The sequence below is a fragment of the Equus przewalskii genome, chromosome 8 (assembly GCF_037783145.1).
Source record: "Equus przewalskii isolate Varuska chromosome 8, EquPr2, whole genome shotgun sequence".
Classification (NCBI taxonomy): domain Eukaryota; kingdom Metazoa; phylum Chordata; class Mammalia; order Perissodactyla; family Equidae; genus Equus; species Equus przewalskii.
The window spans coordinates 56,303,677-56,375,765 of NC_091838.1; the positions used below are offsets into that span (position 1 = coordinate 56,303,677).

The 72,089-nt window shown below is 35.8% G+C and overlaps 1 protein-coding gene across 1 annotated transcript; it reads right to left on the minus strand.

Annotated features, from left to right (window-relative positions):
• Positions 1 to 34,705: 34,705 nt before the first annotated feature.
• Positions 34,706 to 49,627, minus strand: LOC103544493 (uncharacterized). Its single transcript, XM_070630941.1, has 2 exons — positions 49,517 to 49,627; positions 34,706 to 34,954 (listed from the first exon to the last, which is right to left on the minus strand). The coding sequence occupies exons 1-2, from the start codon at positions 49,625 to 49,627 to the stop codon at positions 34,706 to 34,708; spliced, it is 360 nt and encodes a 119-aa protein (XP_070487042.1).
• Between the last annotated feature and the right edge of the window lie 22,462 nt (positions 49,628 to 72,089).

Genomic DNA, 72,089 nt, shown 5'->3' on the forward strand with positions numbered 1-72,089 from the left:
ATCAGTGTGGTTCACAGGGAGTTATGTTAGAAGCCTGAACACGTTTTTCCAAAGTCCTCTGGTTCTTTCACTGGCAACAAATTTTCAACATATATGGCATCAGGTCAAACCCTTTCCATTATTTCATTGTTTACTGGTGACTTTTTTCTTTTGGGGTGTGGAGATCATTTCGTTAAGTACTGTGATCAAGAATATTTTTAAGAGATTCAAAACAGTTTAAATGAGAGATAATTGCATTACTACTTAAGATTCAATCAGTATTTATTGAATGTGTACTGTTTACTAGACATGACGGCAATAAAAACGAATGCTATAAAGCATTACCCTAGATAGAAGCATAATCTAGGCTTGAATTTTTCCAGAATCAAAAAAAGTTCATATAATTGATTATTTGAGGTACGTATTCTTTCTAATACATATTTAGAAGGCCATTGCTTTTTAATTTTGTTCTGAGGTTACTGAAAAAATGTATCCCTTTATCGTGTTATACTTTTTATTCTCTAGATTTTTCATAGCTATAAATCTTCTGGAGAAAATGTTTATCTTATTTTGAAGTGGTTTAGGATTACATTTAGGGAATATTAAGTTGAGAAATTGCTATCAGCCACAGCTAGTTTGACAACAAAAGCTCTTCAGTAACTGAAGGGATAATTAAGTAATTTCCTCTTCCTGGGAAAAAGAAATATGAAGAATAGAATGTGGTAACTGAAATTGAACATCCTATATCCCTGTATTGTATCCAGCTCATTCTGACCGGAGAAAGTAAGTCAATTCATCTGGCAAGGCAAATAGATAAGCCGAATCCTTAATCTTTAAAGACACTTAACTGGATTTTTAAAAGAATCTTTTTTCTCTTTTTGAAGCACATTTAGATTTTATCCATTGACTTGTTCTTGATTGGAGAATATGATGCTAATTATGAGCTATTTGAGTTATCTCAGAAATTAATGACTTTCTTTCAATTGGTATTCTAGCTTAGAAAGAAAATTATTTAGTTGAGGACTTGATTATGAATGCAATCACAGAACTTTCAAGAACTGTGAAGAGTCTAAGATTTTACCTACATGCAAGCTAAGTAATCCTGCCACACATTCATGGAGTTGACAGAAGACATGGGACTCCTGAGTCAGAGACAAAGGACTTTATTACCCAAGTCCCAGCAAGCAACATGAGCTTCATATTTGTGTTGCTTTCTCCTACGCTCCGAGACCCTGGGGTGGACATAGAGTGGCCCAGTTAGGTGTTGCACACACAGTGAGATGGTGTCACAGATAAGAAATCCCTAAGGAAACCCAGTTTTTTATAATGGGTGCAAGCAAAATGCCTCAGAGCATGGCATTATTTTCATTATACTGCAGAGGAAACAAATCTGTCTTCTGCTTTTAGAAGGAGACACTATCTTTACCTTCCAAAGTGTTTCACTATACAAATGAATTTGAAAAGATAGTCCAAAACAAAAGTTGTCAGTGCCTCTGCTGGTAAGAGCTGCAGAAATATCAGAGATCTATGTGGAATTGTCTCTCAACAAAAATGTGGTATCTGACCAGAAAAGATGATAGGTCAATACTTGCGATAAGCAAAATCAACAATATTAAATTTGAACTACAGTACAAATATGGAAGTACATATTAACAAATTGAGATTAATAATTTATATATTTAATTAATTTTTATTTGATCCTAGATATTCATGATTAATTAACTCAAGGTCCCAAAGTAATAGCTAATAAATTACATGAATTTTTTACCTACTATTTAAAGATAGTTTTAACTCTAGCTTCTCCCACAGGAATACCAGTCAAGAGCTTTAAATGTTCTGAGAGTGTACCTCATTTACAAGTTAAAGCTTTAGACTGACCCATTTCCACAGATGCTGGTAGACAGCCTGAGACTCCTAGGCCAGAGGTAAAAGGCAGTTTATTACTCACAGCAATAGCAGTAGACAGAGTATCAATGTGTTTGAGCTAATTCCCCAAGCTCCAGTCCCTACAAGGTGATGTGAAAAGACCAAATGACACCTACACACATGGTGTACATTCTAAGAGTGGAACCCCGAGCTTGGGGAACTCAAGTATTTTATAATGGTGTCTAAGTATCCTGTCCTTTTGCCTCAGAAGGATATATGATTTCTATCTTCACAGTCCAATGAATAAACATTCTTGACAAGCACTCAAAAGAAAGGGCAGTTAGTTCCTCACTTGACAGACATGCAGAAAAGTGCAAGAGCTGTGGAAAATTGTCTCCCAACAATGAGTCGCTGTGAGTCATGGAAAAGAGGAAGAATCTCTTGAGAAGAGAGACCCAGAGCATAAGCTATATTTCCAAGGAACTAAATATGGGTGGTAGCTAGGAGACTCATACAGTTTTTATCACTTCATCAGGAGGCAGAAAATAGTAGATGTATTGAAAAGCATTTTTTGGGTTTTGTTTTGTTTTGTTTTGTTTTTCTGTGCTTAAAATTTAGAAAGTTTGAAGGGATGTCTTCAAACCCTCTGTTGCACATCTATGAAACAAGAATTTATTTATCTGCTACAAGCTGATAACTTGGTGGAGAATGACATCCATTTTTCTGGCAGGAGAATATTCTTACCTTTTTTCTTCTCTTTTACTCTGAGTTTTATAATTATATAGAAATATCTGATAAAATTTGAGGTTTACTGAGGCTTTCTGCCCTTATATATAGTATACAAACATAATGTTTTATAATCTTCTATCACTAAAACTAGCAAGGCAGAAAGGCAGAAAATTGTCTGCATACTAGAGTAAATAATTTCTTTCAGTACTAGAAAGGAACATATCTAGTAAAGAGCACAGTCTTCAAATTCGTAACCTGAAACCCTAATGAGATGGGATAAATCTGAAACTAGGGTGATATCTAAGTTAAACAAATAACTCCCCCTCAGATAAATAAGCCATATTACCTAAATCACAAAGCCCTCTATAAATAGTAGGGAGTAACATTTACTGGTAGGGATAAAGCTCTCTATACCTAAAAATGTTCACTCAATCTTGTGAGTGAGAAACAGTCCTTAGTCATTTTATTATGCTTCTTGAGGAATGTAGTCTCTCGTTGCCATTTATGGTCCATCTCTCTTGCCTTCATTTTGGGCAAACCCAACATAATTCCAGCTCTTTTCCTATAAAGCTCACCATTTTATTATAGCTTTCAAATGATTGCTACTCTTACACACTTTTTTGACTTTGGGATAGTACTATACGTATTGTCTATTGCATATGATGACCTGACTCTCCCGGAATTAAAAAGAAATCCATCTCCTTCTTGTTCTTTCCACTCTGTCTCAAATTCATGCAAATTACCACACTGAAAATAGCTCAATAGTCTCGGTTAGTTCTTTCTGCCATAAACTGTTCCAGTCCTCTCTTTTTCTTCATCTTATCACTTAACACAAGTATTTGAGTAATTATTGTTTAAAACCATTGAAGCCTATGGGATAAGTGATTTTTTTTTTTGTTTTCTGCTTTTTTCATACCACTTACAGCACAATCAGGCAATTGAGAAAAATAATTTTGATTAGATGAATGAATCTTTGATACTCTACCTAAAATCCTCCACTTATTGGTTTACCCTTCAAAGATTCATTTTGGCACTCTATGGATGCGACTGTGTGCTTTACTGGCTTCTTTCACTACAATCTTTCAGTCCCCCTATTGCCCACAGGCAATTTTTGTTGATGTTCGGATGTTCCCTGAGTTAGCCCAGAAGACAAACTTCTTGAGGTTTTCTCTAAGGCTGCTTCACTCTGCCACCTCTTTATATTGTCTCTTTTCTTCCCTTAGCCCTAAAGCAGAGCTAGCCACATTTATTCACCTCCAGGGTTTTCTAGGGCCAAAGAAAAGACATTCATAAGCTGGCATCAACTTTAGGTCAATATCACTATATTGGTTTCATGGAAGTAAGCTACTTAAATTCGAGAGCTTCCAAAGCAGTGAACATAAATGTAACATGCTACATGATTGCAGGAGTGTTCATCCTTCTTCTTTATTATACTTAAGACTCTGATCAGTGCTTGAAAGTACAATTAAAACATAAAACAAGGAACATTAATGTTGCGAAGGTCTTAAAAGAGTAACATTTGAATCCGAAGGATGAATGGGCATTCACCATTGACAGATAATAAAAGGACACCAGGCAGGGGTAATAGATGTCCAAATGTAATTAGTGGTGAAGAAGATTAGGAGTCGAATAAAGACAATAAATCCAATATGAATGGAGCAGAATGGGAAAGCAGAGTGGAAGCAGATAAGGATGAAAAAAGATAAATACAAATTTAAGTTCAGTTTCCTTGTGCTATGTCTTTTGTAATTAATTATTTCCTTTCCATTTTCTTGGGAATTTTTTTTTCTAGTCCTCCAAGAATAATCTATGAGAATCTCTCAATCTATTCTCTGTGCCTATTTACATAAATTTTGTTTGTTTCTTTGTTGATTTATTTGTTTCAATGTATGTATATGTGTTTCCATGTGTATTAGAAACTAGGGCTGAGGAACAATTTATCCCGTTTGGATATCATGCGTGAGGTTCATATTCTGTCAGGTTTTCAGACAGGGCTTAGCATACCCTTAGCACGTGCTTATTTTCAAAGTAAAAGTTTTAATGAAATGTATATAAAGATAGAGAAATGTGCACAATTTTTTTTAAAAAACATGCATTTGGAACAATTTTATGGATGTGAATATACACTTGTGTATATTCACATCCAGATCAAAAAATAGAATCATCAAAATTAGCTTTGTATGGATCAGAGATTTGCTTGTTAAAAATTAAACTATTAATGAAGTGAAAGACAGTGTAGAAATCCTTTGTAATTTTGAGATGAAGCAGGTCTTTCCAACTACGTCTCAAAACCTGGAAGCCACAACAAATTTGAAAAGTTTTACTACACAGAATATTAAACATAAATATCCAGGATTAAAATATGACATAATCAAACTCAAATGAAAGAATGGGAAAATATATGTGGAGCCAAAATCATAGATTAAAAACTAATATCCTAAAGTATAAAAAGATCTATAAATCAATATATGAAATGCCAATAAACCAATGAAAAAATAGGCAAATGACATAAGCAGACAATTCAGAGAAAAAATACGTACAAATGATTCTTGAACATATGAAAATATACTCCATCTGTCCCGTTTAAGAAAATTTAGTATTAAGACTACAATGAACAACAATTCTCATTCATAATGTGGTAAAAATCAAAACGTTTGATCACACACTGCTGTGCGTGTATGGAAAGCTGTATGGAAGTGGCATTTTCATGGTCATTTGTGGCAGTCTACATCAGTATATCCCCATTGGATGCAGTATAATTACACACACACATACTTTTACCAGGAAATGCCATAATTCTACTTCTGGGAATTATCTTATTGGTGTACTTACACACATATAACATGACATACAGGGTTACTTATTGCAAATATTTACCTAAAGACAGGAAACAAACTAATAGCTATTAAACCAGAAAGGATCTGGAAAGATATAAAAGAGACTATCTGGTTGGTGGGACTTTATTCAGGGGTTGGTGAGAGAGTAAGAGTGGAGGCAAAGAGATTGGACAACTTTTATCTTTTTACTGTTTATTGAAAATAATATGCATGCAGAAAAATAGCATATCGTAAATAAACTTCTTTATGATTTTTTTTTCAAAAGGTTAACACATCAACATACCAAGATGAAACAGAAAATTACCATTGATCCTGAAATGCTCCTCTGCTCCCTTGGTAATCAGAAATCCCAACCGAAGTTTTACCACCAATTTGATTTCTGACAATACATTTTAGTTTTCCCTGTTTTTGTTCTTTCTTTTTCAACTTTATAAATTGTAAACTTACAGTGTGTAATCTTTGTATGTGGCTTCTTTCACCCAATGTTTCATTTCTGAGATTCTTCTATATGTTGTGTTTTGTTGTAGTTGATCATTCCTTTGCGTATATTTATGATTCTATTGAGTGAATACACTCTAATGTATTTATGTTATAATTTTGATGGATATCTGGGTAAGTTTGATGGAAATTTCTTGATGGTTTCCAGTTTGAGCTATTGAAAATAAATATTGCTAAAACATGCATAAATCTGTTATGATCATTCCAGTAAATGTCTTTTCATGAAAATATGTACACATATCTACTGCATATCCACTTATGAGCACAACTTTTGGGTGTCTCATATATATACATCAGAGCCAAAATAATGTATTACTTTTTCAAAAATTAAACTTCCAAGTACCCAAATGGAAATAAATAATAGCATGTAAAATTAATAGTAAGACCATATCAGTTCACTATTTCTAAGAGTTCTACTTGCTCAAGACTTCAGTTTTCAGAAGTCATAGAAAAATTGCTCACTTTGGGGGAAAGCAGCTCTACAATTTTCCTTCTTCATGTGCATCATAGCTCTGCTAGTGATTCAACATGTTAATTTTCTCGGTACAGATCACAGGAGAAATGGGTCTATGTTACTCACATCCCTAGCTAATATTTTATCTAGTATGTGATGACATAAGAATAAATACAAATTATTTTGATAGGTGAACTTAGGCTCAGGCAAATAACTTGGATCTTTAGTGCTGAGCTCATTCTTTTACTTGAGGATTTTCTCTATGTGTTTATGTATTTATATGTTTCACTAGATCATGAATTTTTTTTTCCTTGTTCTTCAGTTTTTTTTATCTTCCAACTGGCTGTGGGAGTCACTTCTTCGGAAACATTTTATATATGATTGACTGTTCTGGCAGAGGTAACAGTCTATAAAGTATTATGAACACAGTTTTAGTAAGTGTCAACTTTATTGCTTTTCTAAGCCAGATGATGGCTTCCAAATCATCCAAGACTCTTCTTTTAAAACTGCCCCTGGAACGTAGACTTCTCAGATTCAATTGCTGGGAAATAGATGGTCATTTGTTATCTCTCAGTTTCACATTGACTTTCAAGTTGTTTGTCATAGAAACTTCTTAATATTGAAAAAGAAACAAACAGGTCTAATTCTTGAAATAGCATGGACTTGATAGGTGTAATAGTGCCAGATGATTACTCCAGCTATACATTTGAATCTATCCACATTTGCTGAAAAATTTTAACAAGAAATTGACCCCAACTCTAAACTCTAAAAAAATTTAGAAATATGTTGTGGCTCTATTGATTGTTTTTATTGGAACATTGAATGAAATTTAAACCATTAACTTGTATCCATCCAGTTATCCCTTTGTGTTTGAAAGAGCCCCATGGTAAGAAAAAGTATATATAATTACTAAGTTCCAGAAAATAGTGCTTCAAAAAGTTTCTACTCTATATAAAAACAAGCCGCTGTAGAATTGTTCAAAATATGTTTATTGTATTTTAATATAGCTATTCTATTGATTTTTGTTGCTGCTTGATCAGGCCGGTGCTAGGTCTGCCTCTCTCTCTTCTTTAACGACATCCATGTTTAGACACACCACACCAAAGCCAGTGATCACAAGTAATTCAAAGGTGTAGTACTCACTCAGGCATAAGCAAGGTAAGGGAATTCCTGGGCAAGTGTTCCCACTAGGTAGTGTGGACTCCTGGGCTCTGATGTCTTGGAGGAAGGAGGAGAGGGAGAGAGATGGAGAGGGAGAGGTGTTAAGAGAGAGGGAGGAGGAAGAAGAATGGGGAAGGGGAGGAAGGGAGAGGCAGAAAGGAGACTTATTCAAAGGGATGTTTTCATTTATACATATGACAGGAGACAGCAGGTGGGATTTTTGAATACTGCTAAACAGATTAATTGTGGGTAGGCAGTCAAGTTGTGGGGAAGAGAGGAGGATGGGAAAGAACAGAGGGGCAAGACTAGATACCTTGCATACAACTTGCCCCTTGGCCAGCCTAGCAGAGGTTGAAGAGGGCTGTTCCCAGGCTGTTGTGATGTTGTCTGCCCAGGCAGGTATTAATGGTTTCACCAGATTTCATTTTGCTGTATATGGATGACTTCCAACTTCCAATTTTATTTCTCCACAAATATTAGTGTGTGCATACATATGTAAACACATACACATAAACACACACAATATTGTATTTCCTACTTTTCCCTTCATTTTTATTAGCTAATGTTGAACCACCAAATTGAAGTATAGTAGATTTGTGTGCTCATTTGTTTTCTTTCATCACAGAAGCTATTTTGAACTGTTAATATTTTTCCAGAGGATATGGGTCATCAACAAAGTCTTAAGGTGTTTAGATGCATTGTCTCTGTTAGGCCTTATAAATATTATTAACGAATTTCAAATTATAGTTTATCTGTTATCAGTTGTGACTTATTTTGATAATTTAGTAAATGGCTAGAATTCACAAATATTGTACAGAATCCCAGAATATAGCATTGCCTTGAGCATCAAAACACTTGTAGATTCATACTTTCACCTTTAAGACAGAGGTATTTTCACTCGGAAAACTGTGTGAGGATGAGATAATGCAGGGGTATTGCTCATAAATTATGAATGCTGGTGCCTGCTGATTCCATTACAATGAAAAATATCATAAATATTTTTTGTCCTCCTTAATTAGAATACGTGTTTGGCAACTAAATGTAGAAATTATTCAATTTCAAGTTTTCAGTGTTTGTCTTATGTGACGATTCTCATGCTGTTTGTGATTATTGACCACTATCTCTTTATTCAAACTCTCCTCTCCATTGCTTTCTCTCCCTCCTGGCTCTGAGAACACTTTCAATATAGATTATCCTTCTCTGTCCCTTAAATATTGATATTCACTAATGTGCAATATTTGACTCTTTTCTTCCACTTTCCATGCTTGCTGGGTTTATTCATCTTCTCCCATGATTTAATATATCACATACACACTCAAAACTTACAAAGTTATTTCTCCATCCCTATTTTCAACTAACCACTAGATATAGTGTGTATATATATATATATATATATATATATATGTATATGTATATTCTCTAAGAACCAAATTTGAAATACTTAAGATGACATTCACAGTTTTCTCTTGAAATATCTTCTTTTGTATTATCTACTGCTTCTCCTATCAGTGTGTTTAAAAACAGTCTTTCCTGACTTTTCCCACTCCAATCGCTCTTGGCCAAAAAAAGTTAGCAAATTCTCCGGCTGCTGTGTCCTAAGTAACTTTCAGATCTGGACACTTCTCTCAATCCCACAACACTTACTAAGAGTTCAACTTCCTTAATTTTCCAGATCTTTGGTCTCTCTCCTTCGCCAGTTAATAGTTCCCTTTATAGTTAGTTTTTTTTTTCTAGTAAAGTTATTTTATGGCTCTTTTACTAAGATAGAAACACAAACAAGTCGTTTTCCTGCTCTAAAAATTTAATATTTTCTCGTCACCTAGCTGCAGGAGTCTGAACCCCTTAGCGTGGTATTCAGGGCCTTCAGACTCAAGCCCCAGAGACCTCTTCTGGCCCATCTTCCTCATACAACTCTGGCCCTCTAGCCGCATGGGACAAATTTCCAGTTTCTATTTTACACACACAGACTTCCACAATTCAAGGCTTGTTTGATCTACCTGGAATGTCTTCCTTTTTTCCCCCACCTTTCATCGCCTAGTCAGTTCTTATCCATTCTTAAAGATCTGACATTTTACATGACAGAAATTCTCCTGAGTGATTTATGTAGACTATCACATGAATACTCAGAATAACACCTTGTGTTAGGAACTACTATTATCCCTATTTTACAGGTGATGGGTTTTTAAAGAGTTAAATAATTGTGACACTTCCATTTGGCAGTCTTATCCTGGACTATGTGATCTTAATCAGTACATAGCATTAGCTATCCTATGAACTCCTCAAGAGAAGCAGCTGTGAAAATTATATCGCATCTCTATTTGAATTCCTAGCACCAAGCATAAAGTTTCACTCATAGAAGTTGTTCAGTGAGTTTGTTACTGCACAAAGGGTTCAATCTACTTGCCACAAGATGAAGCCAATTAGACAAGAGGCAAGACAGAGGTAGAAAAAGGACTTTATTAAATGACGAGCTAACCGATTGGAAGACGGCAGACTAATGTCCTAAGAAAACTATCTTAAGAGGGTACAGAATCATGAAGCAGTTATATAGGGCCAGTGGGCTATAGGGGAGGGCTTTGGGAATGTTGACCATCTGGCATTGAGGACTGGGAGTCACCACACCAGGCCTTTCAGCTATTATCAATGATGGATGCCAGTATAGAATTTTGTCCAAAGGTTGTCGTATTCCCAAGGAACTCAAAAGGACAAAGTTATCTCCTTTTTGCAGCTGGGAGGTATATATGTAGGCAGGAGTCATAAAATCTACAGAGTGTATATATTTTCCAGAGGGTGGTTATTGATCATTTATACTACATGCAGTCTCAAGCATGCCCTACTGGGAAGAGAAACAAAGGTTATGGAGAGTTGTACGATGGCTTCGCTTAGGTCAAGTCTGGTTTGGCCTATAACAAATTGTGATTGAATTAGCCAGGTTAAACTATATGCAGGCTCTACAGTGAAGGAGGTCTTTTTCCAATGGAATGAAGTCTCTCATGTAATGTCTCTAAGCATAATTTACTCATATGTAAATTAACAATAACAATAATAGTAATAATATATTCCTTTACTGAAATGTGTAATATATTGTGTTAGTGAAAGAATTAAATACTACAATTTATATCAAGCTCCTAGCATACAGTGGGAGCTCAAAATAATAATAATTCTTACTTCCCATTTTAATACCATTATACTTCTTGTGTCTAAGGATATCAGTATACATTCCAATGTTTTCTGATTGTATGTGACCTTTGTTAGTCTGGCATATTTAGTACTCTGTATAATAAATTCCAAGATACATAAAAACAAAGACCACTTCTTATATCAATCTGTGTTTTAAAAATTTGCTTATAAAGTGCTTATACGTTAGAGCCTGTATAACAGTTCTCCATATTGATAGTTTTGAGAACAAATTTCCAGTATTCCAAACCCTTCAATGGATTACATATACATCTCCAGGATATAAAGAGTAAATAAAGAAGACTAGACGTGCTAAATTTTACATGAAGTTTTGTTTGGATTTTCTTTTTTTTTTTTTTCTGCTTTATCTCCCCAACCCCCCCGCCCCGTACACAGTTGTATATCTTAGTTGCATGTCCTTCTAGTTGTGGGATGTGGGACGCCGTCTCAATGTGGCCTGACGAGCGGTGCCATGTCTGCGCCCAGGATCCGAACCCTGGGCCGCCGCAGAGGAGTGTGCGAACTTAATCACTCGGCCACAGAGCCGGCCCCTGGATTTTCTTTTTATAGGATGGAAAGGAAATTTAAGATAATCTATAAGCACAGGTAAAAGGTGGAATCAAATAGGTGAAAAGACAGTTGACTGGTACAAACACTAATCTTATGAAGGCTTAGAGTATGTTTGATCACCACTAATAAAAAATTAAATTATGTGGGAAACAAAAATCTTTTTTTGGGTATTCATGATTAGTTATGAAGAGAAACCTGAGGGAAAAGAATATGAAAGTAAATTGATAATAATCACTAATACTTATAAAGCTCTAGCTATGTGTTGTGTATTTCTCTATTTTAAAATTATTAACTCCTTACTGCTCATAATAATTTTTGAGTAGCTATCAATTTTAAAATTATTATAATAAATTAAACAATAATAATTGCAACTTAGTGCTTACTTTTTACCTAACACTATCCAAGAATTTGAAATGTATTTGTTCACTTAATATTCACAACCAACCTGAGAAAGGGACACCATTGTTATGCTGAATTAAAATATATTACACAATGCATCAAAGTACAGGCTCTACATATTATCAGATATCTTACTTTTTTCACAGCATATACAAATTTACACAATTCAGAACATTTATTTGTGCAAATGTTCTCTCTTCCATTGACATGTTAATTCTCAGAAGGGAAGGGCTGGGTTTGAAGAATCTGTCTTCTAAAGTACATTTCACATATACGGTATGTAATAGGTGCTATGTACATTTTACTTTTTTTAAGGGGACAGCATTCTAGGTTCTTTCAAAGGAGGACATTAAGGGATAAGCTTTTTCTCTTCTCAGAGAAAAGAGAATCGTTTGATCCATCTTTGCAATAATCTACGTCTGTGTGTGTGTGCTTATGCCCAATCTCTCTTCCTACTAAGACTTCTTTTATGAATTGTGCATCAAAATGAATTATTTCCCTGATTTAAATTTTCAGCAATAGACCATCATATTGTGAATAATTTTCTCCATCATGATGTGGACCATGCCAGTTATTTTGCCCTTATATCTCAGAACTCCAAGAAACATGAAACTGTCTATAGTTAATTAGAACTGAAATGATTCCATAATACTTAGACAACTATTTCAGCGCAGCTTCCTTCAGAAGCAGGGCCTGAGACAAGTTCTGAGTGCAGGTAGTTTATTTGGAAGTTAATACCAGGAAACACATGTAGGAGAATGGGAAAATGAGACAGAGAAAGGAAGGCAGCCAATAAAATGTGTTACTAAGCAAGTTACCACTGTGGATAACTGAAGCTTGGTCCCACATGGTGGCCAATGTAAGTAAGAAAAGAGACTAAAATATTTTCACATCAACTCCTATCATCCTCAGGGCTTATCAATTCCCTGAACGTCTGGAAAATTAATAATTTATCAGTGACCAGAAAAAAACTTAGGCAAAATGTTTCAGAAACTGACCTCTCTGAAGTGGTCAGATCTGAGTGAACATAGGAGAAGTATTGAAAGAGTCTGCTCAAATGATGTTATTATACATTGTACAGTAATTTATCTGCATGTGTGTCAACTCCAAGAGATTGGAACTCCTTGGAGACTCACAAATATTTTTTACTTTTGGTATATTACCACTACTTTTATCCACTACTTTTTAGTTTATTACCAAGCTCAACAAATGTCTGCTGAATTAAAAATAAAAATGATCATCAAACAACATGCTATTGTGGTCTCTATTATTTTCCTAGCATTGCAGAAGAGCCCATCAGCTAAAACTTTTTTTTTTTTTTCAGGATAAGCATGTAAAATAAGAGCTGTAATAGGAGACATTTAATTTTAGTTCCTCTTTTGGAATAGGAGGGAACAGAGATTTATGGTAAATGTATAGATCTAGTCTTGACCTGTGATAAAACTCTAGACTGTGCTCTCCAATTTTCAGAGCACAGTGGACAGATAGCGAGTCATCGGGCAGAGACTGAACTCTCTGGCGACAGCTTCAATAGACGCGCTAGTTCAATAGCTTAAACTGGTAGTGACTACTGTGTGCTTTTAGTGGCAGAAAATCACTAGCTGAGAGGGAATCTGTGACTCAGGAGACATTTTATCTGAAGTTTTCTTTTATAAATAAGAATAACTTTAGGCCAGAGGGAAGATAATAGCAAAGGAAGGGAGCTTACAAAAACTAATTTATGCTAGTTTCCCCTTTAAGAATAGATGCTTAACTTTCTAGTAACCTTCAAACAATCAGGTCCATATATAGTTGAAGGTTGCAAATCACAAAATGTATCGTTTCATAACCTACTTCTGCTTTATGTTCATAATGGCTATGAGAAAAACCTAGATGTGGAAAACAGTTAATAATTTATGAAGTTTTGTCAGAGAGTATATCACACGGGAAAAGAGGCAGGCTTTCCAATCACTTCTGACACCAGTTCTGCTTCCCTTTCTCTCTTTGATATGTATTAATACCCTCTCAGATGGTATTTCTGTCTATCACTAGGGACTATTCCATTACATTGAAAAGATACAAGAAAGGTAGGAAGAAGCATACACTGAACAATTTTGGGCTAAAAAAAATTAAAATCTTAGTGTGAGATTAAGTGCCAATAGAATTCTGTGATCTTGCCATATAAATGATTTGAATTGTGTAAGTATAGGCAAACTGATGGCGAGCATCTGAGAAACTTCAATGTTTATTCAGATCAGGAAAAAACAATTTTTTGAAGAAGTAAAGGAAATTCTAAATTAGATTATTTTAATTGAATACATAAATTGTTTTTTTTTTTCATTTTTTGGGGGGTAACACTGGTTTTAACATTACATAAATTTCAGGTGTACATCACTATATTTCAACTTCTGTGTAGGCTATATCATGTTTACCACCCAAAGTCTAATTACCATCCATCACCATACACATGAGCCCAGTCACCCCTTCACCCTCCTCCCTCCCCACCTCACCTCTGGCAACGACCACTCTAATCATCGTATCTATGTTTGGTTGGTGGTGTTGTTTTTATCTTCTATTTATGAGCGAGATCATATGGTATTTGACTTTATCCATCTGACTTATTTCACTTAGCATAACACTCTGAAGGTCCATCCACGTTGTCACGTTGGCAAGATTTCATCTTTTTTTATAGCTCAGTACTATTCCGTTGTGTATATATGCCACATCTTCTTTATCCATTCATCCACTGGTGGGCACTTAGGTTGTTTCCAAGTCTTGGATATTGTGCATAACGCTGCAATGAACATAGAGGTGCATGTATCTTTACACCTTCATGTTTCCGTGTTATTCAGATAAATACCCAGCAGTGGAACAGCTGGATCATATCGTAGTTCTATTCTTAGTTTTTAGAGGAATCTCCACACTGTTTTCCATAGTGGCTGCACCTGTTTGCACTCCCACCGGCAGTGATGAGAGTTCCTTTTTCTCCACATCCTCTCTAACACTTATGATTTCTTGTCTTGTAGCCATTCTGACAAGCGTGAGGTGATATCTCATTATAGTTTTGATTTGCATTTCCCTAAAATTTAGTGATGTTGAACATCTTTTCACGTGCCTGTTGGCCATTTGTATATCTTCTTTGGAAAAAATGTCTGTTCAAATCTTTTGCCCAGTTTTTTAATTGAGTTGTTAGTTTTTTTGTTGTGGAGCTGTATGAGTGCTTTGTATATTTTGGATATTAACCCCTTATCAGATATATAGTTTACAAATACCTTCTCCCGAACGTTAAGTTGTTTTTTTGCTGTGTTGATGGTTTCCTTTGCTGTGCAGGAGCTTTTTAGTTTGATGTGGTCCCATTTGTTTATTTTTTCTTTTGTTTCTCTTGCCTGGTTTAGACATGGTATTTGAAAATATGTTGCTAAGACCAGTGTCGAAGAGTGTACTGCCTATCTTTTCTTTCAGAAATTTTACTGTTTCAGGTCTAATGTTCAAGTCTTTAATCCATTTTGAGTTAATTTTTGTATATAGTGTAAGATAATGGTCTCCTTTCATTCTTTCGCATGTGGCAGTCCAGTTGTCCCAGAAGTGTTTATTGAGGAGAGTTTCCTTTCTCCGTCATTTGTTCTGGACTCTCTTGCCAAAAATTAGCTGCCCATAGATGTGCAGGCTTATTTCTGGGCTCTTGATTCCTTACCACTGATCTGTGTGTCTGTTTCTGTGCCAGTACCATGCTATTTTGCTTACTATGGCTTTGTAGTATATTTTGAAGTCAGGGAGTGTGATACTCCAACTTTGTTCTTTTTTCTCAGGATTCCCTTTGTTATTTGGGATATTTTGCTGTTCCATACAAATTTTAGGATCTTTATTCTATTTCTGTGAAAAATGTCAGTGTAAATTTGATAGGGATTGCATTGATTATGTAGATTGCTTTAGGAAGCATGGACATTTTAATTATGTTAATTCTTCTGATCTAAGAGCATGGAATATCTTCCTATTTCTTTATGTCTTCTTCAATTTCTTTCAACAATGTTATATAATTTTCAGTGTACAGGTATTTCACCTCTTTGGTTAAATTTATTCCTAAGTATTTTATTCTTTTTGTTGGAAGTGTAAATTGGATTGTGTTTTTAATTTCTCTCTCTGCTACTTCCTTGTTAGTGTACAGAAACACAACTGATTTTTGTATGTTCATTTTTTTTACCCTGTAACTTCACTGTATTCGTTAATTATTTCTAAAAGTCTTTTAGTTAATTCGTTAGGGTTTTCTATATACAAAATCATGTCATCTGCAAAAGTGACAGTTTCACTTCTTCCTTTCCAGTTTGGATCCCTTTTATTTCTTTTGTTTACCTGAGTGCTCTGGCTAGGACTTCCAATACTGTGTTAAATAAGAGTGCTGAAAGTGGGCATCCTTGTCTTGTTTGTGTTCTTAAATGGAGAGCTTTCATTTTTTTCTCCATTGAATATGACATTAGCTGTGGGTTTGTCATATATGGCCTTTATTAAAGGTAGAGGTACTTTCTTTCTACACCCATTTATTCAGAGTTTTTATCATAAATGGGTGCTGTATCTTTTCGAATGCTTTCTTTGCATCTATTGAGATGACCATGTGATTTTTATTGTTCATTTTGTTAATGTGGCATATCATATTGATTGATTTGCAGATGTTGAACCATCCCTGCATCCCTGGAATAAATCCCACTTGATTACGGTGTCTGATCTTTTTTAACGTATTGTTGTATTTGATTTGCTAGTATTTTGTTGAGGATATTTGCATTGATGTTTATCAGCGATATTGGACTGTAATTTTCTTTTTTGTGTGTTGCCCTTGTCTCACTCATATCAGGGTAGTGTTGGCTTTGAAGAATGAATAGGATGCTTCCTCTCTTCTTCAAATTTTTGGAACACTTTGAGAAGGATAGGTGTTAAGTCTTCTTTGAATGTTTGGTATAATTCACCAGGAGAGCCATCTGATCCTGGACTTTTAATTTTTGGGAGGTTTTTGACTACTCTTTCAATCCTCTTACTGGTGATTGGTCAGTTCAAATTCTTATTTCTTCTTGATTCAGTTTTGGAAGGTTGTATGACTCTAAGACTTCATGCAGTGAATCTAGATTATCCAATTTGTTGCTCTATAGCTTTTCATGGTATTCTTTTATAATATTTTGTATTTCTGAGGTGTCCATTGTAATTTCTTCTGTTTCATTTCCTATTTATTTGAGGCTTCTCTGTTTTTTCCTTGGCGAATCTAGCTAAAGGTTTGTGAATTTTGTTTATCTTTTCAAAGAACCAGCTCTTCGTTTGGTTGATATTTTCTACTGCTTTTTTAGTCTCTATTTCATTTATTTCTGCTCTGATTTTTATTATTTCCTTCATTATACTGATTTTGGGCTTTGCTCTTTTTCTAATTCCTTTGGGTGCACTGTTAGATTGTTTATTTGAGATTTTTCTTATTTGTTGGAGTAGGCCTGTATTGCTGTAAACTTCTCTCTTAGAACTGCTTTTGCTGTATCCCATAAATTTTGGGATGCCATATTGTCATTTTCATTTGTCTTCAGGTATTTTTTTTATTTCTCCTTTGATTTCTTCATTGACCCAATCATTATTCAGTAGCAGTATGTTTAATCTCCACATATTTGTGGCTTTTTTGATTTTCTTCCTGTAGTTGATTTCTAGTTTCATAACTTTTTGGTCAGAAAAGATACTTGGTATTATTTCAATCTTATTAAATTTATTGAGACTTGTTTTGTGGCCTAATATGTGCTGTCTCCTAAAATATGTTCCATTTACATTCAAAAAGAATGTGTATTCTGTCAGTTTTGGATGTAATTTCTGTATATATCTACTAAGTCCATCTGGTGTAAGGTGTCATTTAAGACCAATATTTCCTTAGTGATCTTCTGTTTAGATGATGTATCCATTGATGTAAGTGGAGTGCTGAAGTCCCCTACTATTACTGTGTTACTGTCCATTTCACCTTTTATGTATATTAATAAATGTTTACATATTTATGTGCTGCTGTGTTGGGTGCATAGATATTTACAAGTGCTATATCCTCTTGTTGGATTGTTCCCTTTTTCATTAGGTAGCATCCTTCTTTGTCTTTTGTTAAAGTTTTTGTTTTAAAGTCTATTTTATCTGATATAAATATTGTTACGGCACATTTCTTTTCACTGCTGTTTGCATGGAGTACCTTTTTCCATCCCTTCACTCTTAGTTTATGAATGTCTTTAGGTCTAAAGTATGTCTCTTGTATGCAGCATATATATGGGTCTTGTTTTTTTTAATCCACTCAGCTACCCTATGTATTTGATTGGAGCATTTAGTCCATTGACATTTAAAGTAGCTATTGATAAGTATGTACTTATTGCCATTTTGATACTTTTTTCTGGGTATTTTAGTAGTTCTTATCTATTCCTTTCTTCTTCTCTTGCTCTCTTCCCTTGTGGTTTGATGCCTTTCTTTAGCATTATGTTTGAGTTCCTCTCTCTTAATTTTTTGTGTATTTATTATAGGTTTCTGGTTTGTAATTACCATGAGGTTCATATATAATAATCTACTTAAATAGCAGTTTCTATTAAGTTGATGTTCTCTTAAGTTTGACCTCTTGTTGAAAGCTCTACTCTTTTACTCCCCTCCTCCCACATTTTATGTTTTGATATCATATTTAACCTCTTTTGTGTGTTTATCTGTTAAACTCTTATCATGGAAATAGATAATTTTGGTATTTTTGTCTTTTGATCTTCATATTAGCTCCATAAGTGGTTGATCTGTTACCTTTACTGTGTATTTGCCTTTATCATTGATTTATTATTATTATTATTGTTCTTTTTGATAATTTTCTTATTCTTATTTGTGATCATTTCTTTTCCACTCAAATAAGTCCCTTCAGCAAGGCTGATTTATTGCTGATAAACTCCTTTAGTGTTTGCTTGTCTGAGAAACTCTTTACCTCTCTTTCCATTCTGAATGATAACCCTCCGGAGTAGAGTATTCTTGGCTGTTGGTTTTTTCCTTCCAGTACTTTAAATATTTCTTGCCATTCCCTTCTAGCCTGTAAGGTTTCCTCTGAGAAGTCAGCTGATAGCCTTATGGGGTTTCCTTTGTCTGTAACTTGTTGCTTTTCTCTTGCAGCTTTTAGGATTCTCTCTTTATCTTTAACCCTTCACATTTTAATTATAACGTGTCTTGATGTGAGCCTCTTTGGGTTCATCTTGTTTGGTGCTCTCTGTGCTTCCTGTACCTGGATGTCTGTTTCCTTCCTTTGGTTAGGAAAGATTTCAGCTATTATTTCTTCAAATTAGATTCTCTGTCCCTTTGTCTCTCTCTTCTCCTTCTGGGACTTCTGTAATATGGATGTTAGTATGCTTGATGTTATCCCAGAGGTCTCTTAGACTGCCTTCATTCTTTTTTTTCCTTTTCTTTCTCCAAAGCCCCAGTACATAGTAGTATATTTCAGTTGTAAATCCTTCCAGTTATTCTATATGAGATGCTGGAACAGCATAGCTACTGATAGGCGAGTGGTGTGGTTCCACCTCCGGGAACCAAACCTGGGCCACAGAGGAGCATGACAACCTTTAAGTGCTATGCTATCAGGGCTGGCTCTGTCCTTGTTCTTTTTAATCTTTTTTTCTCTTTTCTGTTCAATTTGGGTTATTTCCTCTAGTCTTTCATCAGCTCACTGATCTGTTCTTCTATATCATCTACTCTGCTATTGATTCCCTCCAGTGAATTTTGCGTTTCATTATTGTATTCTTCAGGTCTGATTGGTTCTTCTTTATTTTTTTCAGTTCTTTGCTGAAGTTCTCATTATGTTCATTTACTCTTCTCCCAAGATCAGTGAGCATCCTTATCTCTATCAGCTTTTACTCTTTATCAGGTAGATTGTTTATCTCTGTTTCATTTAATTCCGTTTCTGAGGATTTGCCTTGTTCCCTTATTTGAAACATGTTCTTTTGCTTCCTTATTTTACTGTTTCTCTGTGTTTATATCTATGTATTAGGTCAATCAGCTATGTCTCCCAATTTTGAAGAAGTGACTTTATGTAAGAAATGACTTATGAGGCCTAGGAATATGATTCGCTTTCACCACCAGTTCCAAATGTTCTAGAAGTGTCCCCTGTATGGGTTACATGTGTCCTTTTGTTATGGTGGGGTTGCTCTTACTGCAGGTGCGTGGAGGCTAGGCTGTGTCCCTGGCTGGCTAGTTGAAATCTCAACTGCATGCAGCTGTTAAAATCCCTTTGTTCACTTTATTGGGTCAGGGGAGCCCCAGCACAGTTGGCTACAAGGTCTAATAGCATGTTCCTGCTGTTGTTCTGCTCTCAAGTGAGTAGGTCCCCAGCATGACTGGTTGATAGGCTCAGGGGCTTACAATTGCTGTATACCTCCAGCCTAAGAGGCTGTTGAGACTCACTCAGTAGTGTAGGTGAGTGGGGCTGGCCCCAGGCATGGCAGCACACAATTGTTTGGAATTTTGGAAGGTGGGACTGATCCCCTATGTGGCTGTTTAAGTACAAGTCTGCAGCTGACACGTCCCACCACCCACAAGCCCACATACCCTGTCAATGCAGTCCTGTCCCCAGCACACGCCCCATCCCACTTAGGTGGACCCACTCACTCTGCTGCAGAGGACCCACACGCTCTGGCAATGCAGGCTCATTCCTATGGCATGCCCTGCTATGCAGAGCAGAATCCATTAGCCCTGCTTCAGAGGTCCCACACACTCCAACGATGCATGCCTTCCCTTTGTGCTTGCACTGCCCTACAAAGGCAGATCCACTTTCCCAGCTGTGGAGGTCCCACACACCTTGCCCATGTGGGTCCACAAGTTGCCTGAGGGCCATGTAGTGTGTGAGGCCAGTCCCTGGGGCAGGCTACCTGCCCTGGCTGAGCTGGATGAAATTGGTGCTCTAGTGGGTGGGGAAAACCCTTGTGCTCACAGGCCAGGGGAAGAACTCCAAAGAAATCTGCCAGAATCCGTGTCAGCATGCCTATACTAGTCACAATAATGGCTGCTGCTAATGTTTCAGTCCCTGTGGAGGTGGTCCCAGCCAGCTCCTGCCTCCCTGAGATGCGCCTGGAGCCTATCAAGTGAGTCTTTCACCAAGGATTATGCACCTATCTTTTTGGTGATTTTGTGTTGCTTTCCCAGATGGGTGAATTTGTGTGTGGGCCCTTTAAGAGTAGGCTTTTCTTTATCCTATGTTCAGTAGGTTTTCTGGGGGTGTTCCCCATTGTTTTTAATAGTTAGCAAAGCCAGATATAATGACCCTCATTTCAGTTGTGCTAGTTAAAAGGCTGCTTATTGTAGCAAAGCCCTCGTGCTCAGAGCCCCTGCTCCTCCAGGAAAAGCTTCATACCTTCAGTTTGGTGTCAGCCATTAAGTGCTGCAGCTAGAATGTGGCTTATTCCTCTCCAGAAAGGTGTTTCTACCTCTTCCGCCTCAGTCAGTACTGTCCCTTGTTGTGGGGGTTCTCTTTATCCAGTTTCCAGTTCTCTCTCAGGGGTAATTGTTCCAAGGGTAGTTGTGAGTTTGTTGTGTTTGTGGGAGGAGGTGAGTTCAGAGTCCTCCTGTGCTGCCATCTTCTCAGCAATCTTTGGTTTATTTTTATGTCCTGCAATATTTAAATTTGATTTAGTAATATTCCTTTTAGAAAAGAGTCAAAGATGAAGATATTTTATTGTCTAAGCAGCAACTCTTTTGGAAAAATAAATCAGTAATAAAGATTTTTACTAAAGAAAACAGTATAGAGTTTTACCAATTTTTTGTATTAACTCACAAGACTTTTAGGTTGGCATAGACCTCACTAAAAAACCAGAATTTTTATTTATCTTTTGGCAGTTCAAGAGCTAATAAACATCATTCCTTCCCTCACAACTGTGTCCAGCTGAAAGGCAGTGGAATCAGGCAGATGAACATTGAAATATATGCTTTATTGTTGATAAAAGTTGGATTGAAGGTATGACTTGCATGTGCTGCCACCTTGGCTTGCTAAAACCACAACTCTGAATTAGACAGATTTACACATCAAGTCCTTTTTATGTCTGGTAAACCATGGGCCTTCGCAATTCAAAGGCTCACTACACAGAGAAAAAGAATAACTGTGCCCTTTGTCCAAGCTGGCTCTAAAGTCAGCCCGGTATTTAAGCTGAACAAAGCTATTTCCTTCACCACATTTGCTTATCAAGACTTGGGGAGAATCCAGGACTCTAGCTCAGTGTTTCAAAAAACAGGGGTGCTATTTAGCATTATAGGAAAGACAATTTCAATGTTGTTCAATACTAGTTTGAACATTGTTGTAGAGTTAGCTTTTTGGCCCCTGCCATATAAATGACAACGGCACCCCACTCGGTCATTGCGACACCACACACACACACACACACACACACACACACACACAAAGCCACCAACATTTCCAAGTATCTCCTAATCAAGCTGTGATCTAGTTGAGGTCTGTCCAAATGGAAACATGAGTCAAGAAAACTTAGGCCCCATCCCAGTAAATATAATTATTCATGGATGACTTATTATATATTTTGTGCAACTTCATTGTCTTAAGAAATATATAAATAAGGGATTCAGTTTCTATTTTACTAATCCAAGATAAGCTGTTTAATTCTTAATTAGAAATACATTTAAAGTTAAATATTTTAAGTTTTAAAATATTTAAATATTTTAAGAAAAGAGAGCTCATTAATTCTAATACAAATATGAGTTAATTGCTTTATGAATATTTAATTTTATAGTGAGCACAAAAATATTATTTATTAATTTATTCTATTGTAGAGCAACACTATGTGGCTTTACAAGTCTAACAAAGCAGTTTGTCATTTCTCTCTAGGTATATGTACTTACTCTGAACTGAGAGAGAGAAAGAAAGAAACGAAGATGATGCTCACTACTCCAAGAATATAAAGATAATGCTCTATTTCTAAAAGAGCATTCTAGTCCAAAGGCTGTAAGTCACCACTTTGGGCCCAAACAACTCTCGCGCATACTCCTTTCAGTTTAGGATCACCACATTCTACTCTTCAGGTTCAGTTCTCCCCAAGTCCTTCATCAATCCAGTAAAAAACAGCATTGTCAACCCTACCACCAAGTGGAAGTTCTCTACTAACTGATACATAACCAGGACTGAGCATCACTGACATTTCCAGTACTGATAATGATGATGCTATGATGATAATTTTAATAATAATAATAATAATAATAATATCTAACATATATGTATGTCCTAGCTTCCAGTAGATTTCTTTTCCATTAGATTTTATCTCTCACTGTCATCTTGGTTTAGATTGTCTCTGGGGCTGCAACTTGTTATTCATTGTCTGAGGTATAGTTCTCTGTTGGGAACAGAAAACTGACCTTTACCCTGCCTAACTGTATGAGCTTTTAGCATCTTGCTTAGTGCTTGAGCCCTGTGGCAAGAGAGGGGAAAGGTCATTGCTCCCTATTTTCTCAGGCTATTCTCTAGATCTCAGTTGTGAAAGAAAAAAAAAATGCCCTGAACAAAATAATTGATAGCCACGTGAGTTTAAATATTGCTCTTTACATTAATGTAATATATATTTACTGCACTCATATATAGTATATGCACTATTCTTAGCTCTGAGTATTCAAATGTAAACTAGACCAACAAGAACATTTACATTGCAAATTTCTGCTATTTTATGAGAATAAACCTAGAGTGATATCTGTTAAAACCAAGCATACTACATGCTTTGGACTACAAGCTTAAGTTTTCCCATCTGCTTTACAAAGATCTAACAGATTAAGATTTTTTAGGTTTCCTCAGATTCTTCTCTCCTCCTTTCTGCCTTCTTAGGTTATGAAAAATATATAACTGCAAATTACAAAGCACTGTGCCTGGCATATATCTAGTGACCTTAAAATATAGACCACTCATTCAAAACTCTGAGCTACTAAAATACCTCCTACTCAAAAGAACTACTCCTAAATTAAGATACCTCACTCCCGAAGCATGTTAAACTATTATCACCTCAATAAATGTAGTAGGTTTACAACCATTTTATTTGTGATTAAATATTACCATTGCATTTCTATATTTATTTCATAAATGGTTTTACATGTTTCATTCTCAGGACTTTGTTAAAATTATATGAGATTTCTGTCTATCTATCTATCTTCTATTTAAACTTTCTTCTTTTTGTCAATACAATCTTCTTAAAAGCTGTGTAAGAATACTAGTACTCAAGACTCTGATTATCTGTGTTTGAATGGAATTACTAGATAACTTCTCTCCAAAATATTTGTCATGTCTTCTTTCAAACTGTTAAGCAATTTATTATTCATTGAAGTTGAAACATTAAGTGTGATAGAAACTAGTTGTAAGAGCAAATACAGGCAATATTTTTGGTACATTTGATCCAGGAATGTGTTACCCAACAGGAAGCCAGATTAAAAACATTTATATTAGATCTATTTCACTTTCATCATGCAGATTTAACCTGTAACTGCTGGGTATATTGACCACAGAATGACTTTACCAGGCTTATTTAGCAACAGGAAATTCAACTCCCTGCAGTTTCCTGATGATTTTATACTCTTTTCTGGCTCCAAACTTTGCAATTTTCATTCTTTTATCTGGAATGTCTTTCCAGTCTTCCTCCAGTGGTTGTCTCACACGCCACTTTTTAGGCTCAGCTTAAGCTTTTCTCCTCTGAAAAGCTTTCAATGAACAACCCCACCACGCTTCTCTCCAAACAATGCACAAACACACACACACACACACACACTCTCACACAAACACAAAGTCAGAAATGTATCCTCTTCCTTGTGTTCCATAACATCTATACGTTGGTAGCATGAAAGTTTCTCGTTTATTTTTCTTCCTATCATAGTCTTCAAATTTCCCGAGGACAAGGACTATCCGTCTCCATTGCACAAGGTAGGAACCCAATATGATAAGTCTATGTTTAAATAAGTTGATAAGTTAATAACTAGGTCGCACCAGTCTCCAAAATAAACTAATTTATATTTCTTGTGGTTAATTATAATTTTATTGATGTCAGTTACATTCCAAAGATATTTCAAAGAATTTTAAAGAATGCCTTTACTTTGGGTTTTATTTTGTTTCTATGAAAAAATTATTTTATTTAAAGCATTTATAGCTCCAGTTTCCATGCAAATATCTGCGCAACATTCTTTATATTTAAAGATATTACTTGTTTGGAGTCCCACAGGCATAGTAATGTATGTGGCATGACGTCTTCTTGAAGATTCATTGTAATTCTGAACATCTGCTAAAAATGGGTAATGGATTCCTTATCAACATATGGAAAATTACATACCCTTCAAGTTACACAGAGAAGATCACATGCACCTTAAAGGCATTGAGAATTAACAGGCTTTATGGAAAGAGAATGCAATTAAAAGTTCAAAGGTCTATTTGTTCTATCTTTTCAACTATGAAATTTCATATTATTAGAAAAATCATTAACAGTTTCATGACATAGTTTTCTTTTTTAATCTTTGTGAAATGAGTGTCAGAACATATCATTTTGTAGTATTTTTCTAGGTTCAAGTTTCTATGTTATAAATGATGAAGCTCTTCTCCAACATAAAGCTAACTATTGCATACCAAAAAAGTTCCTTGTTGTAAATTACGAGGCAAAAGGACATGTCTTAGCTCCTATAAGAAAAATACATAAATGATTTTTGCCCTCAAGTTACTTATTGTCTTGTTGCAAAAAATAGTTTACAAATATATAATCAACTCAATATAATTTGAGAGCAGTTGCCGCACTTGATGCTAGAAAAATAGAAAGTACTGAAAAAAGGCATTTGGAATACAAAAGAAATTTTTTAAAAATTCATAATACAAATAAAATTTGGATGAGGGGCCTAACTTATTTAAGTAAGTTACTCATTTAACCACTTTAATTTTGTAGTTGTAAACACAATACGTTTCTTCATAGAAGCATTGATTTTTCTCAGAATCAACAGCTCTGACTCATTGAAATCAACTTTCCCTAACCTGATGTGTCCAGAATATATTTTTCAGCCAATCAAGGGCTGCAGGTCACACAAGGTCAGTACATACAACCATTCCCAACAAACCAAGATTATTTGACTTCAAACCCAAATGCTTACCACTAGTTCAGACATCTCTTCTTACTTACAGATGTAAATACCCAATGGCCTATTAGGCATATTCATTTGATTGTCTAAAGTTCACTTCTCAAAAATGAAGCTATAATGAATTCATTATCCTCCCAATCCCGCTCTCAAAAGACAGCAAACTGAAATAAGCAAAATAAAATAAAACCGGTGTACTTCACTATTCCTATTTCAGTGAATGCAACCAAATTTAAATAAATTACTCGCTTCTACTTGAAAAAATCATCTAAATATTATATAAATTTTAAATTATATTCTATATATATGAAATAAAAACCATCTAAAGATTATATACATATAGATTCAGTATAAAGCTTCTATAAACATTTGTGAGTATGATGTTGTGTGGACTTAAGTTTTCAAATCAACTGAGGATATACCCAGGAGCACAAGTTCTGGATCATATTGTAACACCACAGTTAGCTTTGTAAGAAACTGCCACAATGACTTCTAAAGTGTATCATTCCATATTCCCACCTGCAAAGAATGGGAATTCCAGTTGCTCCACTTCCTTGCCAGCAATTGGTATTGTCTGCTTTTCATTCTGATTTTAGCAATTCTAATAGGTTTTTAGTAGCATCTCATCATTCCTTAAATTTGCAATTCTCTAATAACAAATTATGTTGAACGGTTCATTGCTTAATTGCTATCTGTGTGTCTTGTTTGGTGAAGTGTCTATCCAGATATTTTGCACTTTTTAAACTGGATTGTTTGTTTTGTTATTGTTGAATTTAAGAATTTTTGAATATTTTGGATAAAAGTCCGTGTTCAGATGTTTTTTTAAATTAATTAATTTTATTTTATATATTAATAAGATTTTATTGTTTTAGAACAGGTTTAGGTTTACAGAAACATCAAGAAGAAAGTACAAAGGTTTCCCATATATCCCCTGCCCCCACAGATACATAGCCTCCCCCATTATCAACATTCCCCACCAGAGTGATACATTTGTTACAGCTGATGAACCAAAATTGACATATCATAATCACCAAAAATCCATGGTTTACATTATGTCATTCTTGGTGTTGTACATTCTATAGGTTTAAACAAATGTATAATGACATGTACCCATCATTATAGTATCAGACAGAGTATTGTCACTGCCCTAAAAATCTTCTGTGGTCTGTCACTTACCTGCCCTCAAACCCCTGGCAGTCTCTGATCTTTGTCTCCATAGTTTTGGTTTTTTCAGAATATCATATACTTGAAATCATACAGTATGTAGCTTTTTCAGATTGGCTTCTTTTACTTAGCAATATGCGTTTAAGTTTCCTCCATGTCTTTTCATGGCTTAATAGCTCATTTCTTTTCAGCACTGCATAATATTCCATCAACGAGATATACTGCTGTTTATTTATCCTGTCACCTACTGAAAGACATCTTGGTTGCATCCAAATTTTAGCAATTATGAGTGAAGATCCTATAAACATCCATGTGCAGGTATTAGTGTGGACATAAAATTTCAGATCTTTTGGGTAAATACTGAGGACTATGACAGCTGGAGCCTATGCCAAGAGTATGTTTGGTTTTCAAAGAAATTGCCAAACTTTCTTCTAATGTGGCTGTCCCACTTTGCATTCGCACCAGCAATAAGTGAGAGTTCCTGTTGCTCCACATCCCTGCCAGCATTTGGTGTTGTCAGTGTTCTGAATTTTAGACATTCTAATAGGTATGTAGTAGAGTTTAATTTTTGTTTTAATTTGCATTTCCCTGATGACACATGATGTGGAGCATGTTTTCACATGCTTATTTGCCATCTGGATATCTTCTTTGGTGAGGTTTATGCTTTTTTGGCCAATTTTTTAATCAATTTGCTTTCTTAATGTTGAGTTTTAAGAGTTCTTTGTATATTTTGGATAACTGTCCTTGATCAGAATCGTCTTTTGCAAGTACTTTCTCCCAGTCTGTGGCTTATCTTTTCATTCTCTAGAAATTGTTTTTCACATATCAGAAGTTTTTAATTTTAATGAAGCCCAGCTTATCAATTTTTTATTTCGTGGATTGTGGTTTTGTTGTTTTTCTTCCAAAGTGTAGAATATGGATAGGGAGTAAATAGTAACTTAAGTGTTGAGAAATCTGACAAACTTTACCTTAACCAGAAGATCAAGGTTAACATCAATGAGCACAACTTCTGTTGGTATTGTGTCCCCTTGAAATGACGTGATGAAATGGCATTTTATCTCTGTTTTCTTCCACCTCAAAATATATAAACCCTGCGGGCTGTCCCAGTGGCTGAGTGGTTAAAGTTGCGCATGCTCTGCTTCGGTGGCCCAGATTCATGGATTCAGATCCTAGGCATGAACCTACTCCACTCATCAGCCATGCTGTGGAGGCATCCCACATACAAAACAGAGAAAGACTGACACAGATGTTAGCTCAGGGCTAATCTTCCTCAAACAAAAAAAAGGAATATTGGCAATGGATGTTTGCTCAGCAGAAACCTCCCTCACCAAAAAAAATAAATACATATATATATCTCTTCGCCCTAATTATGAGAAAAACATCAGACAACTACCAATTAGGGAGATCCTACAAAATACCTGACTAGCTATTTTCAAACTTGTCAGAAAAAGAAAGCTTAAGAAACTGTCATAGCCACCACGCACCTCAGGAGACATGGCTGTACTGTGGTAGCCTGGATGGGATCCTGGAACAGCAAAAAGATGTTAGGTAAAAGCTAAGAAAATCTGAATAAAGCATGGACTTTGGTTGATAACATATTAATAATTGTTAATTAATTATAATAAATGTAGCTTACTAATATAAGATGTTAATAATAGAGGAAACTGGGAACTCTCTTTACTATCTTCTCAAATATTGTTTAAACTGTTTTAGAATAAAAAGTTCATTTGAAAACCAGTAAATTCTCACGTGAATGATAAAAATTTTTTACTGATGATGAACAAGAGATTATTGCATAATTTAACAGAAGCTAAATTTATTTAAAAGATATTATATTACTCACAGAATTGCTGAAGTGACTGGTTAATGTAACATCTAGTTTTCCACATTGTAAGATATATTTATGGACTAATAAATGACCAATTGTTCTAGGTCCCATATGGATGTTTGAGAATATCCTGGATTCTCTAATTGTTGGATGTATATTAGATTAAAATCGGTTATTTTATTGTTCAAACTTTCTGTGCCCTCACTGATGTTTTTACGGCCCATTGGACCTATCAGTAATTCATGGCGGAATATTAAAACTTCCCATTATGATGGAGTGGTCTATTTTTTTTTCTGTAGTTTATCCATTTTTGCTTTATTTATTTTTATTTGACTTTATTAGGTGAGCACATGCTATTTTGTTACCTCCTCCAGTTCACTCACTTAAAACTAGGACTAACCTATCATTTACTCATTTCCAATTATGCTTTTCATGTCAATCTTTTTATACTTAGGTTATATTCTCTATGTGACAATATGAACTTGTTCAATTGTGGCAGATGCATTGATATTAATTAATATTCTATTTGCTTTCATACAATTATCAGTACCTTGGATGTTATATGGGATCATTTGATGAATTTTGTCAATGAAATATAAGCAGCAGTGTCATGAGTCATGTCTGAAAAGAGACATTTTCCAGTCTCTCTCTTCTCCTATTGAAGGACAAGAAGCTATAATTGGAACCAAGATAGTGTGGGTCCCTGAGTGACTATGTGGAGCCTAGCTTTCTCATGACTTATGTATGACATACAAAGTCAGCAAATAAAAATCTTTTGTTTATGTTTGCTGTAACTGTAGCACAACCTATTCCATTGTGCAGTCCTTTAAATTCTAGATCTGTGGTTTATTTTTCTTACTGACTCTTAGTCAGAATGCCTTGCTTCTTTTGTTTTTAGTAATCGTTGGAGTGATGCTTGATTTTAATCTGTGGCAATCCTGTAGGCCTATGTTGAGAAAGCTCCCATTCAAAGAGGTTATATTTCTGCATTGGTTGAAAGTTAGCTGTTGCTCCGCTTCCCAGACCATTTCAGGCTTCCTAAGGGTTTTAACTCAAATAAAAAGTTCTCAGATTTGACTTTCCCTCCTTGTTTCTCTTTGAATGAAAAATATCCCCCTAACCGGCTCTGGGACTGCTCTGTGTCATCCGATGAGTTTAACTCAGTTCACCGCTTGTCTGATTTTTCATTGCTCTTGGCTTTCTGCATTCTTGGCCACCAACCTCTGTAGCCAAGACTCGGGTATTGCACTCTGGCTCCTAGGTACAGAAGCAGTATTTCTTGGCTACCCTAATATCCATCCATCTCCAGCTCCTGGTCGAGCTTCCATTTGTTTGTGTGCTTTTTTGTTTGTGTACTTATTTTGCAGGGAAGGATTCATGGAGATATCTGCTATCTATTTTGAAGTGAGCAATGCATCAAAGAATCTTTATTAGAATCTACACTCAGCAGTAGGCTGGGCTATGACTCAGCTTCCCTGCCTGGACAGAGGCAGACCAGGCTCCAGGGTCAGCAAGGATCTTTGTTTGAGGAGACTAATCCGGAAGACTTGTACCCTGCTGAGTTCCCTGGTCAGACTGTGCCATCATGGCTCTGCAGCTGAGCAAAGCTGCTGGTTGGAGCTACTACTTGGCACCACAGGTAAGCCCTGCTGAGACTTAGATAAGAAAAACCTTGAGCAAACGGGGATTGCCCAGGAGAACTTACGGCAGCACATCTTACAACAGGTGCTCCAGGTGAAGGTTCGAGAAGTCAGAAACCTGCAGTTACTCACACAAGGAAACACTGAATGATGCACAAGAAGCTAATACAAATTGCATTGGTGAGACCGAGAAGGAGGTGGATGGAGAGAGGATGTATGCCTTTTATGTTACTTTGTATATTGAAATATGTGAGTGTATTAACTATTTAAAAGAATAAAAATTTTAAAAAGAAACAAATAAACAAAACAATCACCTTTGGGGTCAGTAAAACCTTTGTCCCACCTCTAATCATCTTCCTTTGTAAACTGGCCAAGTTTGGGGCAGAGGAGGAAGGAGAGACATGGGACATGGAGGTAGAGTGGCTCTGTGCTATTAAACAAAAAAGGCTTTTCATTTGAACAGTGTGGCAGCAGCTCACAATGCAAGCAAGAAACTTCCAATGTTTTTTAGCCCACTCAACAAAAGAGGGGGGAACAAAATGGTCTCCAGTAACTCTTAGTTACTCAAGAGACTTTCGTACTTTTTAAAATGCTTGATGCCCATTCAGTGTAATTTTAAAACAGCAATGCTAGCTTTCTTTTTGCTAGTGTTTTTTGAGAATATCTTTTTCCACCTTTAATTTCAAACTTTCTGTGTCCTTTTATTTTAGCTCAATCTCTGTTAACAAGATATACTCATATTCTGGGGGGCAAGGGTTTTTTTTTGTTTTTAATGACCCAGTCTCATAATCTTTGTCTTTAAACTGAAGAGTTTAGTACGTTTACATTAATTACAATTGTTGATAGATTTTGATTTATTTCTGCCCTCTTCTTTGGCCCTATTTTCATCTACTTTTTCTGTTTTTTTCTTCCCACTGAACTTTTAGATTAATAGAGCATTTTCCTCCCTCTCATTCTAATTTCCCCCCTCATTAGTCTAGAATATCTCTATTCTACTTTTCAGCATTGATTCTTGAAATTTTTACCATGCATAATTGAATTAACAAAGACAAAAAGTTATCAATTTTTGGTTTCCTCCTAAACAACAAATGAATCTTAGAATATGTTTACTTCAATCATGCTCCCCAACATCTGAACTCCTATGTTACTGAGAAGTGGAACATGTGAACTTAACCGCTACACCACCGGGCTGGCCCCTGTGTGATAATCAAATGTAATTCAGTATGAACAGTGTGCTAAAGGTGTGTATAAATTAGCTCTAATCTATAGTGGAGGAACAAACACTTAGTATTTAAAGAATCTTCATCAGGAATCAATCTTTCAAAGATGATGACCTAGCACAATTTTTTCTTTTGAAAACTTCAAAAAGAATTGAATATTAGCATAGTAGATGATAGGATTTTTTTAAATTGGTAAAATGGGTGGTGTTCAAAATAAGTAGGTGAGGAGAAGGTCCGTGCATACACAAGCTTCCTTGTATGAATGACAATCATGTCATTGTTTAGTCTCTTCTCATTACTTCCTTCTTCAAGTAGGTTGTCATTAGATGGTGCCATCTTACACACCAATGATTTTTATTTGCATTATCAGAGCACTCATTATTCTTTTTGAATTGTTCTCATTGCCCAAATAACTTGTTACATTTTAAGCTTAGTAAGGGCAGAATCTATATCAATTTTGGCTTTTTGTTTCCTTGCCTGCACAATGACAGGCACATAGTATGCACTGACAAAACAATTATTGGATTAATAAATGTTCACTCCATATAGACATGAGTATTATTATTGTTAGTATTGTACTTACAAGTTCTTCCAAATACTACATAATACAATTTCTCAATTCTATCTTCACATTATAAATATATTTAACTTTTTCCTTAAAATTTTTCTCAAAATAAAACATTTACTTCAAGTAACTTAGAAGAATTATTCAAATTATCAATTTCAACATCAATCAGTACGAGTAATTTTGTTTGAACACTCTCATTTCACTGTCATAATAGTAAAAAAAAGACACATTTTTCGCCTATTATGAATTGCAGTACCATTACTTCCTTTTTTGCCCTTTTTAATTGCACGGGCAATCAGGCAATACAACTTTCAATCAATCTGTGCCCAGCATTTTCTTAAATCTTGTCTAAAAATGCATGAGAATTATGATATATCATCCTTACATTCAGGATCATGCAATCAAGTTAAAGGAGAGCAAGATACATGCACAGATAACAGAATAATCCTATGTAGATATACAGCAACAGCTCGGTTAGTCTGTATTGAGCCAACAACATATGTTCCATGTTAGGAAATTTTCAAAATAAAGTTACAATACTCAGAGTAGACATTTCTTAATTTTTTTTACTAAAATTTGTCTAAAATGTATTATTCACAGTGTTTTCTTCTTAAACAGAAAGCCATTAAACATAATTTAACATTTTCTCAGTGCCACAGTCATTATTTTCATTAATTAAAGTACATAAATTTTACCATGTATTCCTAATGCTTTCAGCTCTTTATTTTCCTTCTCAGGGTGTCTGCCCCTTTTCAACTTGCTACTTGCCCTCTGCTGTGATTTTATAAAGTCGATAAGCTGATAAGAGCCTAATGTGTGTAAATAAAAAAGCATTAAGAATTGCAGGAGTCAAAGGAAGATGCAGTGTGAATAAAAATTTTCTTCTTCTTCCAATGGTTCATTGAAAAAAAATTAACTCAAAATAACTGATATGGGGAATAAAATCTAAGCAAGTTTCTGATTCAAATAGAAATTCTATAATCCCCTATTGCATCAAGAAGCAGATCTAATCTTACGCTCTTTACGCTAAGCTTTAAATTGGAGGAAAAGAGGAACATTGTCCTTTGTGTTCTTACCTTAATTTTAGCCTTGAACATTTTCTTGGAACAGAAGCAAAACTACATCCCTGACCTCATTTCTAGCCTGAAGCTTGAGATGACACACTGTATGAGCCATGGGAATTGCTTAAACCGTTGAAGACCCTATCTTACTCTAGGAATTATCCAACAGAAAAGGGAGAGAGAGGTAATCCTGGCCCAGCCAAGCTCCAATTTTTGCTTCTGTTAAGAAGCAATCAAATACTGAGCTTTCAACACCACCACCCATGTCTGAATCCCACTATAGAAATCTTGGGGTCATTTTATGCTACTAAGAAAATACAGAATTCAATTTGCCACACTGCTAAATACCTGTGTGGGGGATTGGAATTGGCCAGCCCAGGATATGTCTCTTTGGCATGAGGATTATTTTAGGCTGATTACTTTTAAAAGCCGCAGACATGAGAGAAACTCTGAAAAGTAGAAGTTATCGTTTGTAAGAGACATTTACATTTGTAAAGGAAATCTCCATCTGTAAATGTGTCTACCTCTCTGTACCAGGAAGAGGGGGGGTGACCTTATCTCTAGAAACACTTATCAATGGAGAAGGCAAGGACATAAGTCTGCATAATAACCTTACTCTTGTTTACTGCATTTTTCTGGTAATCACCCATTAACTCCCAATCTCCCAGTAGCTGACTCCCCTCACCCCAACATACTCTGTTGTCTTTAGCTGAAGATGATATTTAAGGTGGTAGCTTCAGCCATTTTGGTGAGTTACTCAGTTTGCCTGAGTCTCTCCCATGTATACATGTCATAAAGCTTTGTTTAATTTTCTCCTGTTATTCTGTCTCATGAGAATTTAATTTATAGTCTGGCTAGAAGGACCTAGAGTGGGTGGAGGAAATGTCTTCCTCCCCTACACCTGAATTCCAAGAAACTGCAAAATACTTGTAACCCTAATGGAAAAACAGTAAAGCAAATTCAGTAGGGAAGCTGTACAATCCAGAGAAAAAAATTTAAAAAGAAAAATAAGCCACAATGTGAGTTCTACTCAAAGATGAATTTACCATAGAAAACTAAAAAATTTTAGAGAAAAAAGTTTTATCCATTTCTCTGAGAAAAAAAAAAACACGTCATGATTGCTAAAGAATTATTCTTAAGTATCCTCTTTTCCCAAATAGTCCATGACCATTGGAGCTTACCCACTTCAAAGTGTTGAATTCTGCTCCTAAATCTCTGATAGGAAGAGTTTTCCAGCCATTAGTGGATTATTTTGTTGTTGTTGTAACCATTGATCCCATCGTCGTTAAAATATTATCTCCCAAGGATACTTAGGTTGTCTGCCTGAAATATCTTCCACTTGAGTCTTCAATGCATTTTTTTTAATTGAACGAAAGTAATTTACTTATATAAACTATTAATAATACAATGTTGCTTTTAAAATGAAATCATGTGTATATTGTTGCATTCATAAAGATAAGTACACTAATCAAAAGCTATATGACAACGTTAATAGCAAATCCAAATATAAACGAAGATACTCTTCTGAATTCCATGCTTCGGCAAGCATCAAAAACCACCAATCTTTTAATCCTTTTCTTATGCATTATTCTGTATCCACGTTCCCTGCATCTGATTGGATTTCTGGATTTTATTTCATTTTCTGTGTGACATTCTCCACAGATATATAACACTGACTGCTGCTTTGGGGGTCGAACATCCTTCTGAGTGTCCACTGCTAATCCCTACTTATCACGGAGAAACTTCTCACCCTGTGCTTCCAAACAGATTCTGGCTGATCACTGTGTCAGGGTCTTTGATGTTTTCACTCTAAGTTATACTTACTCATCTAAAAGTTTTCCAGAAGTACGCCATTACCAGATGGGTAGGTGGGCATGTGGAAGTGGATGGGAGTGGACTGCTTCCAGGTACAGTTACATGCTAAGCTAGAACCAAATATCACTAAGAGTCATATAGGTCCTAGAATCGAAACCAGATTATCAGTCCAAATTTCAACTCTGATGTAACAGTTGAGAGCTCAGACTCTGGGGGCAGATTGCTTAAGCTGTTGAGTCTTTGCCTTGCAAACTGTGTGACTTTGGGCAAGTTATTTAACTTTTCTATTCCTCAGTTTTCTTACGTCTAAAATGAGGATAATAAGAGTTCTCATACTGTTCTTGTGAGGATTAAATGAATTTATAAAATTAAAGAATTTAGAGCAGTGCCTTGTACATAGGAAGTGCTATGTAAATTTTAACCATTGAGTTCTCCTTAGGGAACCCTTGGTGTGTTTCTCAATTTATTAAAAGTCCAACATCTAAATCCCTGTCTTCCCAGGAAGATCTTTGCACCCTATAAAGTTTTTTCCAACTTTCCTAAGCTCTATATTTCAAGATGTTTTTGATATGGTAACTTCTGTCTAGACACTCAGATCCAATTTCCTTTTTCCAGGCCAATTGGGAAGGTTCTGAGTTCTGCCTTTAAATGAATTTTCTGAAAATAAAACTCACTGACTCAAAGTTGACAATTTTAAAAAGTAGCTTCTCTAGCAAATGTTCATCTTAACAGGGCATGCAGCTCCATGAGAAATTTTACAACATGGACATGCTTCAATACACATTCTTAGTCAACTATTCATAAAGCTGAAAGTATAGCATTAGTGAAAACACTGAGCTTTGGACAAAGATGGAACCTCCAACCATCTTCTTTTCAGTGCTATATCAAAAAGACGCCAGAGTTTCTATATAAAGTAACTCAACCATGCTCAGGAATTTGGTTGATTCCTCTTCTGAGACTCAGAAGAGGGTAGATTTATAATTACGGATCATTTGCACTATTAAAGACCTCACGATAAATCCTTTAAAATGTCCAGTGCTGAGGTTAGAATAGTTAAGAGTAACCCTTGCACATTTATCTCTTGAATGTGAATATTTAGTACTATTAATTTAATAGTAGAGATCACGAACCAGATTTAGCACATTTTACTATTTTTTCTTATATTCAATGGCCAAAAATATTAGCAATTTTTAATAACAAATAGTGTTTTTAAATCATGTCATGACAATGTTTGCCTTCCTTCCTGTTAGGTATTCAATTACTGTAAGCTTTATAATTAAATTTCTGTCAAGAAAATGGCTATTTATATACCATTCTTCGCAAAAGGTATGTTTTCTCCACCCCCTCGCACACACAAACTCTGCTACACAGAGAATTTCACAATGTTAAGCCCATTTAAACACAATCCATCTTTCCTTTCATATAAACATGTCACCAATAACCATGAGCAGTTCTACAATATTCAGAGCTGTAAAAATGGAACAAAACTATGTATTTGAATATTATTCACCACCATTTTTGTGCCTTTTTATCTTCTTTAATCCTCTTTTTTTTTAATGTTAACTTTACTCTAAAAGGAGAAACCCAACATTCATGAACTAATAGTAGTTTAACTCCTTTGTTTCACAGAATCCTAAAACAAACGAACTAAACACTGAGACTTCTAAGGAGCTTAGGTGCAAGCATGTTAAGGAGCATGCACTAGATACCACAATTAGAGTCACAGTTGGGATTCGTCTCCATGTTTGCCTGACTTAAACATCTGGATAATTTTCTCAGCATTGCACAGTTCTCTTAAATGTATTTAAAACATCCAATGTGTTTAAACACCAAGATAAATGATGGAATCTTTTACTTTTTATCTGTATGTAGACACAGTCTGATTTCTAACTTCTCTATTTACAATATAAAGAAGATAAATACATTTTTAATGTATACAGAAGCATTTTAAAAAGTCATATCCAGGGGTCGTCCTGGTAGCATAGTGGTTAAGTTCACGCATTCTGCTTTGGCAACCTGGGGTTTGCCGGTTTGGATCCCTGGCGTGTATCCACACACCACTTATCAAGCCATGTTGTAGCAGACATCCCACATATAAAGTAGAGGGAGATGGGCACAGATGTTAGCTCAGGGCCAGTCTTCCTCAGCAAAAAGAGGAGAATTGGTGGCAGATGTTAGCTCAGGGCTAATCTTCCTCAAAAAAAAATAAATAAATAAAAGTCACATCCACTCTCAGTATGAAAAGCTATTAAATAGCCATGCCCACAGTATCTTTGCCATCATCATCAACTGCCAGTTATTGAGCACCCACTGACACTGTACTACACACTGATGGGACATTTTAAATGCTTCTTAATCTTCGATTAATCAGCACAGATTTATTCCAATGACAATGTATACTAAATCACTTCCTTGAAAAAGTGCAGTGTACCATCTCTTAGTGCTTATTCCAACATTTCTTTTTTTCAAATCAGCTGATTTGGAAACATTGAAGAAAGCTAGAAACATAATTGCATCCCATAGCTTCTCCTTCATGCTTCTGTTGCTTCCTAAATGAGTTTGGCAGAACAAAATTAATAGATTAGATTAACTGGGAGGAGAAAACTCTTAATCGAGAAAAAAAGAATGGTGTTTTTAAATACTAACATTCCATAGTGCATCTGCGGTCTTTCATTGTTTTTATTGATAGATTAAAAATTGTGTCTTCAAACCACAAAAATATTTTTAATTTTTAGTAAATTAAGAATGAATTATGCTTATTTTTCTAAAGAATATATGAATACGTGGAATTCAGGTAAGTGAACTCACAAATCATTCTAATTTTTCTTGAAGTGCATCTTCTTGGTTAGTATGAATCTTAATGAGACTGAGTTAGCTGGAGAGACTCTGTGTCTAACCGCCTCCGCCTGCCATCTTATTCTCACTTTGCATGCTTTGAAGAAATGGTCAGAACTACACATCGTCCACCTAATCAGTAACCAGCAGAAAGAATGACTTGCTAGCAGAAAATTTAAGTCTTCTGCCCAAACAGTTCCTTCTTTCTTTGATAAGAAAATAACTAATGTTTTCTTAGATTCCTCAGGAATGTCGCAATTCAGCAGATCCAAAACGTTTGTCTACAGAGAGGCACCCAATGGTTTGCAGTCATCCAACACCTGCAGTACATGACACTCCTGAGCCCCCTACCCAGCCCTGTTTGCCGTATATAAGTTGCTTCCAGATGGTATTTTTCAGGGATGATAATCTGCCATCTTCTGATCAGCTAGCTCATCACTTAATGAAGTTCTTTCTCTCTACCACGTTGCCTTGTGATGGATTGCCTTTTGTCTTGGCAGCAGGCAGCTCAAGCCCTTGCTCGATATCAAAAATACGTCCATTTTGTTCTAACAAGCAGTTTAATAACAGATTTGAGAACACAAATACACTCTTTTTAATATCCTATTTTGCACTATAATGCCATTACGTGGAAAACAAAATCAATCAGGCTGAATAGTTAGAGAATTATTATAAATCTCTAAATCATAATAAAGCAGGAATAAAAGAAATATCTTAAGGATGTTGAGTTGGGCATATCTACTAGTCACCACTATCTGTTCTCCTTTGTTTCTGAGAACTCAAGGTTCTTGTATTTCCTCATCTGCTTGAAGTTAGATATGGTCATTTGACCTCCACTAGAAATGATATATAATCAGAAGAAGTGTCTTTTATTTTTAAGTGGAAACATTTAGTTGTTGGTGCTCAGCCTTCTGGCCTGTTTTCCTCCTCCTGTAATAATAGTGGAGGAATTTTCTGATACAGAAACACAACACTCAGCTGCCCTTGGAAATGCTTAGACTCACAGTGGACTTTGCTTGAGGGAATAACAAACTTTGATTATTTCAAACCACGGAGATTTTGGAGTGTCTTTCTAAGGTATAATTGAACCATTCTGATGGATGTGAGTACATGTAATAATTATAGGTTAAAACTGCAAATCTTAACGAGACATATATAGTTTATAGTTTGTTTTTGCTTCAATAAAGATGACCAGTAACTGTAGGACATCAAATTTGAATGTTTTAATATATGATAGTGATTCTATATTACTTTATTTTCTTTGTCAATAGAATCCTTAAGAAAATCAGGCCTGAATTATGCTTTTTAACTGTTTAGCTTAGCAGAGAATGATATCTCCTGGTAAAACACAGAGAGAGAGACAGAGAGAGAGAGATCTATCAATCATCTATCTTTTGTCCTACTTGCTTGTCAACATTTCTCTATCCTTTCTTTAAGTCCTAACTCAAATTACCTATCCCCCATGATTCTGCCACTCCACAAGTCATTTTATTTTGCTTTTATTCCCATAGTGCATTGTTACATCTTTAACTTTTCAATCAGGTTGCTAAAGATTTTTGAATGTGCTTGGTTGTGTTGATACCTCCAAACTTGCCATAAAAGACAAACTTGCCCTTGCATCTAAAAGATGCAAATCCCCAGTGCCTCATGTTTTTATTTTGTGAATCTCTTCTGTTCCATCTTCTAAATCTACGTGTTGTCTTGACCAACCTCTTTAGCTGCCTTCTTGGTTCTTATTCTTCAGTTGTCCTTACTGGAACTTGAAGTTACAGTCTTTCTCCTACTGCCTCAGGATTTTTCTCCTGGCACTTAAAATTAAGCTCATTTTGCTAACATACTCCACAATATGTTATCATTACCATTATAACCACTCTTAGTTACTCCCTTGCATAACACTCAATTTCTTTGCTCCTCTCTTGCTTTGCTTTGTTTTACCCAATTGGTAAATTAAAATCCTTGTTGTATTCAGCGGTCTGCCTCCCGTGTACCTTCACCAGCACAGCTAACACAGCTTAGAAGAACTCACAACCATGTTGACTGGTCTGAAGTTAAATCAGGGTCACATGCTCCACCTTGTTTTCTTTTATAATACGAGGACTTTCCCTGATCCTGGTTAAGCCAACCCCTGCAACTGTGCACTAGATCTGCTTCTCTAGGCTCATCTAACTCAAGACCAAGGCTCTAATAATTATCCAATCTCTTGCTTACATCATCAAATATTCCCTCTTTATTGGGTCATTCCACAAAATATATGAACATGCTGTTATTTCTCCCATTTTATTAAACAAACCTACAAACAAAGAGCTTTGTTGTTCTCAGTACTCCTCCAGCACTGACCATCTTCTCTCCTTATCTTTAGAGACAAGCTTCCTGAAATTGATTTCTGTACTTACTGTCTCCAAATTCTGCCCAAACTTCTGTCTTGAATCCACTCCATCAGGTTTCAATTACCACCATCTACTGAAAGGGCTCTTAACAAGATCACAAAAGACCCACATTTGCTAGATGGAATGGTCATTTTTGAGTCCTTATTTTGCTTGATGTGTCAGCAGCATTTAAAGTATGTATTTTCTCTCCTCCTTAAAACAAGTTCTTCAGGGCTGGCCCCGTGGCCAAGTGGTTAAGTTCGCATGCTCTGCTTTGGCAACCCAGGGTTTTGCTGGTTCGGATCCTGGGCGTGGACATGGCACTCCTCATTGAGCCATGCTGAGGTGACATCCCACATAGCACAACCAGAGGGACCTACAGTTAGAATATACAACTATGTACTGAGGGGGTTTTGGGGAGAAGAAAAAGAAGAAAAGGAAGGTTGGCAACGGATGTCAGCCAGGGGCCAATCTTAAAAATTTTTAAAAAATCACTTAGCTTTCAAGATACCATTCCCACCTGTAATTCTTCCTACTTTTCTGCGCATTCCTTAGACATTTGGTTGTTCTTCCTCGGTTTACCAACCTGGAAATGTTGGAGAGCTCCAAGGCTCTGTCTTTCAAATTTACTCAGGTTGTTAGTCTCTACTCTCTCCCTAGAGCTTATCTAGTCTCATGTCTTTAAATACTATCTGCATGTTGATGATTACCAAATTTTTAGCTCCTGCCCAGACCTCTCTCTGGATACTCAATTATACATCTGGTTTCTTGTCATTTTCTTTTGAAAAACCTGTAACATGCTGCTAAACAGTAGACCATGGCTCAAATAGTAGAATAGCCTTTTGCTGCTAAACAATAGAATCTCTCCTGTGATTATGTTACACCATGTGGTAAAGGTGAAGAGACTATGGAGATGTAATTAAGGTCCCTAATCAACTGAGTTAATCAAAAGAAGATCTTCTGGTGGGCCTGATAAATAGGTGAAGCCTTTAAAAGAAAGCCTAGAAGTCAGAGACAGAAGTCAGAGGGTGATTCCCCTGGTGACCTTGAAGAGGCAAGCTGTTGTGTTGTGGGAGGACGATATGGTGAGGAATTTTGAATGTTCTCTAGGAACTAAGAGTGGAACCCAGTAGACAGGAAGCAAACAAGCACTTCAGTCCTACAATCACGAGAAACTGAATTTTGCCAATAACCTCCTAAGCTTGGAAGAGAATCGTGAGCTTCAGATACAAACATAGCCTGGCTGAAACTTTGACTGACCCTTGTAAGACCCTGAAGAGAAGTTAAGCCATGCCTGATTTCTAACCCATGGAAACTGTGAGATAATAAATCTGTTGAGCTTTTTTTAACCCACTATATTTGGGTAGTTTGTTAGCAATAAAAATAGTACAACTCCCTAACTGGTCTCATGAATCTCTAAACTTGCAACTCTCCAAGCATTTTATATTTCTCTACTCTACTTTCTGTCTTAAGACTTTTTATACAATTAACATGTTTATATTTGATTATTCATTTTATGTATTCTCTTCCCCAGAACGGAAGCTCCATAAGAGCAGGGATTTTATTGATTTTGTTCATCGAGACATTCTCAGCATTTACGAGCACACCTGGTTCATAGTATATGCTCAGAAAGTTTCACAGAGTAAAAAACTATTCCCATATCTATAATACAGCATGCTTGAAAGTTTATGGATCCTAGAAAATTCCAATTTCTGTGCTTCTTTTGCCATACTTTGACATGGAGAGCAGATCAGAAAAAAATTATTTTTCTCTTGAGTAGATTATACACATCCATATTTCACCCACTTTATTTTGTAATCTTAGAGATGGGGAATTAAAATTTCTTTATCTTTACACTTCCAAATAAATTAACACTCCCTAATGGTGCTACATAAATATGTGTTTTGCCATTTAATTTCAGCTCTTACATCTGGAACATACCTGGGAGGGACGATAACAATGGAAAAATACAAATTATAGCAGGACTTAAATATTCTCAGATTAAACTATAAATATTGCTCCTAACCAGTGAAGTAATTATATTGTGTGATCCTTATACTTTCTATGATAAATTACAAAAATACCTTGAAAATAATTCTGTAAATCCAATTAATATCTAAAATAATCTTTGCACTTACTTCTTGCTATTAGGAAAATGCTAACATTTATACCAGTTCTTTGGGACAAGAGTTGCTGGCCAGTACAAAGAACAGTGCTAAACAAAATGATTTTTGTCAGATAAGACAAGTTCAGGTCGACAGCAACCAAGGAGTATAGAGAAGAGAGGACAAACAAGGTTAAGGAGAACCTTAGAGCAAAGAAAACAGAATTACCTAGAACAGAATTTCTCAACCTGTGTTCTATTGAAATGTGAGGCCAGATAATTCTCGGTTGTGAGGTACTTTCCTGTGCATTGTAAGATGTTTAACAGCATCCCCCACCTCTACTCACTAAATGCCAGCAGCTTCCCCCTTCCACTCAGAACGACTAAAAATGTCTCCTGATATGGCCAAAAGTTTCAGAGAGTAGAATTGCTCTCCTCTTCTCACTGCAAATTATTCCAAATTATACTCATTCTACTCATTGCAAATTTTTGGTATATAAGAATAAGAAAGATATTAAAGTACTAGATCCAGAGTATCAGAGGTCATAAAATTCAAAATATATGATTAGCAAGCAAAAAACATCAAATTTCTTCTTTTTACCCAAAGAGATCTTTGATTCTTATGAAATTTCACTCTCTCTGGATGAGTTGATAGATAAGTATTCACTGTTTGGCTGCCTCCACAATGAAACACAGGTTGTGGGCTCTGTGTTACTCTTTCATCTTGAACACACTCTGTGAGTGATGGTCAAGTGTGAAAATAAGAATTGTCCCTAGCCTTAATTATTCTCAGAGAGTTCACTATAAATATAGTTCTTAATTTTCATTTGGAGAGAACAGGCATACTTGTTGGTATAAGATATGAGCAATTAAAGAAGGAAAATAATGGTAAACAAAACCCAGACCATCAATACCCCAGCATCAAACCATATTTCTAAAAGGAAGGAAACGTTTGATTTAGACATAGTTGGCAGGACATTAATAATAAATTAAGTGCAACATATTTAGGCAAACAGAAGGTGGAGACATCATAACAAAGATGAAAGATGAATGAGACAGAATGACAAGACATGTAAAAAAGTATTACAGCAAAAAAAAAAAAAAAGAAGAACCATTCAGGAAGAAAACGTACCTAAGGAAATAGAAGAATTTACCTCTAACAAATGCTTCACACTTCAATAATTGATAGACATTGTAAAATGTATGGACAGAGCAAATGTAAGATTATAAGGCAAGATAAGAAAATGAAAAAGAACAATAAATAAAGCACGAAAAAGGAGGGTACGTATACTTACATGTATAAGCGAGGAAATTAATTACCGAATAGCACCATTAGACAAATGATAATAATATATGAACAGTTTAGAAGATGTTCAGAGAAGACACATCTAAAAAATAAATCATTGATGTGATAAAAATTGCTAAGAATGGAAAGAAAATTTTGACAATAATAAAAGTAATTTTAGAGAAATAAATATAACAATAATCAAACATAGATAATTGGTGTTCCTGAAGTAGAGAAGAAAAAGATAAAACAAATTAAAAAATTAAAAGTTATTTGGGGAGTAAATGCTAAATGAAGATAAAACAGAATATTCATAATTACATTGAATGTCACAATCTGGAGAAAATTATGCAAGAGACTACTACTATAGGTTAACACACACAAATAAATATAATCAGACAAAATTACATTAGATATACATGCAAATGCATTAGAACATATATTTATATATCATATAATATAATCAGAATACATATACTTATTTCTATTAAATACATTTATATATAATATATATATAAATATATATATTATAAATAATAATATATAATATATTATATAATAATAGAAATATATATATTATAAATAATATAATATATATAAATATATAAATATATTTATATACTAATATATACTATATAATCTCCAGAGTAAGCTACTTAAGTTTAAAGATACAATGGAATCCCAGAGTATCCAGGCAGAAAATTAAATTACTAAATCAATGATAAATTTAGATAGTCTCACATTCCTTCACTCCAGATAAGAGAGAAAAAGAAAAAAATTCCAAATTCATATGATGATTCATTATGACCTTCCAAAAACTTGAAAAATAAAAAGAATATAAATTTCTAACTATATCGTGTATTACTTATAAGTAATAATATAAAATATATTTTAAAATATAAGTAACTATAAGGAAAAAATAGTAAAATATTATCATGTGAAATTAAAAAGTCAATTGAAATAGTAGCATATTATATCTAAGTGTATTTCAATCCAGAATATGGCTTCAATTTTGGAAATTCCATTAATATAATTCACTAAATATACAAAAAACACACTTGATAAAATTCAACCATAATTTTTTATTTAAAAAAAATTCTGAAATGAAAAAGCAATGAGTTGTGATTCACCCTGTCGCGTACTGAATAGAACAGTCAACTAAGGAGTAAACGGAACATTACAACAGCAGCGCAGGAATAGACAGATTGATTTAAAAAGAGAAGAGTCTAAGTATATCTAAGAAAATACACATTCAAAGCATGACATTGGTGAAATTTTACAAGATTTTTTAGAGATAACATTTTATATAAATAGTTTCAGGACGACTGATTACTGTTACATACACTGCTACTACTTCTAAGCACATTAGGAAAAAATGCTGGATTGCTATTTCATCCTCTGATAGGCTCCTTGTTTCTGGTCTCCACCCTGGAAAGTTTATTCTTAACAGAGCAGCTCATGTGATAATTTAAAAACATATATTAGAGCTTGTCAACTTCTTCTCCAGTCCGTTTCTTGTTTTCCATTCCATTCAGCATAAAAGCCAAGTCTGTAAATGGTCCACAAGGCCCTAAATAATCCGGTTTTTCTTCTACCTCTCTGATCTCCTTCCTACCACTCTTCCCCACGGCTTCCCTCGGTCCACCCACGCCGAGCTGTGGCTGCCCCGCAAACATGCCTTGTCTGCTTCTGTCTCAGGGCTCTGGCTGTTTCCTTTACCCACGAATCTCGCCTCTCAGAGAACTCTGTGGCTTATTTCCTCCTCCTTCAGGTACACGTGTAATGCCATCTGCTCAGAGAGACCTCCCTTCCCCTCCAACTACAGCATCAGCTCCCAGATGCCAGGACCTTTCTAGTTTATTCACTGCTGTATTCCCAGTGTTTATAGCAGTGCCTAGTCCAGAAGAGAGTCTCATAAAATCATGAATACATATATAGAAACAGGACTAAATGAAGGAACAAATAAATTTTATGCTTTTGACTCCTCCAGTTTTACATTCTGAAATCAAAATCACTCAGCCTATATAAATAAAAAGTACGGACCTTTATTTTTATTGTTTAATATTGTAATTTCAAACAATTTAAAATAAAAAAGCTGATTGGTGACTTTTTTTTCCTGTTCAAACTTCTATTGGAAAAGCCTTACTCTAGAGAAATGGAGTATTCTGACCTAACAGAATATTGCAGTGAATATAAAGCAATTGTGGGTGGCAAATTACCAAAAAAAGAAAAGGTTAATGAACAAATTATCATCCCCCAACATTTGTGTTCGTAGTATAATTTTGTGTCCCAAAAGAAGTATCCTTCCTTCCTCAAGAGGGTGGCAGTTTGCCTTGGTCCAGAATTCATTCCCCCAGAATAGAAATCCCATGTGGAAAGCAGCCCAAGGTTTGCACAGAGATGCTTTCCCTAGGTTCAACAAGTGTCCAGTGAGTTGACTTAGCCATCTCCAGATACCTTGCCATCCTGGTCTGGAGTATGAAGAATATATTTCTCAGGACTCTGCCTGTGACAGTGGCCCCTTTTCCTGCTTCAGGACATAACATATCTTATTTTTAATTTAATTTAATTCTGGATAACTTCTATCTCAAGGATTTAGACAGGGATGGAGATCCCCAGCCAAGGGTGAGTGTCGCCTCCTTCCTTCACCAGCTGTGATTTGCCATGCAGTATCATCTTTCTCACTCCCTAAGGAGTTAAAAGTAGGTGCTCTCACTGCCTGAAAGGCTAATGACTTGTACACTTCCTTCAAACGACTTTGACCTTTTATCCTAGCAGAAGCCATCTGAGCTGACTACTATTAATGGCACTGGTTTCCCATCTATGTTCTCCTAATGGTAGTTTATTTCTGGGAATTACATGACTTGCCCTGCTCCACTGGTTTCCCACTTTAGTACCCTGACAGACATCTGGAGCTCTCCTTCATGAGATAAACTGGCTACTGTAATCTTGAATCCCTTGGCAGAAATCGTTCCCCATTGTGCAATTTTTGAAACCTCAGTCCAGCAATGTGACTCTTCTGTTCTGTGTTCCCCCAACATTTCTGGAAATTCAGCTGAGATTAATTGCATACTGAGCAAGGCTCTTCAGTATCTCACCCTTGTTTTACCCTGCAAAACAGAAGTGGGATAGTTTCCTTCAGTTCTTTGCGTGTAAAAAGAAAATGAGGTTAATAGCCAGTGGCAAAATTCCTGCCAGACAGGATCCTGATGCGGAAATATAATTTAAAAAAACCTCCTGCCAACCCAGAAGACTTCTCCACAATGGTAGTGGAGAAAGACAACAGTTTTATTATTGAACAAACATTAAACCAGAATGTGATGCACATCACAGGTGATCTGTTAAGTGATTGCGAAGACAGAAACGAATCTCATGCCCTTATAAAGCTGTCTTAGTCTGTTTGGACTACTGAAACAAAGACATCATAGATTAGGAGGCCACCTTCCCACGGGCATCTTGCTCCAAGTTGGAAAACTACCTTCTGTCATAAAGATATGAGAAGTTTGTTTCTCCTCTAGATACAGCCTTAGCTAACATAGATGGTCATCCCAATTGCCTGGTAAAGTTAAGATGAAAAATGTGTGACAAATGGTATGGTCAAATCCTCTTACTTGAGGACTAGTGATTGTTGATCTTGAGAACATGTATGTAAAGTGTTGTATTTGCTTGGCTGTTGTTATAGGCTGAATGTTTGTGTCCCCTCAACATTCATAAATTGAAATCCTACCTCCTCAACGTGATGGTATTAGGAGATGGGGTCTTAGACTGATAATTAGGATTAGATGAGATCATAAGGGTGGAGCCCTCGTGAATGGGGTTGGTGCCCTTATAAAAGTCATGTGAGAGCTTGCTTCCCTCCTCTGCTCTCTGACATGTGAGGATACAATGAGTAGTCAGCCGTCTGCAGCCCAGAAGAGGGCTCTCACCAGAACCCAACCATGCTAGCACTCTGCTCTCAGACTCCCAGCTCCCAGAACTGGGAGAAATAAATTTCTTGTGCTTAAAAGCCACCAAATCTGTGATGTCTTTGTTGTAGTAGCCCAAAAGGACTAAGACAGCTTTATAAGAGGCTGAGATTTCTTTCTGTCTTCACAACTTCTTGGCGGATTGCCTGTGAGGCGTGTCACATTCTGACTTAATGGCTATTCAATAATAAAACTGTTTTCTTTCTCTACTCCTTTTGTGGAGAAGTTTTCTAAATTGGGAGAAGATCTTTTTCAATTGTATTCCCCTAACAAGATGCAATGTCAGCAAAAATGTTACCAGAGAAATTAAGCTGGTAAATATTCCTTGACTCAGCTTCTTAAGTCAGTTCCCCAAGGAGTTATGGTTGGGTTGCTGGTGATGAAATTTTGCCAGTGCAGGGTGAGGTTCTGCCAAGTTTCACAAAGCTCTATGCCTCAAGTCATAAAGCCCAACTACCTCACCTGAAACTCTAGCACCTTTGCCTAGTATGGGCAAAAAAACAAAAAACTTTAGAAATTTACTGAGATTAGGGAACAGTTTCCTGCTATGCTACCAGTACATCTGCTATTTTACACTGTAGATTTCTTAATAAGAAAACTAGGTGTCACCCATGCAAAATTACACTGTTAACTATCTGACAATGACTAAATTGTGAATATAAGCAATCAATTCAAAGCCTAAAAGAGGAGATCGGGAGGTCTGCCAAGGACCTAATATGCACAGAAATAGGAAGAAAAGAAATGACATGGTTTGTTAAAGATTAAAATGTGCATCTCTTCACATTGGATTCAGCTACAAGCAAATAGAAATAATAAAACTAAAAATCAGTGGCCTAAAGAAGTGATAATGTCTTTTCTATCTCACAGAACATGGAGAAGTTTACTATTCTGAAACCAGACAGGCTCAACACTTGTACTGTCTTCAGAATTCTGCATACTAAAGAAAGAAAAACAATTTGCTAAATCTTAGAATATCCAAAAAGATCTTTTTATACCAATTCCTCAGGGCAAGAATTGCTTCTACTTCCACATTTACATAACTAAGGAAGGTATTTTTTCCCCCCAAAATAGAGAACATCCTCATGATGACTTGGCATTTCCATCTCTAGGCAGAAAAGAGATTGGCTCAATTGTTTCCAAATTCGAGGGCAGCAGAGGCCCTGTGATACCCCAAACTTTTAATAAGTGGCTTATATTTACCGCAATGCCTAAACGCTTATCTTGTAAAATGATCCTTCAGTTCATATCTGTTCTGTTCCCTGGGCCCTACAGGATCGAACTCATTAGTTCATTCATGATCTAAGACTGTGTCTGTTTGTCTCAATATCAGTGATGACCTTGACATCATACCCTAAATCTGATCACTTTGATAAGGAAAATATACAGCTGGATTGTGAAGTGTCCAAAGCAATTATAGTGGACATCAGGTATTTTTATCAGTCCAGAATATCTTCTTATTCTTTTGGTAAAGCAGGATCTATCATTTATTTAGGGAAACTAATTTTCCCCACACTGTGGATCAGTACAATTTTTCATTGCCAAGCTAATAGCACCTCCACCCTTCACTTCTAGGAGCAGGGATGATCCTGTGTGACCCAAAGAGGCTAAACAGAATTTCTCTTGTATACTTCCATCTTGTTAGAATCACACATTTATAGAAGTTAGTAAGAGGCCAGCCAGTTTGTCGACAGTGTGTTGTCTAAATGAGATTCTCCACATGAACTTCAGATTGCGATACCTCTTGCTGCTCTTCCTGTCTTGCCCAGTCCGACATATATTTTTCTTAGATTTTTCAAGTTTATGAGAATGGTAGGTTGAAATGTTGCCCTCGATTCTTCGCCTCTTCCATCATCTATACTCATGCCATGGACCCATCTAGGGTTATATATTTCCCCTCGTCTTGTATTTCTCCATACCTCAATCTTGGTTTGGGCCATATGACTTGCTTTGGCCAAATGAAAGTCCTTCTGAGCCTTGGACTTAAGAAGTCTCCCATGATTCTGCTTGCTATTTAGCACCTCTGCCATCACAATGTAATATTATACTTGGGAAAACTTGCTGCTCCCAAGAAGACAAAGCAGAGCCACCATCAAAGACGGTGACAGCTAAGTGCAGCCTCAATCAACCACCAGTGAGCTGGCCTGCAGGTAAGAGAATATAATAAATGAATGCTGTTTAAATCCGCTGCATGTTGGGGTGGTTTGTTACATGGCAATATCAGATTGTTACACTTAGATCCCTTTGCATAAATTCTCTTTTACTCCCTCAAAATGTCCAGGTTTCATTCCAGTTACTGGTACCCACAGAGTGCCAATATTGATTTAATAATTAAGGAAATCATCATGTTAGTTTCTATCCTATAAAGATCCAAGAGTTGCTAGGAAATTCTGAGCATGGTTAAAAATTCCTTGATTATGACGTCCTGATTTCAGAAGTAGACTTTCATTCAAAAGGATATTTCACTACGTTTTAGAAAACTTGGTCTTGGTTCTTGAACTTTCAATATTTTCAACAAATGCTCCTGGAGTCTGTCCTGTTACTTGTATCAATAATCACTTATATTAAGCTGGAAATTAACTGATTATTACAGATACCAAGACACAGGGATAAAAAATCCCATTCCTGTCAAAGCAAAACCTATGATCACTGAATATATGATACAAGGAACAGCTGCACAGTTATTTGGTGAGGTTAAACTTCACCAAAGTTGGTGTTCAGGAATCTCCAAGCTCTCTAGCGAATAGTATGCACTGATATGAGCTGTTTAGAAATGGATTCTGCAGAGAACGGGACCTATTTGTTCAGAACAAGTACCCATCCTTTCATATCTTTTTTTAGCAGCACTTGCCCTATTAAGATTCCCTTTATTCTAAGGACAGACAAATCCCCAGAATATGGTGAGACTTCAGTGCCGCTTGCTCAAACAAATGATTAGAGGCAAAGAGTAGGATGTCTATTCACTGCAAATTAGACTCTTGGTAGCCTCACACTAAGAGACTTTATCTAGTAAAGAGAATGTGATATCTCAGCATTTTTCCTCAACTTACTTGTGCAGGCTACTGCTAAAGGAAATTTGCCAAACAGAGCAACCGAGTTAAAAACCATAGCAAATACTACTAGATTGATGGAAGAAAAAGTAACAAGTTAAGACTAGTTTGGTGATACGCCAGGATGGTTAAGAGCAGAGACTTCAGAATCACTTTCCTGGGTATGAATCCCAGTCTGTCACATACTAGCTTTTTGAATTTGGGCTATTTATTTATTCTTTCTAATTTCCTGATCTGTAAATGGGATAAATATAATATCTACTACATATGACAGTTGTGAAGATTAAATAAGTTTACAGTGTGCTTAACTGTCTCTTGGCATAAGTGCATTGTAACTTTTAACCACTGTTATTGTCATTATTATTATTGATACTGTTATTCTTCTTATTATTAAATACCTAGAGATCACAAGGAACACATTTTTAATTTGTTTAAAATCCTTTTCACTAAAAAAATGATGAAAAGGAGAAGGATAAACCTAAAACTTTTTATTTACCATGTACCAAGCATGGAGAAAAACAACAGAACCAAGTAGGTTGATGCTATAGGGACCTGGGATTGGCCACCCCAAGATACGTCTCTTTGGCATCAGGATTATTTCAGGCTGATTGCTTTTGATAAACTGGGACAGGGAAGGAGGCTCTGAGGAATGGAACTCGCCCTTTGTTAGGACACCTTTACATTTGTAGGGTAAATCTCTGTCTGTAAAAGGTGCCTCCCTCTCTGTACCAGGAAGAAGAAAGGAGATGACCTTCTCTCTAGAAACTCTTAATCAATGCCAAAGGCAAGGACTTAAATCTGCATTTTATTGTGCTTCTCTGGTAACCTCCTGTAACTGACTTCCCTCCCCCGCCCAAGGTTGGCATTTCTTTAAGGATTAAGCATCTTTCCTTAGGCTAGGAACTAATTGCTGCACTCACCTGTGACCCCCCAGCTCCAGACAATAGACGTGCCTCCTGCTACGCCCACTAAGATAGCAGACCCACTACCTGCTGTGTCCATCAAGCGCTGTGCGCTGTGCGACAGGGCAATCTTGTGACTATTGTGGGAGGGACATTTCAATCACATGTGAAACAACCTGTTTGGGGGTATATAACCACTCTGTGCACCCCACTTCTTCAGTGCCCTTTCTTCTTTCGGGAAGAAAGGCCCCAGGCCATGGTTCCTCATAAAGCTTTGTTTAATTTTCTCTTGCTATTCTGTCTCATGTGAATTTAATTCGTTCTCCGGCCAGACGAACCCACATTTGGGAAGAGGAAACGTCTTCCTCCCCTACAATGCCACTACACATATAAATTTGTAACTGTGCTCTTTGTATGGTAACTGCCAGCTACTCTCCAGCATTTCAAACACGTCTGGTGAAATGTAACTGCTGAATTTTTAATTTTATTTAATGTTAACTAAATTAAATTTTAAATAAAAATCTAAATAATTCAATTATCTGAAAAAATAAGCACGTTTGAAAAAGCGATTTTTTTTGTTGTAAACTTTTTGAAATCTAATAAATTAATATTTCTGGTAAACTTTAGTGTCCGTATTGAAAGGTGCTATGTGGGTAAAATGCATAGTAGTATTTGAAGACAGTATAAAAAACGCAAAATGTCTTATGAATAGTTTCATCATATTGATTATATTTTGAAATGGTAACATTTTGGATATATTGGGGTAAATAAAATGTACTATTAAGTTAATTTCAACTTTTTCTTTTTCTTTTCCTAATGTGGTTGCTTTGAGATGTAAAGTCCATTATATTTCTGTTGGTCAGTGATGGTGTGTGACCTCAGCTGGGCCCTGAGTACTCCTCAGAAAGCTATGAGTTTTCCAGCCTTGCTCACTTTCCAGGGCTCTATGGCAGCTAATTCAAATCTGCCTCACTCTTCTCAAATTTCGCCTCCTGTCACCTCCCACTCAGTCTCTCCTAATCATCTTCTCTCCACTTCCTCACATAAAGAAAGAGCTCACTATACTCTTAGACCTGTGTGGTTAGCATCCTTTTGTCTTTCATTCACAATGGAAGATTCCTCCTCCTGTCTATGCCTTGACCCAAACACTTTTGTTTTTTTAACTTCTTCCATCTACCAGTCAATCTCCTCAAACACAGATCCTTTCTCTCTACAATACTTTCTGTCTCCACATTTAGTGATTTATTACATTTATTATTAGAATTTAAGACACATAAGCCATCAATCTCAATTTCCCCTCCAGTTACCGTTCTAGCTCTCTCTTCTCTTTTATAGTCACAAAGCTGCAGACAACTGCACACGCTCCCTTATCAATTCCTTTCACTTTAGTTTGTGACAAGCTGAATTTGTCCTTTAGACATTATAAGATATCTGCTTACCAAAGTAATCATGTATTCCCACAGATATGTCTCATTTCTTACCTTGACTTCCCAGAAAAACCTGGGATCATTTACTACTACATTTTTCTTGGCTTCTGAAGTATCATGCTCTTCCAATTTGCCTCCAATTTACGGTTCCATGATTTTTTCACATGAGCATTGCTGTTCTTCAGAGTTTTACTATGTTTTCTTTTAATTTTATATTCTCCTTCTGAGTAATATCATCAACTCTTATGGCTATAATTAGAAGCATACACTGTTGATCCTGAACTAAATATCTTCAGCTCAGATCATAATCCTGTACATGAGGTAACAAGCACCCATTTATCCCTAGTTTATTTCCAGCAACACATCAAATATACTGTGGCGGGCAGAATAATGGCCTTCAAAATGTTTACACCCTGATTCCTAGAAACTGTAAATACATTATCTTACAAGGCAAATGGACTTTGCAGATACAATTAATATTATAGACCTTGAGATGGAGATAGTATCCTGGATTACTCAGGTGGGCCCAGTCTAATCAAATGAGTTCTTCACAACAGATAACATTTCCCAGCTGTGGTCAGAAAATAATATAATGATGGAAATAAAATCAGAGAAAAACAGCATTGCTGGCTTTGAAAATGAAGGAAGAGGGCCACAGATCCAGGAATGCAGGTGCATTTTAGCACCTGGAGAAGTAAAGAAACAGTATCTCCTCTAGAATGATTAGAAAGGAACACAGCCCCGCTGATACTTTCATTTCAGCCCCATGAAACTGTTCCAGACTTCTGACTGGAAGAACTCTAAGATAATTCATTTGCTGTTGTTATAAGCCACTAAGTTTGTACTAATTTGTTACAACAGCAAAAGAACACTAATACAGATTCCATACTAAAAGGAAATTCATCAATTTCATCCTCTATGAAACAAACAAAAAACAGTCAAAAATGAAGAAAACAATATAGAAAGAAACAATAAAACTGCTTTTTCTCTTGATTTATTATCTTGGAGAATGACACCATCATCTTCCTGATGTCCAAGTCAGAAACTTGGGTCTAAATTTGCCTTCTTCTTCTTCATCAGCTTTCATATTCAAATATTCACCCAGGCCTGTGTATATATATATATATATATATATATATATATATATATATATACACACATATATATGTATGTATGTATGTGTACACACACACACACATACAAAATCTATACAGCTTTCCTGTCCAATTGCCACTTTCATACTAGGCAGCTCCACCATCTACAACATGGACTAAGGCTACTGTCCTTGAATTGGTCTACCTATCTATTATCTTACTCCCTTTATTTCATATTCTATAATCCCTATTTACAACCAGCAGCTTTCCAGAGCCTTCATTTTCATATCTAGCAACACTATTCCCTATATTGAACCTAGCAATTCTGAACTTTTCTCAGTTTCTCAATACACTAGACTCTCCATCCTGTCTTTAGGATTTTTCTAGCAATTCTCACTTCCATTTCTTAGATTGTCTATTTTATTTTGATGGTCTAGGAGTGTTTTTTTTGTTTTTGCTGAGGAAGAGTTGCCCTGAGCTAACATCTGCTGCCAATCTTCCTCTTTTTGTATGTGAGCTGCCACCACAGCATGGCCATTGACAAATGAGTGGTGTAGGCCCATGTCCCGGAATTGAACTTGGGCCACCAAAGCAGAACGCACCAAACTTAACCACTAGGCCACCAGTGCTGGCCCAGGAGTTTTTTTTAAAATATATATTCTAAATTTGAACCATCTTTTTTTTTTGAGGAAGATTAGCCCTGAACTAACATCTGCCAATTCTCCTCTTTTTGCTGAGGAAGACTGGCCCTGAGCTCACATCTGTGCTCATCTTCCTCTACTTTATATGTGGGACACCTACCACAGTGTGGTATGCCAAGCAGTGCCATGTCTGCACCTGGGATCCAAACTGGCGAACCCCAGGCCACCAAAGTGGAAGGTATGCACTTAACCGCTGCACCACCGGGCCAGCCCATGAACCATCTTTTAATTATACATCATGCAAATATATTCTTCCATTCTGTGATTCGTTGTTTTTTTTTAAATTAGTGGTATCTTTTGATGAACATAAGATATATATTTTAATGTGGTCCAATTTGTCATTTTTTTATGACTAGTGCTATTTTCTTCCAATTTCACAAATATTTATCTATTCTAATATCATAAAGAAGTTCCTTATGCTATCTGTAGATATATAACTCCTTTTTGTTGGACTTAAAACTCTAATTATTCCCCCAGCACCATGACCCTACAAAGCATCCTAAATTACTTCTCTTGTAGTCATTGAGTCCTTCCTGCATAGTGATTCTCAAACTTTGTGCACACCAGAATCACCTGGAGTACTTGTTAAAACACAGATCACTGGACTCTACCCTCAGAGTTTCTGATTTTTTAGGTCTTGGGGTAGCCTGAGAATCTACATTATTGACAATTCTGGGTGATGCTGATGCTGCTTATCTGGGGCAACACTTGGAGGAAAAGGGAGGACAAAATTTCAGGTTCACCTCTAAAAGGTTTCTCCACTCTTATACCTTGACCTTTCAATCCTCTTCTGACATTTTAACTTTCTTAAGTGTGTGTGTGTGTGATATGTTTTCCAGAGACCCTAGTGGTTCTCAATAAGGGGGTTGTTTGCTCCAAAAAAACCTATCTACTGTAGCCGGCATGAAGTTTTCCTTTTAGTTTTACATGAAAGTGAAGACAGATGGAGGAATGAACGAAAAGACAGATGAATTGGTTTGTGATCATCTTTTGGAATTTCGTGGGAGGAAGACCTTTCCCTTCTCATACTCCTCTAACACTGATGTTTTATACTTAACTTCCATGTAGAGGCTCAGCTGTGACCCTTAATTTTGAATCAGTTTTGACTCTTATTCCTTGTGAATTGACAGCCCTGTTTCTGAGACATACCAATTTACCACCAATATTTTCTTTTTACTTTTCATCATTTTAATTTAGCAATCCATTTCTCAGAGACTGTGTGTTCTGCAAGTTCTCATGTGTGATCATGGAACTGAATATCTGATATTTTCTTCATGGCCTTGCCCTACTTGTTACCTCAGAGATCAATCTCGCATTGATCACTCCTTTTGGTCTTACACTTCATTTAGATTCCGGACAAGGATATATATCTGCCTTCTATCTTTTCTCCTTTTGGATTGATATAGTTATAAATCTCTTTTCTCAGTACATTCCTTTGAGTACAATATCAAATTCCAGTCACTTCCACTTTTAGGTAGCTAAGAATTGCTTGACTCTTCTATGCCACCTTAGAGCCTCCCCAGCCCTCACAGAATGACAGCACCAGAACATATTTTTTATGAGAAAGAATATTTACCTTTGATTCCAGATACAGATTTTTAGTTTTGTTTCGAAGCCTATAATCAAGAATCAAAAATGATGCAGGCTTTTTGCTGTTTTTAAAATTCTAAGATCTTTCTATGAAGCAATTAGTACTTAAACAGACTGGAAGTGTTCCTGTTGTGAATACAGCTGACGGCGTAAATTCTATATCATCTTAATTGGAATGAAATCTCATTATCAGTACTTTTCCACACAATTACATAGATATTTTTTTAAATAAGAACAGCAGTGCTATGAGTTATTTTTATGGCTAATACTCTCAGTTCTCATAATTGTTGGAAAATATAAAAAGGACTGTCTGAGAAAACAAAATGTAGCTAATATAAGCTTACAAACCATAATGACTAACATGGAACCAAATAAGCAATATCTTTCTGGATAAGCTGGGTCTAAAATAAAAATAATCTACTAATGGTGAATATATAAGATTTTTAAGAATATGAGGGTTTAGGTTATTACTCTTAGATATGGGCAAGTTATAAACTAAAGAGTAATTAAGCAATAAACCTGTAATCAAATATACGGATCTTAGGAATCCGATATATACCATTTTCAATCATTTATTCTAAAAGATAGTACTTAAGCTTCTAGTTTAAGAAAACACTATGTTAGGTGCTATGGAGGATCAAAAGATGAACAACAACTTCCCTTTGTTGTAGAAATCTAAAGTGTAGTAAGTGAGATAAGCCGCATAGGAAAATATATATCAATAAATTCTTACCACAAACCTAACACATATTATGCTATCAAAATACAAATGTATACATATGCAAAATCCAGATAAAGTCTAAACTCCAAAGGAGTGATTAATGTCCAAGTGTAGGATAAGTTGGACAACCTCATGAAGTGACAAAAGTTAGAGTTTAGGTTCTAAGGAATCTGAGAAACAGAGAGAGAATTGTTTTGGGGACATCAGACACATTTTATTGCTGGTAGAAAATTTCCTCTGAACCCTGAAGCATCAACAATGTTTAGACTTTTCAAAGAGAGAGGAGGAATAAAGCTGAAACATGAAAATGAAGACATACAGTTGTCCCTTGGTATCTTCCAGGACCCCTCATGGATACCAAAATCTGTGGACATTCAAGTTCCTTATATAAAATGCCAGTAGTATTTGCATGTAACCTAGGTACATCCTCCAGTATACTTTAAATAATCTCTAGATTGATTGTAATACATAATACTATGTAAATGATACATAAATGGCTGTTATATTGTATTGTTTAGGGAATAGTGACAAAGAAAAAGAAGTCTGTACATATTCAGTACAGACACAACCATCCAAAGTCTTTCTCTCCTGGGGTTGGTTGGATCTGGGGATGTGGAACCCTCTAATTTAGAGAGCCAGCTGTACTGAAATTAATGAGTTCTTCAGTTTAGGTGAAGATGGGTTAACTTAAGTGAAACAGTAATATTTATGGCTTCAAAGGTACATTGGGTTATATTGAATATGATATTGCATACTCAATTTTATTTAGAAAGGAACACACTATGATGGAAAGTTGTGAGTGAGGCGAGACATAATACTAATTATTTGACATACCAGAACTTTGAGTTTGCATGTCTAATGAAGATTTGTAAGTGCAATGATGGACTTGAGAATGTGATTGAAGCTGTCTAATCACATTGGGTGATTGTTCCTAAACAATACAATTATAAAAAATTATTGAAAGAGAAAGGACTTTCAGGAATGCTCACATTCAGAGAAGCTGGGGGGATGATAAAGACGAATTACAGTCAGATACAGAGAAGTAGACATGAGAATTAGGAAGAAGCTTAGAAGAATGCAATGTCATGGAGTACGATAAATGATAATATTTCAAGAGGTAAGATAAAATTAAGTTTATGAAATTGTTGCACAAAATTTCACATTTGTAGTGAATAAGATGTGAAAGATACCATGGGGTTTTTAAAATAACAGATTATTGATTACTTATGAGAAGATTGTTATACAATAACAGTATCTATATACAATATATGTATCAGTATATCAATATACATATCAATATATGCATATGTGTACAATAACTGTATCAATTGATCCATATTTTAACGTTTACACAGCTTAGATGAATATTATATAGATTAAAAATTAATGATTACATACATATTTTAATTCCAAATACAAGAAGTGTCAACTGCCTTCTGCTTTATGTACTTACTAAAATATCTGAAGTTTTATTTTCCTCTGTAAAACACACTGACTATTCATGACATGTTGATGCTTCACACTTGTATTCTCACGCACTTTTCCTTGCATCCATAACTGTTTACCAAAATTCAGTGGTTTGTTCACAAAACTTTATGTGCTACTAGACCTTGTTATAACCAACTTACATTTTATTAAGCATTGTGTAAACTGACAAAATAAGAATGTAAAAGGAAAGAGGTGGTCTTTCAATTAAAACCAAGTTAAACATTAAAAAAAACAATGGAATTAAGTCATTAAAAATGCTATTTGATGCCTGGTTGAGACTCGTAGCAGGAAAAAAATAAAATTCAGCAATTATATTCCTTCACAATGTCTTCAGTTGTTTCTTCTTCTTAAAAAAATAAGTGGACTGAAAGTTGCATCAGACCTGTGGCTAATACAAGGGAAAAAATGTAGAACAGTAGTCATTGGACCCCAAAAAGTTTAACAAGTGAATATGGATTTATACATTTCAGGTTAAATACAATGTCTAAGGTAAAGTGACATTGGATGTTAACTCTTTTTTCCTTCCAATTTTGTGCCAGATGACTCCTTTTTGGGCTGCCATTGGCTATGTAAGAGTTCCATAATGTCACATGTCATGGGTTAACAAATACATGTTACTGGAAAAATGGAAAACTCAGAATACCAATATCAGTAACATAGAGATATATAGTCCTCTAGTCTCCCAGTCATCCCAAGGTGTTTGCTGAACATGGAAACGAGTTTGCTCTCCAGGGGAAGGATCCTTTCCCATTGTGAATTCTTCTTTGGGGCAAGAAAAGGAGAGCAAAAATCTGACATATGTGGGGAGAACAGATTTTTTTCTTTTATCACCAGGGAGTACATCTGCTTATTGAAGATGTCTGAGGAACCTTGGAAATTTGGGAACAATTGAGAATTACAGAATAGATACAAGTTTCTGCGGAAGTTGAGCTAGAATATTATCCTCTCCATCTGGGAGAAAGAGGATCCCAGGGTCTCAGACGGCAGCTAGACCAGACAACTCAGTGTCAGATAAGGGTCATTTTCAAACTACGCTGAAAATTACAAACTACTAGTCCTAATTTTTCTCACGTATGAAAGTATCTACTCTGATACATTATTTTACCTATAGATCTGAATTCTTTATCCACTTCCTAAAAAAGCTTCCAGTCTTTATCATTTACTTTTCTGAATGCAATATAGTATTATTTGTTAAAAATAGGTCTGTATTTGTTTGGGACAGGACAGAGATTATCCAGAGTCAACCACTTCACATTATGAGATTGTATTTGAAGCTGTCTTTAAAATGATCCCTGATATGGTTTGATGAACTTCCCCATTGGTTTGGTAAAATACATTCAATTGGTATTCTAATTATATTCATTTTCTCACTTTACCAAACTAACCAAGCATCACTTACACTAAGCATGCCACAAACATCTTTGTACTGAATCACTTCATCACCCACTTCTTGCCATTTGAGCAAGGGAATATTATAATGGAGCACATTTGAAATTTGCACTATTTTTGAATGGGTAAGTATAATTGAACAAATGAACTATCTAAATATGTTCTGTGGTAGTTTGATTTGCAGCTGGCAATTTATCTGATGGTTTAACTAATGAAGTTTTTGTTTTAAATTCTATTTGTTTAATACCATCATCAAAGACAAACATGCCCATGTTACACTGTTTAACTAATAGACTCACATCCTATCAACTGAAAGCAAAGAGCTCAACAAAGCCATTGGTCCAAAGCTTTCCATTTATGATGGAAAACTGTGAAAGAAATTACAAAATGCATTCCCCTGACAAAGTTGATATCAACAAATCTGCAGTCCTTGGAGGTATTCAAGAGATTTAAAATAGAGGAAAAATATTGTTTCAAGGCATGAGTTGATAGATATTTGCTATGAATTCCACTGAGAATAGAAGTGACCCTTTGTTGAAAGCAAATATAATTATTTTTAAATTACTTTAACAATACACAGTCAATATATTCCTAAATTTTATTTTGACAGTATTCTGGGTATCTCAGCAGATGAACTTCTTTGTCCCTCATTATTTTTATGTAATTTGTCATTTAAATTCAGGTCAACACAAATCACAATCACCACTTGTGATGAAATATGGTGCAGTGAGCAGACAACGCACCAGTTCACTGGTCATTCTTCCCACCAGCCAAACCTCCTGTCTTCCTTATGTCACTGTCTCTTTCACTTTTTAGTAGTTCTCTCTGTCTGTATTGCGATAAGCTGAAGAAATCATCTCTAACTAGTCAAGTAACTCTGACTCTCTAAACCTTTTTGAGAACTTATAGGCTTCTTGGTGAAAAAAAAAAAAAATACTCCCTCACACCATTCTTTCCAAAACAATCCATAAAATAATATTTAATAAATGATATTTATGCAAATGCAATGGCTGCATATTACAAATTACATATTACAAGGGAAAAGAGAGAGTACATATTGAAGAAAACTGAAGTAACAGAAAGTAAAAAGTATTCGCGTCTAGCTGCTCTTTCTCTAAATCCTAAATTCCACCACTCCTTGCCTGGAGATTTTTAGTTTCTCTTTTGACACATCTTTACATAATCCAGATTAGAATATTTATATCTTTTATTGAGATTTATAATTTATGTGTGTGTATGTATATCAGAACTATAATATGTGATTCACTGAAATGTCTGGCATGTTATATATGCTTATATTATATAATGACATAATATATAGGATCCAAATATGCAATTAGCAGCGTTTACAAAAAAGCTATATAATGACAGGCTAGAAACACAGAAAATTAAAATACAAATAAATAAAATTTATGAAAATCACCATATCCTAGTTTTTTATGTTTGTTTTCCATATGAAAGTATACTTATTACACGTTATAAAAAATGTACACTTTGACCCAGCAACTTCAATCACAGATGTATCATAGAAATGAAGCCGGGTACTTGAGGGTTATTATAGACATTAAATCAATTTTCTGTTTTTCCTGTTTAACTTGAGGTGACTCAGGTGTCCAGAGGATTTTCGAGCTTGTTTTACAGAAGAAAAATAATGCCTTCAGGGAGTCTGTGATCACTAGTTGGTTGGTTGACTGACCCTCAGCAGCCATTGAAGTCCAGAAGTCAAATGGCCCAGGGGCTTATCAGGAGTGACCCTTCTGTTTCCCTGAAGCTCCTCCTGCCAAGCCCCTTAGCTCTAAAGAGACCTTCTGCTTTCTTTTCTTAGGGGAGGCAGATTTGAGGGAACCCAGGCTCCTGCCTACTTGTTTTGGCCAGTTCGAATACATCTTTCTCCATCTCCAAGCACTGATGTCTCAGTGTTTGTCTTCCTATGCATTGGGCACATGAACTTGAGATTAAGCATTTTGATATCAAAAGAAATACATCCAGTTTTATTGGCATGTACAAGGATATTTGTTGTAAAGTAATTTTGTGTAGCATGAAAATTGGAAACAAAATGAATGCCCACAAATAGAAGAATTTTTGAATAAAGGAGAATACATGTAAATTCTAAAAAGCTATGCAACCATTAAAATGAATTAATTAGAATTATCCCAGTTAATGTGCATAAATTTCCACAAGCTATTGTTAAATGAGAAGAAGACTATGCAAACTTATGAAGAATAATGACAAAAAGCTTCTCCTTATATAAGAATTTACATGTATTTGTGTTGTGTATTATAGGATTACACTAGCATGGAGAAAGTATGGAAGTGTACACACAGGATTGTTAACTTTGGATGTTTTAGGGGTAGCTAAACTGAGGGAGGGCAAAAGAACAGGGGGAGAAATAGGCCAAACAAGAAAGAAAAAAATAAAATGATTATTGCCTTGTAAATAAACACAAACAACAAAATCAATTCATGTCCCCAGTGAGGACAGTAATGCCCTGCATAATTAAGCCCATTGAGGTTATATTTCAAAGAAGAAGAAAGAAGTACCATGTGGTACCTTGAACTCCAAGGGTGGAGGAGTAACTGATCTGATATTTTGTTTTGGCCAGTGCTAACCAGAACTGATTCCACTAAGTCTGATTTAAAAATTCAGTACCTAGGACAGAGGCCTTTTGAATGTTCTTATTTCCAAGAGGTTGGAGGGATAAAGGGCAGGGCTGTTCCTGGAAAAGCAAAGTCCCTGGGCCACTGTTTCCTCAATTCCTTTTGTCCCTCCTCATTGCTGTTAATGACCCTATTAATGTTATTAGCATTCATTAACATGCATTATGCCATTTAGTTCTTTAAAAATCCTTATCAAGAGAGCATTATTAACGTCCCCATTTTATACCTGAGAACAAGCTTAGTTGTTAAATAAGTTGATCAAGGTTTTTATCATTTGTAAATGGTAGAGTGGTGATTCAAACCATGTCTGTTTATCTGAAAAACCCTGGCTTTTAAAAACAAACATAAAAGCAAAGGAACAAACAAAACACAGGAAACTTTTTCTCTTCCTCCTGCCTTGTTCTTTTTCTCTGGAACTCTCAAGCATGTTTTGGATCAAGATTCAAGACTTGATTTAGTGCTTAGGGAAAATAGACCAAGTGGTCCCTTCATCTGGCTATGGGTTGAGCATTTGTAGCCTACCTACAGAGTAATGTGATTGTGTTACCACCAAAGTGTGTCCTCTTCTCACCACAAGACATCCCAATAGTTAAGAGGCAAGGTGATAGGAGAAAAAGGATTTTTTTATTATGATTTGCTAGCAAGAGGGAAGAAGACTGACTAATGTCCGAAAGAATCATCTTATAGAACAAAGACTACAGGCCTGTTATACACTGGGCTGGTCTCTAGGTGGAGGGGTTGGCTGGTCTGTGGATGGGGCCTCCATCTGATCTCCTAGTGGGGACAGACATCTGGTCCCAGTCTTGATAGTCTTTTGTTTTACTGGATATGCATCAGAAACTGGGACAATATCCTATACCCTGATCTTTCATTTGTTCTTGTTAATGGCTATCAAGCATAGACTCTCTGCATGGGGGTCATCACATTCTCAAGGAACTCAAAAGAACAAAGTTATCATCTTAAAGTAGCTAGGAGCGTCCATAAAATCTACAGAGCCTGTCTGCGCTAGTTAATCAGAGGTCATTCAAAGTTACAATATGGTTTCTTTTCTACAATATGGCTTTCTTCATGCCAACCTTGTGTTGAGCCAGTATCAATTGCTCTACGTTGGTCCCCCAGCCACCGGATTCCATATTGAGGTTTGAGGTCAAGACCTCAGATACAAATATAATTTTACACTGTGTTTTTCTCACTTAAACTCCAAAAATTTCACAGAGTATGGTGACTTTGGGAGCATTATTTGGGTATGTTAGTGTCTGCTAGGCTAAATAATCTTAATATAACCCCTTTAAACACTATTTTATTTTTTTATTGAGGTGAAATTCACATAACATAAAACTAATCGTTTTAAAGTGAAGAATTCAGAGGCAATTAGTACATTCACAATGTTGTTCAATCACCACCTCTGTCTAGTTCCATCACCCCAGGAAGAAACCCTGTATCTATTAAGCAGTCATTCCCCATTCCTCCCTCCTTTCAGATTGCAACCAACACTAGCGTTTAATCTTTTTCCCTCCTGAATTAACAAAATTGATGAATAAAGATAATTAAAATTTATGGGTCTATTTCTTTACCTTAGAGTTGTACACTCATGTCACAATTTAGTGGAGAAGAATAAGTGAAACAATGAATGTAGGGTGTCTGGCACTGGGGCATAGTGGACCCTGAGTAGAGGCATTATTGCCCCATCGTACTGCTTCACACATATTTCTTATTGCATATTGAACAGAAGGATATATTCTTTGCAATACATTGATTTCTTCCTCTTTAGTTAGGAACATTTCACTGCTTATACAAAGTTTTTTGTACAGTATGTAATTTATCCTTTAAACCTCTTTACAGGGCAAAAAGGAAGAATAACAAAGAATCAGAATGGAAAGGAGAGAGCAGGTATAATTCAGAGGAGAAGATTTTATTTCTCTAACACAGGGAAGTTCAGGGCCACAGAATGAATGAATTTGCAGGACAAGAGCCAGGACAGAAACCTCATTTCACTGACTTTCAGCTCAACCCCTTTCCACTTGGCTACACTGCTCTAAATGAGCTCCTGGACAAAGACATCTCTAAAATATGAAAGAATGCTAAAGAAGGTGATTCATGGGGGGAAAAATGAAATTTCATAAAGGACAGTCTCTCAGTTGTTAGAAAGTCACTTTCTAAAGTCATCCTGCACAGCAGGGCAGCTTTTAGGGCTTTCCGTTTACTTATAAATGAAAGCCAGCAAAGCAGAATGAGTAGAAAAGCTGGAAAGTTTGAATGCACAGTAAACAATGAGGCAGTGAAAAGCAGGCTTCTGAGAAAGGGAAATCATCGGAAGGATGCCAGGGAACTGGGTAATACTGAAGTGGAAACTATGCAAAAACCTGCAACTTCAACTGAAAATCTATTAGAAATATAGGGATGTGTGTTTGTGTGTGTAAGATGAGAGAACATTTTATTTATATCCTCAATGAAAGAACATACTGGGAAAATAGCTACCTTTATCTTCCTTCTTTCTTTCTCTCTGTCTCTTTTTTCCTTAAGTCAGAATTCTAGCCATTAGATAACACATATTAGTAAGAGTAAAGCAAAGCATACGGGGAAAACCTCTCTGAAGGATTTATATATTTTCTTAGAAAAACAAAAAAGTGTAAACTGACAACCAAACTATGAATACAAATGTGTAAAAATAACTGGTATGGTAATGATATTTTAGTAATCAAAATTAATGTACATAAATTTATTGCTTTGAGTCCTTTTGATAATAAGATAATGAGATAAAATAATGTATTTTTAAGTGTTATTTCACTATTTTTCTTTATGAGTTAGACTATTCTCACATATCACCTAAAAATGACATTTTTTCCCAAAAATAATAGTTATAAGCATATAAATTACAAAGCTTCAGAGCTATACTGATTAGTACATATTTGCCTCAAAAAATCTTTAGTTTTGGACTTCAAGAGACTCTTCTGGAAACTTCATTACCTCAATTTTACCATTCCTTCACTTTTATTCTGGAAAATATTTTCTCATCACTCTTGGTTTTCCAAGAGAAATACTACTGAATACCTAAGCTCTGTATACCCATCAAGCGCTTCTCTTCAAAACTTTTGTCAAGAGATTGGGCTCTTTGGGGCCAGCCTGCTGGCACAGCAGTTAAGTGCGCACATTCCCCTTCAGCAGCCCAGGGTTCGCCGGTTCGGATCCCGGGTGTGGACATGGCACCGCCATGCTGTGGTAGGCGTCCCACATATAAAGTAGAGGAAGATGGGCACGGATGTTAGCTCAGGGACAGTCTTCCTCAGCAAAAAGAGGAGGATTGGCAGCAGTTAGCTCAGGGCTAATCTTCCTCAAAAAAAAAAAAAAAAAAAAAGAGAGAGAGCGAGATTGGGCTGTGCTCTTAGACTTAGGGTGATGTACATAGGTGGAATCCACACTGAACTGGGTTAGAGAGTCACTGCCTTCTGTCTAGTCTAAACTGTGCTACTGATGAGGATCAAGGCTGCCCCAGGGAGAGAAGCCCAAGGTGCCCTGGTCTACATGCCAGTCTATCTGACCTGATTCATATCTAAAGTTGTATGACCACACAATAACCAGACCCCACCTGCACTGATACCATTTTAATGACTTTTTACTTCATCTTTCCTTTGTCTAGTTAACTCGTGTACCCATGCCTTATAAATTTAGCCCTAACCCTCAACACATTGCAGCTCTTCACTGCCCATGAGTCCTGTCCCCATGCTATCCTCTGAATAAAGGAGCACTACTACCAGACCTTGAGAGTCCAAGAAATCTTTCTTTTGACTCTGGCTCACCGAGCCTGCATCACAACAGGCTGATGATTGGCACTCCCTCCATCTCATGTCCTGGATTCCATGCACGATCTACGAAATTATGGGAAGTTCTGCAGTTAGTTGACATTAGACTTCGAGAATAGACGAAAAGGACAAGACTATAAATTCTTTGAATTACTCCCAGCCTAGAGTATTTTGTATTGCTTCATGCTCAGTCACTGAGATTAGATGGACCTGGTTTTGAACTGTGGCCATACCATGTTTTATTAATGTTTAAAATCTCCAAAAGATGGTTAAGACTTCATTGACAAGAGAAGGGCAGGTGATTTTCTGTATATCAATTTCATTATGAAATCAGGGTAGACAAATTTATGTCATATGCATTATGTTATAATGCATCAATGATTGCATTAAAAATTCTGTTTCTGACAGTCAAGTTAGTCTTTCTTTTTAAATTTACCTTAGTGTAATAGTACCCTGGAAGTGGAGGAAAGGCACTGGGTCCACTTATGGAGAGATGATTAGGTTGCCATGCTGAATAATAACATGCACAAATAGGTACTTAGCTCCTTTAGGATGAAAGTCTCATTTAGAAGGTGTTTTCAATCAGAACTAAGTTAAATTATTTGAGAAGGACAAGGGGTTTGTATGCAACTAAAACTTTCTAAGTGTTTTTTAAGCAACTACTGGAAACCTAAACCCTTTAAATATATAACAAGCATTATTATGTGTTATATACATTGATAATTCTGACTGCATAGTCTTCAAAAGCTCTCGTCTTTTTAAATACCAAACTTTTTTTAGGAAGTGGGGTGAGAAGCAGACATTCATTTTTTTTATTACCCACTCCTGATTTTTGCAGTCTCCAAAAATCAGTTTTCTTACCGACAAATGAGTAGGAGTCTTCCTGTTTCGTTCAGTTAGACTATTCCCTGAAGTTACAGAGCAAGACAGCATTTGATGTTAGGTGTTAAAAACATAATCAAGGAATACAGACATTTTCATTAAGAAACACATATGAACAGTGCACAGACTGTCTTCAAATAACTTTTGCTTTGCCTTAATAGGGAAGATTCAACCAAATCACTTAAAGACACATTTATATAGATCTTATAAAATACAGTGTAGATTTAGCTTTCTCTTCAGTATGATTTTTTTTTTTACTTCAGCAAGGGGAATGTAGGCTTTTCCCGGCTTTTCGCAAAATACCATGAAGAATTAAGGACACTTTTTATAAATTGAACTAAAAGGCTCGTTTGCTGAGACAGCCAGGTAACTCAAGAAAATTACTTTTTAAGCTTAAATTGTCCTGATGACTGGCTCAATTTTTCATTTTTTATCAGAGATTGTACGTGTTTAAATGAGTTTTATTCTAACTTACTGTATTTGTTCCTAATTTATTTTTAAATTTCAGAAATGATAATAAAATGAATGAATATTCACCTCTCTGGAATTATTGTCTAGGGACACTTTTAGTGGGATAAAAGCATGCTGCTGGGTTTCTCATTTACATTAATGATATGTAGGCTATTTTGGTTATTTTTATATTCTACACAGGTCTTTCTGTAACCAGAAAGATAAGACATGGAGGCAACCCAAATGCCTATCAACCGATGAATGAATAAAGATGCAGTAAATACATAACGGAATACTACTCAGCCATAAAAAGTGACAAAATCGTCCTATTTGCAACAACATGGGTGGACCTTGAGGGTATTATGTCAAGCAAAATAAGCCAGACAGAGAAATACAGACACTGTATGATTTGTCATACAAATCATATGTGGAAGATAAACAAACACATGGACAAAGAGAACAGTGGTTCTAGAAGGGAAGGAGGTTGGGGGGTGGGCAAAAAGGGTAAAGGGGCACATATATATGGTGATGGATAAAAATTAGCCTATTGGTGCTGAGCACGATGCTGTATATACAGAAACTGATATATAATAATGTATACCTAAAATTACACAATTTTATAAATGATTATGACCTTAATAAAATAACTGAAAAAAAATCCATCCAGACAACCAAGCCTTACAAAGCATATAATCTGCTTGTTCAACAAACATATCACAAGGAAAGAAAATTTAAAAAAAGGGAAGCAATATCAACAAATTTGAAAAGACGTAAAACAATCCATTGATTGAAATGCAATATTGGAATTTTATTTGGAAACTGATCTAAAAAGTCACGTATGAACAGAACAAAAATAATTAACAGCAGTAGTGTAATAACTCCTATTTTCTCTCCTTAGGAAACGTTGGCCTTCACCAGAACTCCTTACTTTTAGCAGGATATAACTAGTCTGCTTAGACATATATGGAATTTTTTGTATATATGGGATTTATGGAAAAAGATGACTAGAGAGGCAAGCTAGTCATGTAATCTCTTGACCTTGCATAATTAACCAAATATAGTTATCTACGATGTCACAAACATCTCTTTGTTTACACCGACTGCATTCAGGGTTAGTACAACCTATAGCCTTGAACTCCTGAACCAAAATGCATGTGTTGGGGGGAAGGGGGAAATTAGGAAGTTACATTTGAATGTCACTCATCCCAAGAAAGAAGAAAGCTATGCCTATGCCTCTTTTTACTTGTATCACTTGAATTATTAGTAAAATTTGGCATTGAGTAATATTATGATTTCTGTAAATCCATTTTGACAAGGCAATTCTTGTGATAATGAAGAAGACAATTAGGGAAATTTGAACACTGATAGATATTTGATTATATTAAGAAATTATTTTTTTTTAGTTGTAATTGTTATTCTTGGGTTTTAAAAAATCTTTATTTTTAAGAGCTATATACTGAAGTACGTAATATAAAATAATGTGACAGAGTACATATTCAGAATAATAAAGAGGAATGTGAAGAGGAAGTGAGTTTATAGATTAAACCAAATTGGCTAAATGTTGATGCTGATTAAAGCTAAGTAATGAATACATGATAGTTCATTATACTCTTCTCTATACTTAGGAATGTTTTAAATTTTCCATTATTATACACTTAAACGAAGAAGAAAACATTTTAGAAGCTATGAAGGTATGTGTTAGTCACACAAATAAATAAGCAGATGTGGAATGAACTGAATAGATATGTGGGATGAGCAGCCATAATATGTCATTTAAATGTTGATAGTTCTAAAATTTTGAGCACCACTGAAATTCAAAGCAGAGTTTGTTTTGACAATTAACTGGCATACAGAATATACACAGATAAACTGCTTATTAAACAAAAGAAAGCACAGAGTTCTCTTAAGAAAGTGAGTGTAAAATGATTGAGGATGCCTGGTATTAGAGTAAGAAAGAAAGATAGTTTAGGAATACTAGGTCCAAATTTAATGTATATGCATGAATCCCGAAATAAAATAAACTAGCAAGTTTCACCACGCCTACTGACAGTAACAAAGTACCTGAGAGAAATGTAGTCCTAGTGTCCAGGACTTCTTGGCAGGCAGCCAGGGTAAATAAAGTAAAATGGGCTTGGGACATAAAGGAGTTGGGACATCAGGGTACTTTCAAAGGTTTCTGCAGGCTAGTGTTGAGATGAATGGTGGCCAGAAAGCTAACAGGATATACACACCAATATTTGTCAAACCAATAATAGCATGAATGAGAATAGGAAGAGATACTGCCATTTGGAACAGAAAGAATCTATAAAAATAATCTTCAGTCTATGATGACAAGAAAAGTGATAAATTAACATTAAACTCTAATTAAGTATAGTCAAGTGGAGCCATTTATTGGAATTTTCTAAAAAGCCTTCATGTTGATTATCACAGTTTGTGAGGTAAAGAACAGAGAGGAAATTTCAAATTTGTTTATAAACTGCAAGTGTCCTTATTATTGCTCAGGTGGTGACACAACTGTTTCATTTCCTAGTAAACTAAATTATCCTCACGATAAAACAAGTGAGCCAATAATAACTAGGCCAGACAACTAACGAGCAAATACTTGGGAGAAAAGAAGCCTATGAGAAATAACTCCCCAATTCTGAGTAACAACCTTGTGGAGACGGAACATAAGGAACAAACCTAATTTTTAACAGTTGTAGTCAAGGTTTAATTACGTAAAAGGACTCGGTCATGCACATGAGGAGGGACTATCACAGTGCACATTTTTTGAGCAAAGATGTCCTCTGGCATGCAGTTAATCCCGTAATGTTTATGAGGTGCCCAGTGCAACTATATCATTTTCCATGGTCAACTTGTCCATCTCAAAATCATACCTATTCCATGGTTGAATAATCGAACCATGAAAGTATCTTATTTTGGTACCATTATAAGGCAATTAAGGAAAACGATGTTGAAATAATTCCGTATTTGTTGTCACCCGAAGAATAGATCTTCTTTCTAAAGAAATTGGTTTGGGAAATGTAATTTTTCTAGCACCTCCACAGCTCCAACCGAGTACAATACAGCATCTTCTCTCACCTGAATAATTGCTATGCTCTTCCAACCAGTCACCTCTCTCTAAGAGTTAATTCTCAGTTTACACAAATCTGCCCATGTCCATCATCAAAACCTTACAAGAACCACATTTTCTCAAAAGAAAAGGCATAGTCCTTACTTGCCTATAGGTCTTACATGATCCCATCCCCAATATCTCTTTTATTTAATCTCCTACCAACCTCCCTCTTGCTCCCTTTGCTTCAACCACACCAGCTCCTTCTGATTACTCAAACTCACCAAGCAGGATTTTGTCTCAAGAGTGTTGCACTTGTTGATTCTTCTAACCAGAACATTCCATCCTCAAATATTAGTATGACTTAATTTCTTACCTCTGTTAAGCTTGTACTCAAATGCCACCTTCTCAGTAAGGTTTTCCACGTCTGCTATCTTTATAATTTCAAATCTCAAACCAGCACATCCTATCCTTCTTCCATGTTGTAGTTCTCTTCATAGCCATCCGACATAATATATTTTTTAGCTATGTTTTTCTGCCTCCTCTCAGTAGAAAAAAAGTTCTATGAGGGCTAGAGTTTGGTCATTTTTTTTCATATCTATGTTTCCAGCATTGAGAGCAATTCCATTTACATAACAGATAAATTTTAAAAAGTGTCGCTTGAAGAAAGAAATAGCTAAAAATGTCCAGAATAATATTTTTAAATTTGGCTTCCACTTTTCCTTCTAAATACTAGAATATCTCAGTAAGATATGCAGAGTTAAATTTATAGCATTATGCAGTTTCACTCAATAACAAAGGAAGAATACATCGTGTACAAAAACCTGGGTATAAAAGGTTTTATTTCACATGATTGTGGACATTACTTTTGTCAGTAATTGTAGTGTTTTCCACTTACAAAGGAGAAACCCATGTTTTTCCATTGTATATCATTTTCTCAAGGCAGGAATTGGTCTTGTTTCTTTGATAAACTAAATAAAGGAAATTTATTGATTTATTTTTATAAGCAAGTGCTTCCATATTTCACTGTTGGAGGGGAGAAAAACCTCAAGGAATTTATGTTCCTAAATAGGCTATTGATTCTGGCAGTAACTACAGACAGGCTGCAATGCACATCTACTCCAAAGTACTCTCCTATCTCTCTTCTCTGTAGCCACTGTCGTTACCTTATTTTAAGGCTGACTATTGTTAATTGCTCTCTGTGTTCAGTCTTTATTACTCCAGCCTCTACGCTTCTTACAAAGGCTGAGAGTACGCTTTCGAAAGCTTCTAGGCTAAGCGCTGATTCC

Coding starts and splice junctions, on each gene's coding strand:
- LOC103544493 (XM_070630941.1), bottom strand. CDS start 49,627: ATGGCAGAGGTGCTAAATAGCAAGCAGAATCATGGGAGACTTCTTAAG. Junction 34,955..49,516: donor TGGCCCAAACCAAGATTGAG/GTATGGAGAAAT, acceptor CGTGATAAGTAG/GGATTAGCAGTGGACACTCA.